This window comes from Thamnophis elegans, chromosome 11, assembly GCF_009769535.1.
Source record: "Thamnophis elegans isolate rThaEle1 chromosome 11, rThaEle1.pri, whole genome shotgun sequence".
Classification (NCBI taxonomy): Eukaryota; Metazoa; Chordata; class Lepidosauria; order Squamata; family Colubridae; genus Thamnophis; species Thamnophis elegans.
The window spans coordinates 18,454,376-18,514,816 of record NC_045551.1 but is presented as its reverse complement, the minus strand read 5'-3'; the positions used below and the strand labels follow the sequence as shown (position 1 = coordinate 18,514,816).

General features: G+C 40.1%; 1 protein-coding gene across 1 annotated transcript; it reads left to right on the top strand.

The window, feature by feature from the left end:
- The first annotated feature begins 8,461 nt into the window (after positions 1-8,461).
- Positions 8,462-43,432, top strand: MBTPS2 (membrane bound transcription factor peptidase, site 2). The gene is made up of 11 exons (XM_032226631.1): positions 8,462-8,667; positions 10,690-10,835; positions 11,117-11,255; positions 13,047-13,150; positions 24,706-24,833; positions 28,998-29,116; positions 29,882-30,062; positions 33,407-33,501; positions 37,371-37,572; positions 40,125-40,200; positions 41,884-43,432. Exons 1-11 carry the CDS (start codon positions 8,593-8,595, stop codon positions 42,104-42,106), a joined length of 1,488 nt encoding a protein of 495 aa, XP_032082522.1. The 5' UTR covers positions 8,462-8,592; the 3' UTR covers positions 42,107-43,432.
- Positions 43,433-60,441: the final 17,009 nt, after the last annotated feature.

The window sequence follows — 60,441 nt, the reverse complement described above, 5'->3', positions numbered from 1 at the left end:
CTATATTCTGTCTCTGCTGTTGTTTAATATCTACTCTGAATAAAGCATTAGAAAACATTGGTGCTGGCCTCAAAGTAAATGGTATTCAGATCAACAATTTAAGTTATGCTGGTGACAGAGTTCTGCTTGCCAAAGCATGAAGACCTTCACTCATCAACAGAGTTACAAAAATATTTGAAAAATACGGCTTGAACCTTAACACCTCAAAAACTAAGATCATGGTCGTAAGCAAAAAAACCATTAATTTACCACCGATAACTTTGAAAAGAATACCACTAGAAAAAGTTGAAAGGATCACATATCTCAGTTCTAATTTACAAGAAAGCTGGAACATGACAACTGAAGTAAAAACAAGGATAGAAAAAGCTCGAACAGCATTCTTGAAAATGAAAAAGATTTCCTGCGGTCACGACATAAGCCTAAGATTGAAAATCAGGCTTGTCAGATGCTACAGTTTTTTTATTCTACTCTATGGAGTGGAGGGTTGGTCTCTGACAGAAAGCCACTTGAAGAGACTAGAAGCATTTAAAATGTGCATTTACAGGTGAGTAGATAATATGTATACCTTTTTTAAATGAAAATTATCAGTACTTTTGAACAGTGATGTCATCAAAGTAAACAAACCCACGTGCTGATTACATCACCAGATCATGGCCCTAAGCAGAAGTCACGTGCACAGTCCCCACCCTCCATATATGACATGCATAGCCCTCCTCCCCAGATGAGATGTGCATAATTGACCCCATGTGGTGCAGGACTCACAAGGTCATAACCCTAACCGGATATGTTGTATTGGCATAAGCCCATCATGATAAGTATGAGTAGCCCTAACAGATAAGGGGTGGTGCAAGACCCTAGCCCTATTTTTTCAGATAAGACGTGTTGAACCTAAGCCCATCAAGAAAGATTATTTATTTCTAGGCAGTTTTAAAAACATTTCCTCAAAGGCAGGAGAAAAAACACAGCCCATTAAAACCCAGCAACTGGTTTTTACCTTTGAAAAATCTAAAAACACATATTTTGCCAATTGCACCCTCAAATCCTCATGTAACCATTTGAAGCCCACATACAGGAAAAGACAAGGGTTAGGGTTAGGGTTAGGGTTAGGGTTAGGGTTAGGAATATTAACAGGAATTAAAATGTTCACAAGAAGCAAGCAGCCAGGCAGCATGTAGAGGTTAAGCCTTGTTCAGGCATGCCTGGGACATGCCCGGGCATGTCATAGCCACCCCCCCCCCCACCCCCTGTGATTCTGGGCATGCGCAAGAGGCATGCCAGGGATATTCCTGGGCATGTCACCCCCCACCCCCATGATTCTGGGCATGTGCAAGGTTCAAGGACTTGTCATTACAAGGGCTGGGTAGTTTCTACAGGTAGTCCTTAATTCCAGCAGTCTCTTGAAGATGGCAACCTCAGATGGAGATTTATTTGATGTAAATTTGACCCTCAAACCTCCCAAGCATGAATGTAGAATAAGAAAAAGATCTGAGCGGACTTTCTGGGTGGAGCCTGCTGTTGGTGGCAGCAAAAAACCAGCTGCCTCCGAATTCCTGGCTACGTACCTGTTTAGAGGTTCTTCCATCTGACGTCTTAACAGGTTTTCTTACCCTTCAGGCAAGAAGGAAAGAAGAAATAGTTTTGCTGGCAAATGCTCTTCTATTTTTGCAGCTTTTGTGCTTGCAGAGAGAGGGGGGCTAGCCCAAAGCAGAACGACCTCCGTGCTGGGAACTTCAAACTGCCTTGTGCGGAACAAAGTAGGTCTCCCCCACTCAGTTCAAAGTTTTGATTGATTTAATCTTATCACGAGCTGGATCCGTTTGCGTGGACAATAATTGTTTATCAAGATTTTAGCTTATTTTCTTTTTCTCCTCTGAAAATCTATTTACTTAGAGGCTTTTAAAATGGCGCCGAGCAGGCTGGTTTCTCCGGTAATAATGAATACTTTTTGTTGTCACAAGAACTCAAAATTTCAAAGGAGCATGCTTATCACTTGTTTTACAATCGGCCAGCAGAAACTTTTTAATTAGTTTCATTTTTACAAGACTTTCACTCCCTCATTAATCTTGCTTATCTGGAAGTTAAATGGTGATGAATCTGCTGAACTGTCTTGTTACAATGTTTACTCACTGAAAGTTTTGCCAAGCCTCAAATTTCAAAGTAAAGGGAGAAATTCAGCTTCTTTACTTAAAGCTGCTTAAAGCTGCATAGTCAGAAAGCAGAGTTTTATTAATTGCAGGAAGATAAACTTTGAAATGGCTTCAAAACTAAATATTAATTTGAAGTCATCACCCTCTATTCCCAGGGGCACATCCCCAGTGCCTGGCACAAGGCTGCAGCCTCCGCTTCCTATGCCCCCTGCTGGGGATGTGTTAACGAAAGAATTTTTCCTGAGCAAACTAAGCGTGGCTCTTAATGCACAGACAATTAAAATGGAAGATAAGCTTAGAGATCATAGAGAGGTGATAAAGCAGGAGAGAAAAGAGGAAATAAAAGAAATGAAAGAAGAAATCAAAAGTGAAATAAAAGGACTTAAACAGGAGTTGTATGAGAAAATCGATGCCAGGGTTGTTAAAATTAAAGAAGAAATGCTGAGACTTGTAACTGTACTGACAGAACATGTTTCTGGAATTGAAGATAGTCTAGAGGATCTTAATGACGCCAATACCAACTTGACATTGAAAACAGAGGTGGTGGGAAAAAAAGTGGAAAATGCTGAAAAAGAAATTATGATACAGTATCGACAAATGGAGTTCGCATTAAGAGTAAGGGGGCTGCGTGAGGAGAAACAGGAGAACCTGAAACAGATCCTATCAGAAGCTTTTGACCACCTGATGGGAAGACCAGGGACCAACCTTGACTGGCAAATCGACAAAGCTTATCGCGTTAACTCTTTGCTGGCAAAGCAGAAGCAGCTTCCTTGAGACATCATTATATACTTCACTACAAGAGAGCTTAGAAATATGGTACTACAAGCGTCTTATAACACTAAGCTTCAAATTGGCGGTCAAGACCTGATTGTTTTGAAAGAGATACCACCTCAAATGTTAAGAGCCAGGAGAGACTACGCTTTTTTGGTCGAAGAACTCAGAAATCGTCAGATACAGTATAGATGGGATGCACCATTTGGCATTATATTTACATTTGATAGGCAAAGATATCGCCTCAACTCTGTATGGAAAGCCCGAGATTTTTATTATAATATATTGAAGGCTGGATACCCTGCACCATCAGGACCTGGAGAAAGACCACAAGAAGGACAGGATAGACAGCAAACTACACAACCACCAGATAAGATGGAGCATCTCTCTCTTCTAGAAGCGCAAGGTGTTATGGAACAAAGACCTAGCCGCATGATTACTAGACGAATGGAGAAACAAGCTAAAAAGCAACAATATCAACAATCACCGGCCATCGATCAAGGAACTACAATAACAAGTCTGGAAGCAGTGGGAGGAGCTAGGCCTAAGATTAAACAGGCCATGCAGGAAGCTCTAAAAATGCTTCAGCCAACCAAAGATGACAACTAAGATTTTAACATGGAATGTCAATGGACTGAATTCTCCACAGAAGAGAAAGAAAATATTTCACTATCCAGTTTAAGAATGATGTAATTTGTTTGCAAGAAACTCATATCAAGTCAACTGATCAAAAATATTTGATTAACTCAAAACTTGGTCAACATTTTGTAGCTTCCGCTATGGAAAAGAAGAATGGTATAGTTGTATACTTAAGAAAAGATATGAAAGCTGAATTAATAGAAGCAGATCCCTTCGGAAGATATATTGCTTTAGACCTAATCCTAGAAGGGAAAAAGACATTACTTTTGGGAATTTATGCCCCCAATCAACAGCAAGATAGATTCTATAGAAATCTTCATGCTAAATTAGTACAGTGGGACTATAGTTCCTGTATACTATTGGGTGATTGGAATGGAGTGATAGACACTAAGAGAGATAAGAAGACTTCCTGCCTAAATACTAAGATGCGAGCAAAGTTACCCAAACCTTTCTTTGACATCATGGATGACTTTGAATTGAGAGATATTTGGTGAGAAAGAAATGCAGAGGAATATGACTTCACTTTCTTCTCTGACAGGCATCAATCCCTTTCAAGGATTGATTTTATACTAACCACTAATGATTTGCTTTCTAGGGTCAAGAAGACAAAGATTGCGGCTAGGGTCCTTTCGGACCATAACCCAGTTTGGATGGAGTTGGGAAGGGTAGTGCAGGCAAGAAGGTCTTGGAGATTGAATGAAAACTTATTTAGATATGAAAAGTATATTAATGATTGTAAAAAATTGCTATCTGAATATTTTGTTTTGAATATGAATAAGGGTACATCTATGGAATTCGTATGGGATGCAAGCAAAGCGTATATGAGAGGAGTGCTGATAAATATAAATAAAACACATAGAAATAAACAAGGGTTAAAACAAACAGAACTGGAAGAGGAAATTAAGAGAAAAGAGTTGGAGTTAACAATGAACCCAGGCGATACAAAGGTTAAGGAAGCTATTAACATATTAAAATCTCAATTTGACATGTTGATCTCTGACCAGGTAGCCACTAATTTATTATATGCAAAATACAATACCTTTTGTAATGCAAACAAACCTGGCAGATGGTTAGCTTATCAGATTAGGAAAAAAAGGAAAACTCGAAATATATCTAAACTGATTTACAGAGGGAAGGAGGTCTTTCAACAGGAAGAGATTCAAAAGGCATTTCGGGAATTTTTTACAGAACTGTATAAAGGGGATAAAATTAATGGTTTAGATATAGACAAATATTTAGATAAAGAGAAAATACCTTCAGTTAGAGAAGAGCACAGGGAAAAATTGAATCAACCAATAACCTCGGGGGAAATCTTGCAGGTAATTAAGCAATTAAAGTTAGGGAAAGCACCAGGTACAGATGGTTTGACAGCGGTTTACTATAAAAACTTACAGTTAGAAATGGTAGAACCTCTTAGAGAATTATTTAATATGATTCAAATGGAAGGTAAAGTGCCTCCATCTTGGAAGACAGTGTTTATATCTTTGATACCCAAAGAAGATCAAGATACTACCCAACCCAAAAATTATAGACCTATTTCATTACTGAATGTAGATTATAAAATTTTTACTAAAATATTAGCAAATAGGTTAATGTTGGTTATTCAACAATTGATACACACGGACCAAACAGGTTTTATACAGGGGAGACAGATGAAAAGTAATGTCAGATTAATTATTAATGCATTAGGATATTTGGGAAAGAACAACCAGATCCCTGCTGCGTTTATATTTTTGGATGCTGAGAAGGCCTTTGATCGAGTTAACTGGCAATTTCTGTTGAAGATATTGCAAAAAATGCAGATAGGAGATAATTTTTTACAGTCAATTAAAGCAATATACCAAGAGCAAACAGCACAAATCATAGTCAATGGAAGTTTAACCGACTTTTTTCAAATTGGAAAAGGTACAAGACAGGGCTGTCCTTTGTCCCCATTATTGTTTATTATAACTTTGGAAGTATTGTTGAATAAAATACGGGGCTTGGATGGTTTAAAAGGGATCAAGATTAGGCAGCAAGAATATAGAGTCCGCGCTTTTGCGGATGATTTGGTCATAATATTGGAACAACTGCAGGAATCCAGTATGGTCTTAATGAATACGATTAATCAATATGGTCAAGTGTCTGGTTTTAAAATAAATTTAGGAAAAACAAGAATATTAGCTATAAATATGAATACTAAACAAAAGGAAGAATTAGGAGTGATGCTAGGATGTGAGGTAGTTAAAAAATTCAAATATCTTGGAGTTAACATCTTAACTTCAAATGGGAAATTATATAAGCATAATTATGAACCACTTTGGCATAGTATACAGACAGAGATGAAAAAATGGGAGAAATTGCACTTATCTTTGTTGGATAGGATAGTGGCAGTGAAAATGAACATCTTACCAAAATTTTTATTTCTTTTCCAAATGTTACCTATACTTAAAAAAGATGCGAATCTTTTTGCCAGTAGAGCAAAAAGGCAACAAAAGAAGGAGCAGGGGCACAAAAGATCAGCTCCTAATTGATAAAATATTAGAAAATTGTAAGAACATAAAAACGAACTTGAATATGGTCTGGATTGATTACAAAAAGGCATTTGACTCACTGCCACATAGTTGGATCATAAAATGCTGTAGTAGACAATCCTGCAAGGGGTTCCATCCAACTTAGCCTAAGACCTGGGAGGGAAATATAATATTCCACCTCTTTTAAAATTAAGAATAAAGAATATTTCATTCTGGGAAGGGTAGGGGCTCTCCTACAGTAACAACCACCATCTTGAATAGAATACTGAAGCACACTGGTAATCAGTGCAGCTCACGAAGTAAGGGTTTCACATGAACATGCCAGGCCACTGCCTGTGCTGCTGAATTCTTCACTGAAGTTTTTGTGTGGTACTCAAGGACAGCTTCATACAGAGCAATTACAAGACAGATTGATATGCATACCTACATGTTTCCAGTTTCCACCCAGTACACATCCCCAAATTGATCATCTATACACAGGGTCCACCCTAAAACTAAATATGTTTGAACCTATTTGAAAGAGATGCTGAACTGACAGATTTGTGCCAGGCATTCAGGAGACCTAACTACCTATGCACCCAATAATCAATAGCACTGGTCATAGCTCAAGCCACTCAAACACACAATTAGCAAATTATAGCCCAAACTGAATAATGACACTGCACTTTCTTAGGTACCAGATGGTAAGCCCATACTTGCAGATAAACACTCAAACTGAAGCAGATTCTCACAAGCAACAACAAACAATAGGATAATTCTAACATGAAAATCAGACACTACAGCAAACTCAGATATTTTCTTTGTTGTACATTGCCCAGAGACACTTCTGGTAAGATGAGTGGCTGTATAAATTTGATTAATAAATTCAGCAAAAGGTTGTAAAACTTAAAATACATCAAAAGATTTTAGGCAATCTCAGGTCTCAACAAAGGGAATGGGGTTTAAAACGATATAGTGTCTTTTCTCTCCCATGTAACTTGCATAATTCAACCTATCTTCCATACACTGTCCTAGTCTTCCCCCAAATAACCCCAATTTAAATCCTATATTAGTCTATCCATTCTGTGCAACTGATAAAGTGAACTGCAGTACACCTTTTAATAACATTTGTTAGGCCAAAGAGATACTAGTAGAATCAGATTTTTTTTTATTGACTGAATCAGTCAGTGATGTATGGAGATAAGAAAACTTTAACTGACATGACAATATAATGTGAATGGGTTCCAAAAGAATCAAAAACTCTGATCTTTCCACCAAGATTGTTTCTCAACGACTGGGGCTACTCAAGTTCATGATTGCAACATTGTTGGGATCAGAGTCAAAAGGATTGGGATGGGGTGCATTCTTACCACAGAACGAATGCTGTGTTATATAGGTGCCTTTTTGCAGTTCACGGATCCAGGAAATCAAACAAGATTGAATTTGAAACCCCAAACGTCCCCCGCCTTAAATTGACGCTAGGCATACACTTCACAAGTAAACATGATAAATGTTTAGTCTATAAGGACGAGACCAGAACTGTACATATATTTTTAAGTAAGCTATGGCAGTTGTGGAGTGCGTAGAATAAGGAAAGAACACTGTTGACTCCTAAGTATAACATAAAAGGCTAATAGCGCCAACTTGTCTTCAGTTGATCGTCCCAAGAACCTCGGAAATTGAGTTGAATCATGGGAATTCTGGGAGTTGAAGTCCACAAGTCTTTAAAGGTCCATAGCTCCATTCTTTGATAATCTACGCTAATAAATTTGCTTTCCATGTGCCACGAGTGTCTTTGTTTCCAGTGCAATAAATTTACACAGTTTTCCCTCCTATACCCTACCTATACGCTGTCGCGAGGAGGGGGCTTCAAGCCTTCTAGCCGCCTGTCCCGCTTCTACATTTTCCTGATATTAAATACATAGTGAGAAATTACGCAGGTGAGATTTTTCTTCCGAACCCGGCCATTAGTGAAACGCAAGGGTGCTTTTCAAAAAGCAACTGGACTTCCACTGAAGAAGCTTCTTGGATGAGAAGCGAAACGTCTTCAAGGAAAAAACCCAAGAAAGTCCAGATGCCTTTTGAAAAACCACCTTGGGCACAACCGTGACCTGGTTGACTGAGAATCTCCACAGACACTTAGTGAAACCTTAGTGAGCATTAAAAAGCTTTCTCGAGAAAAATGAAAACCCAGGAGTGCAAGTAGGGGGAAAAGATGTGTGTTTGGATTTTGAATAGAGAATTATGATCTGAACAAAACGTAAAAACAAAGACTTCCGCTGTTCTTCAAGCAATCTGTTAATCCCCCAGTATTTACATTAAAAGGAAGTCGTCTATCAACTGCAAAGTAGAACCTGAAGTTAATACCAAGAACCAAACGCTAAACGCACTAGGTTTCTCCCGGTGCTTTTTCCGGAAGTCTCCTTCTCAGGAAATGCGGTTGCTTCACCCTAGTTCCGAGGAACATTTTGTTCCGGGCCGTAAACTCTGAATCGCCGGCTTGGTCGCCGTGGTCACTTTTGTTTTGCTTTGGTGCCGTCGCTATGATTCCACTGCCCCTGGTGGTCTGCGTGCTCGGGGGTTGGTGCGCCATATACATAGCCGACACGGTACTGAAGGTAAGACGAGAGCGTTTCCCTTTCTTAGGCCCTTGTATGGGAAATCTGTGGGCGATACGTTCCTCTAGTCTTCAGAGTAGGAAGAGGAGCGGCCACGAACCTTTCCCCATTCTACACAACTCTCGCTCGCTTTGCCCACCTTGCCTCGCCTGCAAGGCCTGACGTGTTAGCGGTTTTCGAGGGAAAATTACACGTTTCATTTATTCAATAGTTGCTCCCACCCTGCACCTCTAACATCTTAAGTTTTATTTTAAGAGGTGTAGAGTAAGACCGAGACGCGATTGGTTCCCTTATTGAGAACTTGTCTGTCTTAGGTCATTTATAGGCGCGGGGATGGGCCAGAAATAATGCTGGTTAGGCTGCCTCGACTGCCCAAGGAAAAAGGATCCAACCTATACAGGGCTGCTTTTTTATGTGCGGCTTTGTGAGCGTGGGAGCCACTTTTTGTACAGGTAGTCCTGGACTTATGGCCACAATTGAGCCCACAATTTCTGTTGCTAAGTGAGACATTTGTTAAGTGAATTTTGCCCTGTTTTACGACTGTTCTTGCCACCATTGTTAAGTGAATCAGTGCAGTAATTAGGTTCATAACATGGTTGTTAAATGAATATAGATTCCCCATTGACTTTGCTTGTCAGAAGTTCCAAAGGTGGACATATAACCCTGTGGTACTGCCCTTGATATAAATGAGTCAGTTGTCAAGCATTTGAAGTTTGATCATGTGACCTTGGGGATGAGGCAAAGGTTGTAAGTGTGAAAAATGGTCACAAGTTACTTTTTGCAGTGCCATTGTAATTTCAAACGGCCACTAAACAAACTGTTGTAAGTCTAGGACTACCTATACTTTGTTACATGATCATTGTAACCTTTCCATAGATCTGGCATCGGACAAGCAAAGTCAATGGGGGAAGCCTAATCCATTTAATGGCTACATGATTCATCTAACAACTGCTGTGATTTACTTAACTGTGGCAGAAAAAGTAGTAAAAGCCACTTAACTGCCTTATTTAAGAATGGAAACCCTGGGCTCAATTGTGGTCATAAGTCTGCATTCAGAATGAATTAGGCATATGCTTTCAGTTTGGAAGTGCATCTCTTCAACTTCTGTTGTCAGAATCCTGGTTCTTCTCATTTAATCATCTTTGATTTTGTTTAAAATGAAGTTAAGAACTTGCAGTTTTACTTCAGATATTCATCTCAGTAAGCATGTTGGGTGCATTGTTTTCATTGCTATTACAGGAATCTACTGCTGCAATTTCTTTCAAAATAGCAAGTCTTTTATATGCATTCCAGAAATTCTTTTTGATAAATAACGCACTGTTGATGCTTTACATTAAGGTATCCAACCTTGACAACTTTAAAATTTGTGGACTTCAAGTCCCAGAATTCCCTGGCTGCCCCTGCTTTATATCCAATCCAAAGAACAGCTGAAAATAGTCAAAAATATAACAGGTTGAATAAGACATAGTCCAAATTCTGCCTCTCCAGTGTGGAATCTTGATTATTACCATTATGCTTACAGCAGTTCTGTTGATACTTGGCAAGTTCTTGCCTCTCCCAACATTTTATATTGAAACATAAGAGAGAAAACCAGCTTTCAGCATCATCTTCATTTCATGTCTGTAAACTCCATATGGATCCATATATTTTTTAAGGAAATAAAAATGGTGGATGGCTTGGCTCAGTACTTACTTGAGAAGAATATGTATCTTTCAGGAACAGGATAAACAAGCAGGAGTGGAGGAACAAGAGAAAGAGGCAAATAATGTTCTGCTATATTGGTATCTTGTATATATAGATAGGGAAGCTATTTTGTGAATGAATCACTTGCTCTTAATAGCCATTTTGCTGGAATGTCCATCATATTCTCAATATACTAGATGTTGGCTTGCTAGCCCTCATTAGTTACGGACTCATTTTCCAAAAGTAAAAGAAAACATGAGATATTTATGCAATCATACTTCTAATATGCAAAATTATTGAGTTCTTTTTTAATTTTACTATATTTACCTTATCTTACAGTCATCTTCTCTGAAAGAGCCTTATGAGGAATGGCTTGTATCCTATGGACTGTCAGTCTCTCCATTCCATGTGCGATGGCAGACAACTTTTTTAAACCGCCTTTTCTACACATGGGGAAGATGGAAGCCAAGATTTCTTTATCTCTGGTATGGTTTGAGAAATATCATTTAGGCATCTATGAGACAATTATTGGAAATTCTTCCTTCCAATCCTTCCTATCAAAATGGTTACTGTTCTGAAATTGATTGTTTACATGACAGCTAAATAGGATGCCCTTTTGTTTTGGTGTTAAGTATTATTTTTTGTACAATGAATGCATGCTTCTGGTGTAGGAAATTGGGAGCCGTTAAGTATTTGAATTTGCCATGTGTGCTTACCAAGTTGGATATGATACTAATTTATAACAATATTTACATGCTTGTTTCAGGTTTAACATAGGGATGGTTTTTGGCATAGCAGCTATGTTTGGTTCCATGGTTCTGCTTGGGAAAACATTGACACAGACTCTGTCACAAATGTTAACTGAAAACCCTGCAAGTCAAAGTGATCAAATGCTGCAGGTTGTGGTGAGTTTTATTTCTATATTTATAATATAGAACTAGTTATGAAAGAAAACTTAAAATCAGTATATCTTACAAGAAATCATTCAGACTTTTGCTATGCTGATGTGTCTTAATATTTATTTTTATATTGGAAGATTTCTGGGGCTACTTTCCCAGAAGTAACCCAAAGGTAACCTAAAGTAGCTATGATACATGTAGGCAGAAACCAATGTTCAGGAAAAGGGGAAAAACACAACACCTGGATGCTGTACATTTATTGCAGGGATACAACTTTTAGTTACAGCTCAAAATGCTGGATTTGACCTGTAAAAACCTATAAGGTTTGTCACCTAGATACTTACAGGACTGCCTTTTCTAAATAGAATTGACTCATTACTCTGCTTTTTTCCTGGGGAAAGTTATCACTTATTCCCCATGTTAGCCAAAAACAAGAAGTGTTTTTCTGTTGTGGCATTCACCACAACAAATTTACTTCCTCTCATCAAATTGGTGTTCCAGATAGTGTTAAAAATGGAGCTTTTCCAAAGGGCTTTTAATATGCAAATTGTCATCTTTTTATATTATTTTATTTTGGTTTACTGTGTTTTTTACTACTTTGATGTTAAATATAATTACATTTCATTAAAACATTTTTTATTTTTTCCTGTTTTAATGTATTACCATTGTCATCTTATAAAAATGAGTAAACTGAATGAAAGCCTGCTTAAAGTTTCAGTTTTTCAGCTGAGATCAAATTGGCTCTCACTATATAACTGTAGTCCAGACTTGGCAATGAATATAATATTAAATGCAGTTAGGTTTGTATTTATAAATGAGAGCTGAACTCCATGTTGAATTAAGTATGGCATGTAAAAACATAATATAATATGGAGAGGTGAAAGCCCTTCCCCTCCCTATGTTGTATTTTTATTAATATGTTCTTAATATTTTATTTGCAATAAGCAATCAAATAATATCAAGATAAAATTATATTAGCACATTAAAATAAAAATATATGCCTTTTAACATGTTTTGCATTCACTTGATCTGTGTACAAATTCATTCTACCTGTAGATAACTATCCAAAATAGTTATATTGAATGTAATGGATTTTGAATAGCACTTTTAAAAATTGATTTATACCATCAAGTCAGCGTTGACTGCTTACACCCATATAGCTTCTTTCCAGAATGAAGCATTTTAACATATCTTAAATAGACTGTACCAATCTGGTGCCCTCTGTGTGTTCTGGCTGGCCATATGTGAAGATAGGCTGAACTAAAGTTGAAAATTTGTGGAGGGCGCAACAGTTGGAAAAGTCTGATTTAAGTTGATTTATTTTCTGTTTTAAAAACATAAAAAGAGGTAAATGTATATGGAGACACTCAGGTCCTGGTTGTCTTTTTCAAAAGGCAACTAGATTTGTTTTTTTCCTTGAAAATGTTTCACTTCCTATCCAAGAAACTTCATCAGTTCTTCAGATTGAGAAGGGAAACATTTTCAAGGAAAAAAATAAAGAAAAGTTCAGTTGTCTTTTGAAAAAACACCTTTGGAACAAATGAAGTATGTTATTGCCTTTCTTCACTGATCCTTGTGATTTGGAATTAGGGGTTCTTCAACCAGGATAGTATGTAAATATGACCGGATTATATTTGGTTATAATTTTCATCTTTTGTGTCTTACTTTTTTCATGAAAATGAGTTCTTTATAAGAGCACTGTAAAATCTGTAGTAGTTTTTAGGGCAGCTGTGAATGCAGGAAGACCAATCACTGCATCTCTTGCTGCCTTGTATCTTGTTATGTTTTTGAAAACAGGTACCGGGTGTAAACCTTCCCATCAGCCAGCTGTCCTATTTCTTCACAGCAATCCTCATCAGTGGTGTTATACATGAAGTTGGTCATGGAGTGGCAGCTATTAGGTAATGTAATCCACATTTTGACTTTGTAATCAGAAATATACCATTTGCTAGAAGCCTTAATTTCTATGATTTTTTTAATTTCTCATGTTTACATATACAGGTAGTCCTCAAGTTACGAATATAATGGAGCCTGCCAATTACATTTGTAACCTGAGGATTTATAGCAGGGGTGGGTTGCTGCCGGTCCCCGCCGGTTCTTGGGAGCCAGTTGGTCACCGGACCCGGAAGTAAGCCGTCCCCGGCCCTGTATACCCGTCCCGGCCGGATGGTATTTTGTCCCTTCTGTCTCCCCGTTGCTCAGAAAAGCAACTTCAGGAAGGTCCTTTGCTAACAGGCAGTTTCTAGGATGCCTTTCGCTACCAAAGGACCTTCCCTCCCCTGGCCTGCCCCTCCCTCCCACTCGCCCGCCAGCAGAAGCCTTCTGGGAGGTTTTGGCTGGCAGGCACGCAGACGGAGGGAGGGGAATCCATGCAGAGGTAGGAAATCACATGGATTCCCCACCCCCTTCATTGGAAGCGAGGCGGCTCTCAGAGGAGAGAGCAGCGCATGCCCATTAGCTGTCCAATGAATCCTCCCCTCCTGTTAATTCTTCTTCTATTTGAACAAGCCATGTGGGGCACACTCCCTTGCTTTGACAGCCGCCTCGTTTCCAATGGGGGGAGAAAGAAATCCATCTTTTCCATCCATCTCCATGGATCCCCCCCCCATTGGAAATGAGGGCAGCTGTGAAAGACAAGGCAGTGCAACCCTTGTGTCGTGTTCAAACAGCAAATGGAACAGGAGAGAAGTTTCATACGGGGCTTTTTAAACAGCCTCTCCTGTTAATTCTTCTGTTTGAACAAGCCACAGGGGGTGTGCTCCCTTGCTTTGACAGCCGCCACGTTTCCAATTGGGGCGGGGGAGAAAAAAAAATCTTTTCTGTCCTTCTCCATGGATCCATGGATTCCACACACACACACACACCCCATTGGAAACCAGGCAGCTGTGAAAGACAAGGAAGTGCTCCCCTTGTGTCGTGTTCAAACAGCAAATGGAACAGGAGAGGAGTTCCATACAGGGCTTTTTAAACAGCTTTGACAGCTGCCATGTTTTTTCTCTCCATGGATCCCCCCAATTGGAAACGAGGGGGCTGTGAAAGACAAGGGTTTTCACCCTGCATGGCTGTTCAGGCAGCAAAACAAGGAATAGGAGAGAAGTTCCACACGAGGCTTTTTAAACAGCCAAACTCCCCTCCTGTTCCTCAGGCAGGCCGGATCGGGAGCGCACACCAGGCTGTTGCTTCTCCTGCCGCTGCTGCTGTCGGTGTGACTCTTGTGAGGGGAAAAAAAAATAATAATAAAAGGCTCCCGCCATGGAGCAACCCACCCCGCTCCCCCACCCGGCAGATCTTTTTTCCCTTTAGCTTGGCTCTTCTTCACCCACCAAAGTGCTACCCCCACTTGGCTGTCCTTGCTGTCGCCACTCCCCCTCTGCGTGCCCAGCCGACGGCCTGAGGGGGAGCGAGTGATGGCGGCGCAGGGTAGCTGGCGGCAGCTACTGCTCCTGGGCTCACTGTGCATAGCGGGCAGCGCCCCGACTCCCCCACCACTGCCTCAGCAGCAGCAACTCCTGCCCGCAGAACCGAGGCGGTTCTTTCCCCCTTTTCCCCGCCCCACAGCTCGCCTCCTTGGGTGGGACCAGGGCATGCGCAGGGTGAGTGGAGTTTGCAACCAACTTTAAAGTGAATGGGGCTGTTTGTGACTAAATGGGACAGAGAACATAAAGGAATGCAAGGGAACAGGGAGGTAATCTAGTCCAACCCCTTCCCAAGGCAGGAGTCCTTCCTTTTCTTTGAGAGCTGTCAATTACAGACATGAGTGAAATGGTGTGTGAATGAGAGAGAGAAAGAAAGAATGAGAAAGAGAAAGTAAGAGAGAGAGACAAGAAGGAAGGGAGGGAGGGAGGGAAAGAAAGAAAATAAGTGGGGGAGAGAAACACAAGAAGGAAGCGAGGGACAGAGAGGGAAAGAGGGAGAGAACTAATTATCACAATTGAGCCCAAAATTTTGGTTTAAAAATTTTGTGAGTCTACTCCCTTTCAAATAGCCAACAAATTATTTCTGGTTTTAATTCCATATCTTGCTTTACCATTGTTTATAACCACTAACTTCTGAATAGCTACTTGGACCTACCTAAGTACTGAACCTAATTCATATATTCCTGTTTTTTGGAACTGAGAACTAAATTTCAGAAAAAGGAAAGCTGTATTGCTCTGGGAATCTACCTATGACATTCATTCTTGAACTATGTTCTTGGTGAAAGACTATATCTTTCCTGTTTGTTTATATCTTTCCTGTTTCTCATCCTTCCTGAAAAGACTGTACATTGTTGGTTAAAAGCAGAGGTCCTTTCCGTTACCTGTAGTCCTCAGCTTACAACCACAATTGAGTCCAATATTTTTTTCTTTCTTTTGCAGTTAGTATTATTTATTTTTGTACTTATTTTAATCTTATTGTAGTTCATCCATTGGGGCAAAGAATTCAGTGACATTGTCTTGGCCACTCCCACCCAGTCATATGACTGCCAAGCCACTCCCACCCGGTCACATGGCCGGCAAACCACTCCCACAGAGCAGGCCACACCCACAGAGTAGGTTCCCCAAAATTTTGAAACCCATCACTGATTTGTAGGAGTGAATGGCATAGCTTGACAGTGAGACAGTGACAGCAAGAAAATATATGGGCTTTCCAAGCAAGAAAATAAATTATTAAAAACAAAACAGAAAGGAGATAAAATGGTCTAGAATCTTGGGATGATTTTCCACTCAAAAGGAACTAGACCACACTTTATGAGTACATAGTATACCTAACCTTAAGATCATCATCTGCTATTATATTTTCCCCAAAATAAGATCCAAGCAGAAAATAAGCCCTAGAATGATGTGTTAAAATGCTAAGTATAAGCCCTACTCCCAAAATAAGCCCCAATTAAGAGCATCAGCCCTGGGGAGAAGGGGAGGTAGGCATGGTCAGCACAGGAGGTGGTGAGCATGTGCGGGTCATGGCATGGCACTACCCCTTCCCCACTATCTGCCTTGCCTGATCCATTTGATAGTAGTGACACACAGCCTCATCAACAACAAGATTGCCAACAGAGATGCCAAGAATGAGGGGCAGGAGAAGGAGAGTAAGAAGGAGAGGAAAGATGAGAAGGAAAAAGAGAAGGAAAAAAGTGTGGCCAAAAAAGAAGTGAAGAAGGAGAAGAAGTACCACCGTATTAGTAACCAGGTTTTCTTTTTGTAAATTAAAAACATTAAATTGCACCAGGCTGCTCTGGTTGAAGGTTCTTCCCTGTCAGTGGCTTGGGAGGGACTGAGGGCCAGTTGAGTTCATGGCTGCCTGAAATGTGCTTGGGGTGGCTGCTGGACATGGAATGGCCGGCCCCATGCCTCTGCCTCCGCCTGCTTGTAAATGTAAATCTCATTTGCTGTAAGTGAGTAGCAAGCACATTGAAAGTGAAAAGTGGGATTTGCCCGCCGTCCCTTGCATTAGTGAAGGTGGTGAAACAGAGAAGAGCTATCCTCCCTTTGGGAAAGAGCCGGGAGGAATTTCAATAGAAGGTCAAGCTGGGTGTTTTTCAGATCAAAAAATTTCCCAGTAAGTTTATCATTAAGTTTTGCTGATAACTTCCCTTCAAACTGGAATTTGGTGGTAGAGTAAAAGCTTGTATTATATGGGCTTTTGGCATCATTTTTAATGTAGTCAGGCTAAGCAAATGCTTATCCAAAAAATAAATGATATAGAATATTGGGTTGAGATAAATGGGTTGTCCCGGGAAAATAGAATTTGGGTTGCTGAGGCTGTATGTGAACCAGCAAAATGTTTACTTATCTTTATTAAACTGAGAAAAGCATTCTTTAAACATGATCTAAAATCCTGTGTTTTGCATTGCTGCAAGGCAGATATGCTAAAATGCAACTATTTGAACAACTATTGTCCTTGTGGTACTAATGAGATAAGAATAACAGAACTGGAAGGGACCTTATAGGTCACCTAGTCCAACTCCCTGCCCAAGCAGGAGACCCTACACCATTTCCCCTCCAAGTTTTTTATTTATTTTTTTTACAAATATATAAAATCAATGCGTGAAAAGTGTGGTACCTGGGTATCATACATTTTAATATAAGTAAAACTGATAAAGTTAATCATAATTATTACATTCAATAAACATGTTTTTATAATAATAATAATACACATTTATATTAGGTTGAAATCTATTGTTATTCTATTATTCCATTTTTCTCTTGCTAATACTTTGATTTTATTATATAAGAATGTATACACTAATATTTCCCCTTCTCTTATTTCTATTACTTATTCTAGCTTTAGTCCTGTCACCCTTTATTAAAAGGCTTTTTCTTTCTATCCTAATTTCTAATCACGTCAGCCACCTAAAAAAAAAGAAAAGAAAGAGAGAGAAAAGAAAAAACAAATCAGAACAAAAGAGAGAAGTCATCTATTCATTGTCTCTTGACCGCTTCAGTACTTTAATTGCTATGCCTTAAAAGAAAGAGAGAAAAAAGGAAAAGGAAATCAGAACAACAAAAAAGAATCATCTATCCATCATCTCTTGCCCGCTTCAGTACTTTAATTGCTATGGTTTTTTTAACCTGCCTCTCAAATTCCTCTCTTGGCTCTTTATTTCTGTCAGAATCTGTTTTTTGGATATTCAATCTAAATATTTCTCTACCCTCTTCCACTGCCTAGTTCCCAAATTTTCTGCACAGGTCCCTGTCTCCATTTCAGACATCTCTGCCAACTTTCTTAATATATTTCCCCCCCTGGTTTAATTCATCAATCACTGTGTCAGACCTGGAAGTCATCTTTTGCTTTTTGGATTTCAGGCCTGCCACGCTTTCTACTGTGGGAAAGTAGGAGGGGGGATTTTACAGTGTATGGGTGATGTGTATCCATAGTCACATTCTTTCTCAGAAAGTCAAGGTCACTTTGCCCCTGCAGCGGGACAGAAGTGGATGGGAGGAATCTTTCTCCATGACAATGAAGGATTGGAACATGTGATAGACTTGTGAGTATTGGGACAGGGTCTTGAACTTTCAACCGGGTGGGAAAACCTGGAAGCTTTCAGATTGAGGTTTCCCCAGATGTGGCAATATGATATCTCTAATAAAATGGAAATTTGAGGAAACTCAGGCCTTGGAGTTTTCTTTTGTTGGAGGTGTTACTTGGAACCTTGACAAACTGCTATTTCCATTGTTGTCTCCTCTTTGTCTTCTTCCTTCATTTCTTCTTCTCACTCCTCCCTTTCCTGGCCGTCTTGTTTTTTACTCATCATCCCTCATATGGTATTTTCCATTTTTTCCATAATCTCTTTAAATTCTTTCTTCGTGGTATCTTTTATGCTTTGAAAAAGTTAACACCATCTCCTTTGAAATTCCATCCATTTCTGCCTTACAAGGCATTTGTTTTTTTTTAATTCAAATTTTGTCCAGCAGTCCAAGAACTATTTATTCAGTCCTTAAGTTTCCCTTCAAGGAATGCACTAGTCCCAGTTCTTTATATCCCATGAATAAACAGTTTCATTTTAAAAAACCCAAAAATTATCCAAAGCCTCTTTGCATCCACTTTACAAGTTCAATCTTCTAGTATAACATTTAAGGGTCCCTTTAGTTGAAAAAAAACCTTCCTTATTATCATATTTGGGTCTCCAAAAGTCTTAGGGTATTTAAAAAATAACCCAATAGATATTTTCACAATTTTTCATGTAGGTCTTCCAGGCTTGTAATTTTTCCTTTCGTCAGCACTCTCAGCTTAAGTTTCAGTACTGCCACTAGTCAAACATTATTTTATTTATGGAACAATTATGCAACAATAAGTTTAGTAAGTAAATGATTCCAGCATTTGAAAATGCTTCCCAGTACCACTTCTTTCCAATTTAAGAGTCCAATTTTTTGTATCTTTCAAATTTTATTATTTTTTTCTCCCACGTCCCTCACTTCTGGTCTGGTAGTTTCTCAGAATGCTTGGATGCCGCATATACAGATAATTCTAGGCAAATAGTTCTAAATTGTTCCTTGGGGTTAAATTTAAAGAAAATCCTCTCCCCCAGATCTGTTCATCTGCTTTGCTCCAGCAGTCTTAGATGGTCATCGGTTGTCCCAGCTGTGTGGCAGCCATCTTTAGCTGCCTCTTCTTCCTGTGACAGAGGGAAAGTGAACCTTGCATCAGGCAGGAGAGCTGCAACTCTCCTCGACCTCACAGGGTGCCCCTCTTTGCTTCATCACCCCTACAGGTTGGCTTTGGCTCCTCTCGGAGTCCACAAAAAGGAAGTATTCAGCACAGGGGACAGAGTCCAGTTCTGTGTCTGAAAGGTGCCGCGACGTTAACTGGAAGTCCAACCCTACACCATTTTTGACATATGGCAGTCCGGTTTCTTCTTGAAAGCTTCCAGTGGTGACACTCCCACAACTTCTGAGGCAAGCTGTTCCATCGGTTGATTGTTGTCATTGTCAGAAAATTTCTCTTTATTTCTAGGTTGAATCTCTTCTTGAGCAGTTTCCATTCCTTATTCCTTGCCTGGTCTTCAGGTGCTTTGGAAAATAGGTTGACCCCCCCCCCCCTCCTCTCTGTGACAGCCCTTCAAATACTGGAACATTGCTATCATGTCTCCTCTGGTTCATCTCTTCACTAAACTAGCCATGCCCAGTTCTTGTAATTGTTGTTCATATGTTTTAGCCTCTAGTCCCCTAATCATCTTCATTGGTCTTCACTTTTGTCTGTTGCAACACACTATTTGCTCTTATTTAATTGGTTGTCCACTAAGACTCCAAGATCTCTCTCACAGTTATTGCTATTAAGGCTGGTTTCTCCCAGTCTATATGTGTACTTTTGGTTTTTCTTGCATTTTCTTTACTTTTTTCTTGCATTTTCTTTACTTTTCTCTACGTTGAATTTCATTTTGATAGATAGGACCCAGTGTTCAAGTCTGTCAAGATCCATCTAGATCTTGAGCCTATCTAGGGAATTGGCTATTCCTGCTACCTTAGTATCATCTGTAAATTTGGTAATGCCCCAACAGGCCCTTGTCCCACCTTCCGACAGAGAATTAATCTCGACAATGGCAGAAGGGATGAATGAGGGAGAAGCTGCAGGGTGGATAGCGGAGCTCCACGATGTGGTGGCTCCTAAGTTAAGAGTTGCAACTGGGTTCCTTCCCTCGGGGGGGGTGTGTGTGCAATAAAATGCTACCGTTGCTGTCAACCTAAGAAAGCTGATCCCCAACCTACGGAGATGAAATGTCCAACTGATGGGGAAACCCCTTCCACTTCAGAGGAAAATAGTGTAGATGACCCGATGGTGAGTGCACCTGTCCGTCGCTTCGCCATTAAAGCCGAGCTCCAAGTACTCAAAATGGGGGTGGAAGGGGAGTTGAAGTAGTTGTGGATACTGGCTGCACCCAATGCTTAATCAGCATGTCGATTGTAGAGCAACTAGACATATGCACAAGACTTCTAGCCCATCCAATTCGGTTTCAGCAGGTGGATGGAATGCTAAATGGGGGGACCCCAGCCATGCTAATGACTGAACTGGTAAAGTTACAGATAGGCCATCACTTTGAGTTTCTCAGATTCATTGTGGCCCCAAAGATGCAGGAATTAAGTATCTTGGGGCTTGCATGGCTGGACAAGTGTAAACCTACAATAAAGTCGGAGAACGGCGTTCTGAAATTGTCTATTGGCATTGGGCCGTTACCACCTGTGCAGCCAGAGGGCCACCCTGGGATGAGCAAACCCAATAAAGCACACCACCCAGAGCCTGCAGCCCCTGCTGCAGAGGCAAAAAAAAACCCAGGATCTAGCAAATGCCAAAAGAATACTGGGACTTGGCAGGAGTTTTCAGTGAGGAAGATTGCAACTATCTTCCCACTCATCGGCCCACCGATTGTGCAATATAATTCGTACCTGGGGCTAGCCTACCAAAATCAAAAATGTACTCCATGTCTCCCAAAGAGATGGTAGAATTGAGGAAGTACATTGACGTCAATTTGAAGCAGGGCTTTATTGAATCAGCGAAGTTGAAAGTAGCGACTGCAGTGCTCTTCAAAGAGAAGAAAGATGACGGTGTTTGTCTCTGTATTGGTATGTGGGAGTTCAACGCCATATGCGTGAAGAACACCTACCCCCTACCCCTCATAAAAATACATTGAATCACTTGGCTAAAGGCAAGGTGTTCACCAAACTGGACTAGAGAGAGGCATATTACTGCATACGAATCAGAGAGGGAGATGAATGGAAGACCACTTTTAACTGCCCCCTTGGCTGTTTTCAATTCAAAGTTATGCCATTTTGGCTACAAGGGACTCCTGCAATCTTCTTTCAGTACATAAATGAGGTGCTACATGAGCACCTGTACGGCGGAGTGCTCGTCTATCTTGATGACATTTTGATCTTTTCTGAAACCCTAGAAGAGCATGTGAAACTAGTACGACAAGTCCTGGAAAAACTTCTAGCCACCAAGCTATATGTAAAGTTGCCAGTGTGAGTTCCACAAAACCTCACTAGATTACTTTGGCTATCGCATCTCCAATGAGGCGGTGGAGATGGATCCAGGAAAAGTGAAAGCTGTGTTAAACTGGAAACCTCCAAGTACTCGCAGACAGCTACAAACCTTTCTTGGATTTGCCAATTTCTACAGGCAATTCATTCTGGCTTTTTCAGAGATTGCCCTCTCATTGACTGAGCTATTAAAAACGGGCCCTTCCCCGGAAAAGCCAAAAGCAAACCAATTCCTAAAGTGGACACTGGACTGTCAAAAAGCATTACTACAGAACAGCAATTCATAATCCAGACGGATGCCAGTGATGTAGCGGTAGTGGCAGTGCTACTGCAAAAGAATAAGGAAGGGCACTTCTTGCCATGTGCTTACAACTCCAAAAAACTCACCACTACTGAAAGGAGGTGGGCCATTTGGGAGAAAGAAGTGTATGCAGTCAGGTGGGCCCTACTCACTTGGAGACATTTCCTGGAAGGAGGAAATGTGCCATTCGAAGTCTGGACTGACCATAAAAGCCTCAAAGCTCTCAAAAGCCCTTGAAGACTGTCCCCAAAGCAAGTTCCCTGGGCACAATACTTCTGAAGGTTCAAATTCGAACTGAAGCACATCCCTGCAGGGAAGAACTTGTTGGCGGATGCCTTGTCAAGAAAACCAGTATGACAGTAAGAAGGAAGAAGTGGTTCACCCCTCTTCTTCCCACCAAAAGGTGGCCCAAGTCCACCAGAGGCCAGATTAACTGGCCACCTACCCAATGAAATCGGCATTGCCAGCAGACAATCAGCAATGACAGCAAGGACATCCTGACAATGCGGGATGGCTTAACCTGGAAATGATCCATACTGTACGTTCCCGCAAACTTGAGGCTGGAAGTACTACAGTGAAGCCACAACATGAAATTAGGAGGCCACTTTGGATTCTTAAAAACGCTCCACCTTGCCAGGCGTCAATTTTCAACAATCAGCCATATATTAATACACTGTAAATTTCTCAAAAACATTGGACCAATTTTATTTTATCCCTATTACACAAACATGTTGGAAACTTGTATAAGCACCTTGTGAAGTTCCTCTTAGAAGATTTGAAACTATCATACAATCAGTAGCTAGGCTTTGTGTTAACTCAATGGAAATACGACAAAAGTTGGAGAAGGCATACTTTTATTTACTTTCTTTTCTTCAGTTTCATCATCTTGTGGTATAATCAGTGGTGGGATACGACTGGTACGCCCCGGTACGAGCATACCGATGCCTGCTGGGAGCACCAGGTACCGTTCTGCTACGGTGCTCCGGAGGGCCCACCCGCCCGCCTGCCCTCCTTACCTGTATTTGAGCTGATTGGGGCTTACGCGCACAGAGCATACTGCGCTTGCGCAACACTCCACTAAGCAGCTGGAGTGTCACAGGCGGTAGGTACGCATGCGCACGCTGCACGCATACTGTGCGTGTGCATATGGTAGACACCCGGCACCGTTGCACCATACTGGTTGCAATGGAATCCGGAACCCAACACTGGGTTTAATACACATTAAAGTTATATTGTTAAAGTACTAGCCCTGTAGGTTTTGTTACTTATATTGTGTTTTGATCTTATGGATTATAGACAATGTTAAAATATTATGCTCTTGAGAGTCAGTCTGATCTTAGTTATACCTCTAGCATTATAATATACTCTACACTATTTCATTTTACTGCTTGAGAAGTTTCGGGGCCAGGATGATAACTTTGTATTTTTTTCTTTTTTCTTTTTGTTTATTTTTCTTGGCCACAATTCAAATGAAAATTTCTTGGGGGAAAAACTAAATAGTAATAACAATAGCACTTGACTTATATACTGCTTCACAGTGCTTTACAGCCCTCTCTAAGAGGTTTACTGATTCAGCATATTGCCCCCAACAATCTGAGTCCTCATTTTACCCACCTTGGAAGGATGGAAGGCTGAGTCAACCTTGAGCTGGTGAGAATCAAACTGCCGAACTGCAGTCAGCAGTCAGCAGAGGTAGCCTGCAGCATTCTAACCACTGTGCCACCACAAGGCTCATCTGATTCTGATTTCTATAGTCTGTTCATTTATTTTATTTGTCAAATTTAGGTACTGACCATCTCAGAGAGATGCTCACAGTGACTTGTTGCTCATATTACCTATTATTGTATCACTTTGTCAATTAGTACTTTTGTGTTTCCGGTATACCTAGTAGATCACTTTCAAAATTCAACATACTGAACTCCTGCTGTTTGTATTCTTGTGTTTAAAATGATGGCTGTTCTTATGTTCTTAGTGCTAATGCTAGTTTTGATCAAAAATCAGAGGCTGCCCCATTATCTTTCAAAATATTCGTATAGTATCTGTGAAATACTGTAGCAGCAGTTCAGTTAGTAGTGTTCTGGTACGTTGTAAAATTTTATCTGTTCGGAGATAAATTGGAAGGAAAACCAGTTCTTTTGTGGGAAAGCAAACGCTATTGCTTTAGAGACCATATATGATGAATAATTACCTTCTGGGCCAACAGTACAAACCAGTTTCACTGATTGCCATGACAGGGTGACTGATAAGGAAAGATTTAACCTGAAACTATAAACTAAACCCTCATTGTCCTTCAATTATCTATATGTCTGCTACTCTAGCTTTAGACTGCTTATTTTTATTTCATTGAACAGATCTGTAATATTGTGCTGGTTAGACACTGAATAACAGATTTTTTAAAAACCTTTCCTAGCATCTTTGATCCATAGTTGGTTATATACTGTACCCCTATTATAGTCAGATAATTGAAGTAAAGCACACTGAATACTTAGAATTAAATTACATTAACTGCTATTCAGAATATGCTTATTACTATTATTTATTCTGAAATACCAGTACATTCTTCTTAGGTTAATGGCAATTCATCTCTATAACTATAGTAGTAGACATAGAAAATAAAATTCCATGCAAATACAGTGAAGCATGTTGATCTGTTTGGTTAAAATATTTTATTCAATCTTTTTAAAAAAAATCTATTTCTTTTTAGAGAGCAAGTCCGGTTTAATGGCTTTGGAATTTTTATATTTATTGTCTATCCTGGAGCATTTGTTGACCTATTCACTACTCACTTACAACTAATATCTCCCATTCAGCAGCTAAGAATATTTTGTGCAGGTAAGTCAATTGGGATTACTAGTGCAGTATATTTTATATTATAGCTAAAAGCATGGGTATTGCTAGTCATATTGAGCATGTCCTGCAAATTCTACAGGGCTAATCAGGCTTTTGCATCATATTAAACATACTTAACATTTCTTAGAACTTGAGAGATGATTTTGCAATATGGAATATTCCAATTCTTCATTTTCCATTTTTTGTATATTCAAATATATTTTTGTAACTTTTAAAATTTGTTGAAAACATTGAATTGTCTAGCCTCTGTAAAAACATTCTCCAACATGTTCAAAGTTATTGAGGTTTTCAGGCTGCTGAAGCCAAACAGAAACATACCAAATGCTTGAGCTCTGTATATTACTGCTATTCAGATATTTTGGATAAATTAGTCTCTCTTGGTAATTTCTTTTAATGAGATATTACTTACTTGTTCCAATGTGTCAATTTATTTCTGATTAAACCCCAAATATATATCATGCATTTGATTACCATGACAGCTGTTTTGTGCTCTTCATATTCAACCTTTGATTGATTCCTCTTACAGATTGCAGGATTTATATATAGCATATTTTGCTGCTGTAATATGAATATATATATTGTTCAAAATGAGAAAATGGAAGGAGCCCAGGTGTCCCAAATTTCCAATTTTCTGTTGATATATTAAGAAAGAGATCCTCGGGTTTCTTGGATACACACATCTTGGATTGGGCTATGTCTTCTTTCCTGTGCTTCTAATGATTTTTAATAATACTTTTGATACAATATTAAATAGTAACAGTCAATTATGGAATTGTACAATTTTCATATATTACTGGCAACTATATATATACCCTTTCACCCTGGCTTCGCTGATAACGGATAAGAGCCTGTGGCCTAATGGCTAAGAAGTCTGCCTAGTATGTAATATAGCCCAGGTTCAAATCCCAGTAAGGGTATGGCTAGCTGATGAGAGCTAAATAGCTCGAAATAGATCTATAATTACAGTAAAAATATTGGGTTTCTGCCTGGATGGTCTCTTGTGACGAGCCGAAGGACAGAGAATGGAAGTAGTGATCTTCCTCCCATATTTGGGCATACCAGGGGTTGTAAAAATCTAATAGATACCTTTCACCCTGGCTTCGCTGATAACGGATAAGAGCCTGTGGCCTAATGGCTAAGATGTCTGTCTAGTATGTAATATAGCCCAGGTTCAAATCCCAGCAAGGGTATGGCTAGCTGATGAGAGCTAAATAGCTTGAAATAGATCTATACTAGTCTCCCTTTATTTATTTATCAGCACAAATACAACAACATATACACACACACACACACACACACACACACACACACACACATACACACACTATATTGCCAAAAGTATTTGCTCACCCATCCAAGTAATCAGAATCAGGTGTTCCAATCACTTCCATGGCCACAGGTGTATAAAATCAAGTACCTAGGCATGCAAACTGTACAAACATTTATGAAAGAATGAGTCATTCTCAGGAGCTCAGTGAATTCCAGCGTGGAACTGTGATAGGATGCCACATGTGCAACAAATCCAGTCGTGAAAGTTCCTTGCTCCTAAATATTCCACAGTCAACTGTCAGCTGTATTATAAGAACGTGGAAGTGTTTGGGAATGACAGCAACTCAGCCATGAAGTGGTAGGCCATGTAAACTCGTCCATCAGTGTGTGACCTCACAAATGCGCTTCTGGAAGAATGGTCAAAAATGGTCAAATGGACCCACGTCATATTAAACTCTATGGATTAGGAATGGGATGTCACTTACAGTAAGTTCATATGTGAGTAAAGGCAGGTGAGCGAATACTATATATATATATATATATATATATATATATATATATATATATATGTATATATGTATATATGTATATATGTATATATGTATATATGTATATATGTATATATGTATATATGTATATATGTATATATGTATATATGTATATATGTATATATGTATATATGTATATATATATATATGTATATATATATGTATATATATATGTATATATATACGTATATATATACATACATACATACATACATACATACATACATATATATATATATATATATAGTTTGTTATATTTATGACATCGCAGAACACAAGAACGCAGTAAGAAAAAAAGAAAAAACTTCCTCCCTTTTCCAGCACCTTAAAGCTACAGAACATTAAATTAATTTTGAAGGAACCAGGTTAATCTCCAAAACTGAACACTTCAACAAGAGAATATTTATGGAAGCTATTGAAATAGAGAAACACCTCCACAACATGAATAAACGTGACGATACCTCCTGCCTACCAGACATCTGGAAACCAGCCCTAGTCAACAAACGAGCCCCACCCACCACTCAGGCCGTTACAACACGAAACAACAACGGACACACAGCCAGCAGCAATCAGCACCAATCTACCAATTATGATACAACCACACGACCAATCATTCCACTTACTTAAACAAAGCCAGCACTCCACACACACACACCAAAATTTATAGAAAGACGGCAGCTCTGACCACCCTTTAAGCACAAAACCCAGCCTGAAGATGGTGAGTGAGACCTCGCCGAAACGTTGCCAAGACAATCTCAATCTTACATGGGAAAAGACCCGAATACAACAAGACTAGCATACCTACACCCGTGAAAATCTATGAAAACATACATACATACATACATACATGCATGCATGCATGCATACATACATACACACACATGAATAGTGTTTATGTAATTGTTTCTCGACATTTGAGATTGTGATTGTAGATAACAATCTCAATCTGCTAATTGAGGTTGACTTTTAATTATGTTGGGATGACTTCAAATGGAAAATAAAACACTTCAGACAGTCATTTAAGTTAGCCATTGTAAATACTTCTGAATGAAGAGGATTAGTATTCTGATTGAAATTATTCACCAGTTTAGTTTAAGATAGATGCAATTAAAGTGCTCTGTAAGATTTTCATTAAAAATAAGCGAGTAACAAAAAGTAAATATATTCTTAGTTGTGTAATTATAAACAAGGTAGTTTGTTCTATATTCTTCATAACAACTGAGAGATTTGGGGAAATTCCAAGAAGTGGGAATCATGATGTCAAGCCTGGAAGCCATCTTTTGCATTGGGCCTTCCAGCCTGCCACATTCAATGCTGTGGGAAAATGGGAGGTGGGATTATATGGAGTATGGGAGATACAGTATATCACAGAAGTGAGTACACCCCCTCACATTTTGTAAATATTTAAGTATATCTTTTCATGTGATAATACTGAAAAAATGACACTTGGCTACAATGTAAAATAGTGAGTAAACAGCTTGTATAACAGTGTAAATGTACTGTCTAAATCTAACCCTAACCCTGAGCATTTTGTATATAACAATACTTATTTCACTTAAGAGCAATCTTTGACTAGCTGTATTTTATTTTCAAATTCCATTTGTGTTCTAATATAAAATGAGTAGTCCCAGCTGTGAACGGAATTTTCCAGTTCACATTCTTGGCTATAATAGTACCCAACTGCTATGGGCTACTCTGATTGTTCTATTTCGTATTCATTCAGAAAACTACTCAGGATATTCATTTTATTGCCATAGCTGTGCCTGTCCTTTGTGCTGAAGGTGAGAGTGATCCCCAGTCATATTTTTATCACTATCCTATGCATTTTTTAAATCAAGACTTCTGTTAACTATTGTCTTGGAGCATTCATCGCAGTGGTGGGTTCCTACCGGTTCGGACCATTTCGGCCGAACCAGTAGTGGTTTGCATCCTGAATCGCTGGAACCAGCAGTGACTCAGACCTGCCATGCCCCTGAACTGGTTCTCCCGACGGCATCATAGGCGCCACCATCTTGTTTTTGGCTTTTGCACATGCTCAGAGGCAGTTTTATAGTACTATGTATGTGTGTGCAATGCGCACGCAGCGCAACCATGAGCAAACCAGCAGTAGCGGCTGCCAGAACCCACCATTGATTCACCGGTACAGTTCCAGTAACATTTAAATACTTTATTTTCAAAATCTTAATATTAATTTTACACCTGAAGCAGAATTTATGAGATTTAGATTAAGTTGCTATTGTAGTAAAATAAAAAATAGTTCTACATATTTAAAATTCTGTTTATTCTTCCATGAGTAGACATTAAATGCTTTGTTTTTCTGGTTTTGCAGGTGTCTGGCATAACTTTGTGCTTGGTGTTGCGGGTATTGTCTTCCTTTTCTTTCTACCTGCTATTCTTTACCCATTTTATTACACTGGTGCAGGAGCACTTGTTACTGAAGTCTCTCAGGTAAAAGCATTATAAATTCACCTCTTTGGAAGAAAACTTTGTCATCTTTACAATCAAATACAGTGGTGCTTTTTCTCTTTTCTAAAAGTGCTGGTGACATATACTAGGAGATTCGTTATTCGCAAATTATGGCCATAGAATTCCTGATGCTCAGTGAAATTCTATTTTTATGTCATGTTATTAATTTAGTTGGTTTTCCACATTATTTAATTGAAGTAATGTTTGCCTAAAATTGTGCAAATATATATGAGATAACACACATACACACTGTGTACATACATATATACATATATATATATATATATATATATTCTTTAATTAAAACTTTGTTTTTTTCTACATTGAATACTCCTTAAAGTGGAAAGATAGGATATAAAATAAAGAAACTAAAGCTCTGTTTCACAGTAATTTACTTTATTACTACTACTATTCTTTGCTAAGATATGTGTGGTATTAATAGTGAAGTATTCACAAAAAATGGAGCAGATGGTTTGGGATGCCTGCAGAGGAGTACTGGGAGCTGGGGAGGACAAAAACTTTTAAAAAAAATTTACCTCTTCAAAATCTTGATGTCTTATACTCGGATGCGTCTTATACTCTGGGTAATCAGAAGAGAAAACACTTTTTCCCCCCATACTTCACTGGTTGATTAAAAGGGAAGTTTGTGTCGCTCATTCTTCTTCAGATCATGGTTAAACTATCGTGCCAACAAAACAAAACTAGGTGGTCCAATCCAAGATTTATGTACTTTTTTTTCTTTTTTAGGATTCTCCTGCTAATGGTCCTAGAGGTCTTTTTGTTGGTGACCTTGTCACTAGTCTGCAAGATTGCTCAGTTTATAGTGTGGAAGACTGGACTGCCTGCCTGGGAAAGATTTATCAGAAGCCACAAAATGGCTATTGCATAAAATCATCAATACTACACCAGCTAAGCTTCTCAACTAGAGGTACAATTGTTTCTAGATTGCATCTAATTGTACATTGTCTTTATATAACTGAAGAATCACCTGCTTTATATGATTGCCAGATTTTAAAAAAAATATTGTTAATTCACTGTTTTAAAGAGTATTCTAATTTGGAAAGAGAATGCTCTTCAAAAACAAGTCCTATTATAATCATATAACAATTGTTTTAAAAACTACATATTTTGATTTATAATGTTAAATCAATTACTAGATTATCTACCTGCTGATCAGATGACTTTCAGTTCAAAATTATTATTGATTGCTTATATAGTTGATTATAATTTCAATATATTTGCTTTGTCTGGGATGAAATGTCTACTCATACTTACTAGCTGAATTGTCAAGTTTTATGGATTTAGTTTACTTGCTGCAGCACAGTGTCTCCTTGGCAAGTGGGATAGATGAATCTTCCTCTGTCATCTTAACACCTAGAGCAAGGGTGTCAAACTCAAGGCCTGCGGGCTGGATGTGACCTGCAGGGTGATTAGATCTGGCTCGTGGAGTCGGCCTGGAAATAGCAAAGAACTGACCCACAGTGTCTCTGCTAGTGAAAACAGGGCACAGGGGCGAGGGGCTGCACACAGCCCCCCTGTGCCCCATTTTTCAGCCTGGATGGCCTCCTGCAGCACTCTGCTAGTGGCCTCCAGAGGCTTCCCCTCGCCCGTTGCTGGATGAAATGGAGCCTGTATGGGTTGGATGCAGCCCTCTGAGACGCTGTTCAGCCTCCAGAGGCCTCCCCCTGCCTGTTACAGGCCAAAATGGAGCCTTTGTGGGCCAGATTCAACCCTTCAAGACTCTGTTTGGCTCTCTCCACAGACTGTGCCTGGTTTGCTAGCATCCCAGATTCCACTTACTGCTCCCCATCCCATTTCCCATAGCTTTACTGTAGTTACTTTTCAAAGAGCTCCAGAAGATGCTGACCCATGTGGCAGAGAAGCCAAAGTCTTTTATTCAGAAGCCTGTGAAGCTCTAAGAAAATGAGATGTAAGGAAAACAGCTTTCCCTATCTAAATAAAAGACTGGCTTCTCTGGCATGAGGGCCTTAGGCTTAGTTTGGGTCCAGTGTCAGCCCTGGAGCCATCTTTAAATGATAGTCTTCAGGGCTGCCGCAGTGGTGGCTGCGCAAGCTGTCGGAACAGAAGGGAGAAGGTGGAAATAGTTTGGGGGTTGCAATTTTAATAACGTTCTTTCCCCTGGGAATCAAGAACATCTCGCCAGCACCTGGGGAGGCATGAACGGAAGTCAACTGGAGTTGGGACAGTAACTGGATTGGACCACATGATGCACATGTGGACTGAGGGGAAGGAACTTTGATTTTACTTTGGGTGGGAAAAACTCAGGGCTTTCAGATGTGGGTTCTCCCCATATATTCCAATAGGGTATCTTTAATAAATCTATACCTTGAAGAAAATGCCTGCCTCACAGTTTTGATTCTGTTTGGGGTGTTACTTGCAACCTTGACACCCAGTCTGGCTGGCAACGAACAGCCTCCTACTTGCTGCTGATTGGCTAGTTTGAATGAGCAGCTTCAGAGATTGGGGCGTCACTTCAGCCCAATGAGACAAAGAAAGCAAACTCCTAGTTGATTGGCTGCTGCTAAAGTCTCAATCCCGGAATCCCTGAAGTGGGAGGATGCTGTGGTCCTCCCCAGGCCTTTTCTACTACCAAAGGCCTGGTGGCCACATGGCCCCAAGCTGAAGTGTTTTATCAGAAGTTGGTGAAAATGTTTTCCTTAGATTTCACGTTATTACAGCTTCATTTGCATAAAACACTTTGGCTTCTATGCCAGTAGGTCAGCCTCTTCCGGAGTTCTTCAGATCTTCAAAAAGTAAGTAATCCACGGGAAATGGGTTGGGGAGGAGTAAGTGGAATACTGGACACTAGCAAAGCAGGCCCATCTGTGGAAACCCGGCAGGGCAGAATGGGGGAGGCAAGCAATTGTGGGGACACCAGGGGACCATGAGATATCTCAGTGGATTGGGGGAGGCCTGCTCCAGGACTTGGCCCCTCATGCTGTTCCCCACTCATGTGCATTCCTCATGTGCCTCATGTGCATTCAATGACCTGCGCATTTGATTAACAAATATATTGGGGAAAGCAGGGCGTGGTCACATTCATTTAACGTGATTCAATCAAATGAATCCTTGGCTTACGAATGTAATTGCCAGGCTCTATTACATTCATAACTGGAGGATGAGGGAGAGTCTTTGGGAAGTCCTGCCTTAGCACTTGGCAACCACAGGTGCTCCCCCAACATGAGTCCTGTGATCATGTCCACCATGGCCACATCCACCCTGGCATCTTCTCCCACCAGCCACATCCCCCACTGGCCTTCCAAAGTCAAACACAACATGGCCCTCAATGAAATCAAGTTTGACACTCCTGATGTAGAGCCTGCTAATGCAAAATAATATTGTGAATTTTTTGGGCTGTTTGTTCTGGTCTCCCAGGTAGCCTCTTTCCTAGCAAATTAATCTATGTTTTTGGTTTCATCACTTAAACACATGGCACCTGCCAAGTGAGTGTTGAGTATTTGCTTGAGTTGGCCAGCATTCCTTCGAGCTAGCCAATGGGAGATTGCAAAAGTATAAATCAGCCAACACTCCCTTTCTCTGCTTTTTACCTCCCAAAACTCATATTTGTGGAAAGAGAGAGATAAATAAAAGCAAATTAGCCAATGCTTTAGTAAGGAAACATTGTGTGGGGAAAGAATAAGCCAGGGCACCAATTGGTCATCGGTCCATAGAGGAAGAAGTATCCCAAAGGACCAGTGGGTTGAAGTAATTTTCACCAAGGGACAGCAACTCTGCCTGTAACTCCAGAGAAAGCTCTATAACAGTTTTGCAGTGTTTGCTCTGGAGCAGAATCTAAGCTGATGAATTTGGAGAGTTTGGCTTGGCTTGGCTTTCCTCACAGCACTGTCAGGACATATGAGGACAACATAAATGTCAGAACACATCTATTACTTGTCATAGAGACTTGAAAGCAGCTCTAGAGTGTCAGTGCACTCTTGTAAATGAGTTTCCTGCAACTTCCTCAGTAGTCCACCACCACATTAGATGTTAATATTGCTCTACACATTATTGTTTTATATCAAAGTATTTTTTATAAAGATGAATGAGAAATAGTCACTGAAAATGGATACTGATGGATAATTTTAGCTATTTCTGACTGTCATTGGGACTGTGGCTGTATATGCACACTCCGTCCCCACCCTCTACATACATAGAAACAAAACCCTGCAGGAAGTGGTGATGGTTGAGTTCTTAGTACATTATGGACCAGTTGTATCTATGATAATAATTTGTCTTTGCCTTTAACCTTAGGCTTTAAAAGACTTGATGGCACTGTTGAATGTTGTAACAACAATAGCCTTACAGATATCTGCTTTTCATACAGTAATAATATGAACAGCCAGATGGTAAGTTTTTATTTAAGTAGATGAGAAAAGTACATTTTTTCTGAATTCAATAGCATACAAACTTGTCTTATGTCAGAATTATTGCATCAGAAATTAAAAATAATAAAATGAATGTATGAAATAGGGATGTGCATATTTTTTTGTTTAAAAATACTGTGTCACACTTGATTGCTCTAGCTAACTTTTCTCAAATGTTAGCTTTGGCAGAAATAACATGATGTTGTAGTAAATAAGGTTTGGTAGTGGATATAGAGCAATACTAAACTGTTTAGTCTTAATGCAAATAACCACGTTATTGTGCTGAAATGGTGTGTTATTTTTTTTTAAAAAAATGCCCTTTTTGCTTCTAATATTACCATAGAGAACATATATTCTTCATGATTGAAGGTCCTAGTTGTGTGCTGAGCTTGGTTGTTTTCTTGTAGATATATCTTTGCCAAGCTAAGTAAAAAGGTGTCCCTGTGGATTTTACTCCACTAGTCGTCATCCCCATTTCAAGGCCATTGAGCCATTCTGTGGTCATGTGGCCAGCATGAAGTCATGGAGTGCTGTTACCTTCCCACCAATTTGGTATCTCTTTATTTACAGGTAGCCCTCAATTTACAACCACAGTTGAACCGAAAATTGCTGTTGCTAAGTGAAACATTTGTTAAGTGAATTTTGCCTCATTTTACGACCTTTCTTGCCACAGTTGTTAAGTGAATCACTGCAGTTGGATAGTTAGGATGCAGAAAATACAATTGCAACCAGTCTGCCTTCCATTGAGGATCTGGGTACTCTATGGGTCAGAAAGAGAGCTTAAAAAATATCTAAAGACCCCTCACATCCCGGACACAAACTTTTTCAATCATTCCCTTAGGATGCTGCTACATGGCTTTCATGCCAAAACAACTAGACATAGAGACAATTTTTCCATTCTTGCAATCATTCTGCTGAACACCTAATTCCCAAAATACTGTGATGTATCTAAGTATATTTACCCATGTAGCATGACTGCATTATTATTATCCTTCTCATCTTTTCCTCTACCTTATTGGTATCATTATTATATTTATTATTATTAATCTGTTCTTTTGCATGTACACTGAAAGCTTCCGCACCAGAGACAAATTTCTTGTGTGTATAATTACACTTGGCCACTAAAGTATTCCATTCTATTCTATTCCATCCACTCCATTTAAATTTATGGTAACCGCAAATTACCAACACATAATAACCACCTTGTAACTAATATATATTGTTAGCCTAGTTAATTGGGAAAATATGGATACAGTATATTATATCGTTGCTTTAGCAAAGCTTTTGCCAAAACCTCTCATGGCATTCTTATTAAGAAAATGGTCAAATATAGGTTTGACAATTCCACATTTGCCTCAAGGATCATACTCCAAATGTAGTTATAAACACTGTCAATTGTACCTTAAGTGGGCTGTTGCATCTACGTGTTTATCAATGATATAGAGGCGGGAGTCAAAGGAATGCTTACCAAAGTTGCAGAAAATAAAAGTTAAGAGAGGTTTCTAATAGCATCTGATTCATGTAGTCATTCATCTTATCAAAAGCATGATGGCTAACTTCATGGCTATCTTCAAATATCTGAAAGCACACCAAGCCAAATTTGCACAGCATAGTATCTTTCAAAATATATATTTACAACCAGGTGGCCAAAGATAGAATTATGCCGTTGAAAGTGACTTAAGAGTTCATCAAGTCCACCCTCCTGCACAGTGCAGGATTCATTATAACTACCAAGGAACCAAATACACAATTTATTGAAGAACTCACAAAAATGTTGGACACATAATAATGGCAATGAATATCAGTTCTCCATTTCAGTGCCTCCAGACCTAACTATTAAAAAGAGGAAAATATGGTTTCATTTGATGTTCAGCACTCTTTACAACAATAGATCCAGAATAGGAAAGGAATCTATTGCAACAGCACTACATAACATACCAAACTCTACAGAGAACAAGAGTAATTGAAATACTAGGTTCATGGAACTTAATCACCTTTGCTTCATCTCTTCCAGTTCAACTATATACGGAAAAATCAGAAGTAACACCCATGGAATCTCCCCTCTCAGGATTCATGAGTCTGTGATGCCTAGAAGCAATAGCACGCCTACATGGAGAACCCAAATATAGATCCATTCTGTAGATGACATTTTTATTATGATTAAAAAGGAGCAGTTATAGAAGACAAATGAGACAACAACATCTGTAAAGGAATAAAATGTAAAGTAGAAACACAATTTACTATTCTCCTCAATAGATAAAGCAATTAAAGACCACAAATCCAGATAATTGAAAAGCAATCCATAGTGACAACAAGCAACATTGTCTTCAAGAGGAAAATGAGCAAATGCATTGCAGTATCTGGAACCTCAAAAAAAGGAAACATATTATATGTACAATATCTTTTAACACAATAGACACCCTCACAACTTCATTAAAAAGTGCTTGGATATATAATCTACATAACAACAAAACCATAACAACCTGTTTTTAAAAATCCTTAAATACTCCTATACCTGTGGCAACCAAAAGGCAATTATAACTTCTCAGTATCACTATAATCCAAACAAAATCAGTCCAAAACATCTTAAGCAAACCTTAAGAGCCAGGCATTAAAGAACACCATCTAAAACGTACTGTATGATGTATGATGTGCTGCACAGACATGTAGAAGATTGGCAGAATGCATCCACATGTTGTAATCAAAAGACATGATGAAAATCATGAATGCCTCAGCACACAGACAAATTCAACCCCAGTTTCAGCTGGGAAACTTGATACTGCACATCAGGGTGTCAAATTCAATTTCATTGAGGGCTGGATCAGGGTTGTTCTTGACCTCGGAGGTCCGGGATAGGCGTGGCCAACTTGACATCACTTGTGTTGGGGGCACCTCTGGTAGGCCGAGCACTCTGCCAGAGAAAATGGCTCCCGAGCTCTGTTTTCAGTGCCACAGCCTCCGGCAATCCTCTGCCAGTGAAAACCAGCAAGGGAGGGCTGCACGTGTGCAGCCCTTCCGAGCCCTGTTTTCACTAGGAGAAGCACCTCAGGCTGGTCCTTTATTTTCCAGGGTGGTCCCATGGGCCAGATCTAAGTACCCTGCGGGCTGGATCTGGCTCCCGAACCTTGAGTTTGACACCCCAAACTAAATCAAATTTAGTTTGATTTACACCCATCAGCCGTCAACTGACCCATAAAGTCAATCTATACCATGTAAAGGTATACTCATACCTACTCAAAGAAGAAGCAAATGGCTCAGAAGACATTCTTGTTAGTAATCAACATCCTAGTAGAAAGTGTACAGTACCACACAAATAGTCCAAGAAGAAACAATACCATGATAAACCATGAAGGAAGGAAGACTAATAGCCAGCTAATTCCATTCTCCCATTCGTTTGGTTATGTTGCCTGGTAAGGAAATGCCTGCAAGAAAACAGCGAAGCTCAGCAAACCAAAGAGCCCAACACTTTTTACCTATCTGGTACCAAAAAGAGTTGCCAGTCTACTGGCCCAATGATTCTATATTTTCCAACTCTCTTGTAATTGGATTTTTCTCTCATCTCTCCTCAATGTTTCCTTAAGTAATTTATTTAGTCAGATATGCCATTTGGAATATAATCTTACGTTTATAGCATATTGTTGCATTTGACATCCTTAATACTTTTGAGATACTGCCTGGAAATTGTGGACATTTCAATTTTGTAGAGCTTGTAGAAGTCTCATTCTCAGCAAGTGATAATGAATATGTAAAATAATTAAAATGTAATTTTCCTTTTTTCCATCTAGCTTGTCAGAGATACATACAGTGAATGTTTCTCAATATCATACATTTAATACTTATTTAAATTTCAGACCCTGTATGCTTGTTTGCCAGCCCGGAAAACTATTGAGGACAGTCAGCTCTGCCAAACAAACAAAGATTGCCGAAAGGATTTTATCCCAAATACGTGTGTGACGCCTTCCTTGGAAAATCATACCAGGCTCATAAGAGTGAAGCATCCTCCTCAAATTGATATGCTGTTTGTTGGTCATCCACTGCATCTCCAATATACAGGTGTGTATGACTTGGCAAGGATGCTAACAGAATTTGAGCAGGTAAATACATAATATACAGATTACAATTGAGTAGTTTTTTTCTTCTTTCTTTCTTTCTTTCTTTCTTTCTTTCTTTCTTTCTTTCTTTCTTTCTTTCTTGTTAAGACTTATCAGACATTACACAGTTTTTACTGAATGTTAATGATAATGATACTGTTTCCACAGTAATCAAAATTATATATTTTTATTTAGATTGTATGTATATTAGGGGTGAAATTCGACCGGATCATACCGGTTCGGGAAAACCAGTAGGGACGATTGGAGTCAGTTCACCAAACCGGTAAAAATCACCCCTGGTTTACCCGGTTGCCCGCATGGTCACTGCTCACCTCTTCCGGCCGCTCGCTTGGTCCTTCTGGCCCCTTGACCCGCTCACCCAATCCAAATGTTACTCTCTCCATTCACAGAGGAGCTGCTGCAGCCTGTCCCTTTAAGATACTTTGACTCCTGGAAGGGAGGGGGTAGAGGGATATGTGACCCGAAAAAGGGCGAATGACAAAACCGCGCCCAACTAAACCGCGTCGCTAAAACCACGTCATCAACGTGGCGACAACAGCGCAGAGAACAGAAGGGCACTTCACAACAGCGTGGCAACAGAAAGCTGATTTAACTTAAGGTAAGGGTTAGGTTTAGCATTACGTTTAGGGTTAGGTTTAGTTTTACAGCGCGCTTCTGTCGCCGCGCTGTTGTCAGCGCGATTCAGCGCTCATTCGTCGGAGCGCTTTAGAACACACGGTTTTGTCACTGCGGTTTAGTCGGGCACGGTTTTGTCGTTCACCCTTTTGTCGGTGAACCGAGGGATATAAAGGGAACAGCAGCTTTGCTGTAAATGGAGCGAGAAAAATTCAGCTTCTCTCTGCCACAGCATTCACTATGAGCACTTCTCGTTGTCATGCACAATTTTTTTCCTGCCAGGTTCTGTGGGCGTGGCTTGGTGGGGGAAGTGTCGTGACTGAGGGCATGAGCGTGAGTGACATTGAGTTGGCCATGCCCACTCAGTCACAGGAACGTCCCAAAACCATGCCCACAGAACTGGTAAGGAAAAAATTTGAATGTCATCCCTGATGTATATGTATATGGTCATATATGCAAATTAAATATATGTACTTCAGTTACAGAAAAGCCTACCTGCTTAATATGAAGCATATTCTGTAGGCAAACATTTCATAAACTCTGAAAAATAATTATTTTATACATGTAAGGAGATTTCTTAATCTGTATGTATGTAGATTTTCTTGAACTTCATAAAGTTTATACTTTCAGTTTTAAACCACTGCCATTAAAAACAAATCTCAACATAGACTTTTCAATATTTAGCCATAAATAGAATGGATTCCTTTTATAGATAATCATTGACTTACATCTGGTTGCTTAGAAACTGTTTGAAATTGTGATGCACTTCTGTGGGGTACTTACGATCTGATCCCAATGGCCAGCACCCATGCCCACGTTCACGTGACCACATTTCCAGCACTCAGTAGCTAGCCTGCATTTATGACCGTTTCCTGCAGTGACGTGACTGTTTTACAACATTTTTGCCAAACCTGGCATTTACTTCTGTTTTTTGGCAAAAATGCCCTTTAAGTGAACTCTTGTTTTGCTTAATGACCATGAAGTTCACTTAATGACTGCCACAAAAAAGATCACACAATGGGTCCAGTCAAGCAATGATCCATTTTATGACAATCATCACTTACAACCATGATGGGAAGGCTCCAATACAGTCATAATTCAAGGATACCTGTATTTATTCACTAAAGGTAGTCCTCTACTTATGACCACAGTTGAGGCCAAATTTTATGTTACTAAATTAGAAATTTATTAAGTGGATTTTATGACTTTTCTTGCCACATTTAGTTAAGTGAATCACTGCAGTTGTTAAATTAGTAACACCATTATTAAATAAATCTGGCTTTCCCATTGATTTTGTTTGTCAGAAGGACACAAAAGGTGATCATATGATCCCAGGACACTGCAATCGTCATAATTATAAACCAGTTGTCAAGCATCCGAATGTAAATCATATGACCCTAGGGATTCTGCAGTGGTCCTAAGTGTGAAAAATGGTCATAAGTCACTTTTTAAAGTGCTGTTGTAACTTGGAATGGTCACTAAATGAACTGTTGTAAGTCAAGGACTACCTGTACTTTATGTAAGTACCACATACCTAGGGACATGAATGCTATAGGTAGTTGATATGGATTGTATTTTATGTTTTCGTCTTTGCCTTTCTTCTACTAAAATACATATGTTCAGATGCAAAGATCAGCTGCATGTCTATTATCCTTCTATAGACACTTGATCGTAAAACAACAGCAAGTGTATTATGTGTTAGATCTGCTGTTTTCACAAAATATAGACCAACTATTAATATGACATAGTTATAGAAGTGATATTACCATACATCATGGGGAATGAAACAAAAAGTTGTGAACAGAGATTTAGATATGATTTGTGTTGAAATGCTCCTTGATTTTGTAACAGACTTGGAATTTTTTTTCTTTGTTTAAGTGAGCCTCAGCAGCTTTGTACCTCGATACAGCTTTCTAACTTTGGACCTTCCTTTAATAATGGAAACATTTTGCAAGTATCCTTTCATATTTGTGTGGATTTTTTGAGAGAAGACTCTAGGAGTATCATGGATATAAAATTCCAAAGACCATAGCCATTTGATTTTTACCTTTTGAACAGCCTCTTCTAACTTATTTTGCCTATTTAAGGGGGTGGAAGCTATTGGCTATTATGTAAAATTTTGAAATTATACCTGTCCATTTTCTTAATGGCTTACAAAGATACAGTAAAAACATCAGTAAAAGCATGAACAAATAGTTACAAATTAAAATGTTAGCATTTTATTTTTTTGAAGAGCCTAAATAAATGAATTTATTAAATTTATAAGGCTCCTAACTCCATAGCAACTCTTGATGGCCTTGTCTATGGGAAGTGGGCAAAGCAGCTTAATTATTTTTTGTTGGAAAAAAACAATTTGCTGACTTCCTTTTATGACAAGAAACAGATTAAGTATGTGGCTCGTCTCATGACTAGATTTCAAAACATTCTGCCTAAAGATATGGAAATAAGCTGTATTTGTCAAGTTGAGTGTTGAGATCTCAACATACCAAGCACTTTGGGGTTTCTTATAGTGTGACCAAGACCGCTTGAGTCCATTGAATCAGGGATTCCATTTTTAGTGGGATAGTAGCTATGGAGGCATGATCTTCACTTCAGTCATTTAAAACAAGATACATTTCTTTCAGTGAAAATTTGGAAAGGAGATAGATGTTGGTCTCAGAAATCCATCACAGCAGGTTGTGTCCAAAATGTCTGTCTGCCTTACACAGAGTTTATTTGGCTTTTATACAGTTTCAACAAGCAAAGCAAGAGCATAGGTAGCAACAGCATCTTATTGGTACATTTTCCTTGTCAATCTCTAAAACCATCCCAGCCAGGGTAGAATTTCACATAACACAATAGTTCCTGGTACTGCCTGGCTACTAATTAGGTGAGGTCATAGATGTTGAGGTAACTGTTTACTGAGATCATTGCAGTTTGCTGCGCATGTCTGTACATAACCTTTGTATAACCTCTACAAACCATGTAGATTATAACCCGGGTAATTAGATCTGCACCATCCATGCTTCGAGTACCAGGACAAGTTGAGACTCACAAAGGACTCACAAAGGACTCCTTGCCCCATTCTGTTTGGCTTCTATAATATTAGAATTTTCACATCTTTAAACCTATCGTTTAAATGACTGCCTCATTTGGTGACTGATTAGCAATACGTTTCATCATTTGTATGATAATGTGAATAATATACTGTATATTCTAATATTTTGCAATAGCATGTAGCTATTACTGAGAATTATAAAAATGACTGTAGTGTTTTAGATTATCCATTTCCAAGTTGGAATATCTTTGTTTCTTTTTAAAAATTAGAATATGCAGGCATTTTTAGAAATTATTTATTTATTAAATATGTAGACTGCTAATAGATCTGATATAAAGGCAAACTAGGTTTTTATGACCACTTTATATCCTTTCTCAACATATTTTTTCCTCATGTAAAGCCTCTTCCCTTATCTTGTATAAAAAATACGTTTTACAATTAGGATCTTACTTATTTTGGTTTTTGCTAACAATATAGCAGAATGAATAAAAATAATATTAGTTCAGTTATATTGCTATGTTCCCAAAATGCTGAAACTATAAAATGTATATGTGTTTTTAAAAAATGACTATGATCATGCACCTTAACAAGCTTAAACAGATACCTGATTTCACTCTCTGGAGCACTGGCTGTTGTTAATGCAATTCCTTGTTTTGCTTTGGATGGTCAATGGATATTGAATTCTTTCTTAGAAGCTACTGCTAGCAAATTTATTGTTGAAAAGCAAAACAGGGAGCTTCTTGGCTTCTTAATTTTACTTGCTGGCAGTGCACTCTTGGCTGCTAATGTGGCTCTAGGATTCTGGGTTGTGACAGCACGATAACATAATAGCACATTTTGATATCATTTATTATGCTGGTACAGAAAACATTGAAATATATCACTTTCCAAAATGACAGTTGGGTGGGTCAATGGAAAGAAAAATGGCTTTACTCTTTTAAGAATGTGCCCTTGGATTCCTTCAAACACATCTTTGAAGTCCTCTGACCCTGCCACTTGACCATACTCAGCATTTTTTATAGAGGCTCCTATGGCTTCAGAGTCATTATCAGGAAATGGTGTTCAGAACTCAGTGATTTATTCTGCAGTTCATTTGATTTCATGTTAAAGCCAAAAGGAAGAAAATTGGACACTGTTGTTACTTAGTAAACTTTGACATGTTAGGAACAATGTGGAAGGGTGAGAGAATAATAGAAAAGTGTGACATATCCCTAGTTTTGGTTTGGCATTAGTCTCCCTAAATCATCTAAACATTGTTCCCACACTGAGAAATAGATGAAATCCTGCCCCCCCCTCCATAAGACTCTCATCAAATGACATTTGCGAAGATAGAAATGGTGAAAGCCAATCTGCACCTTTATAATTCCAAGAGTCATTAGAAAAGTGGCTTCAGTTTTAAACATTCTGATTGGTTCACTAGGTTCAGTGAATCATACATAGAATGTTATTCTTGATTGGGTAAAGCAATGGTATGCTTTTCTCCTACCTTTAGCAACTTTTCTTCAATTTTATCAAAGTTAATGATAAATGGAAGACTGCCAGTTTGAAATAAATCTCTTCTATAGCTATTGGTTTCATTATCTACCTGACCACAAGGTTATACTGCTATCTTTTGTGTATTTGAATTGATAGTACTGGACTTTGGAGAGGAAGACCCCAAGCACTTATTTCTGTTTTCCTGGAGCTGGGGTAAAGAAAGAAAGCTATCCTAGAAGGGTAGAGAACTGAAGGGGACAACAGTCATGTGTCAAAAAGTTCAGCCTAGCTGGTGGCTTCCTATTATAATTAACTTTTGCTACTAAATTTCCCTGCGGTTCCGTTGCCACTTTAAAGAAGAAATTATACTGTAAGGTGACCACAACCATAGGGATGGAGTGTTGAGATTGCTGAAATTTTTAAGTGAAACAACAGAAGGGCCCTGGGGGTGTGGAGGAGAAGTGAGAGTGTTAAATAAATATGATTGCCAAACTATGTTTTAGACAGTTGACTTGGGGGTGACTTTCCTTTTAATGCAAAATCAAAGTACGGTTTGGGGATTCAGGGTAACTTTGACGTATTTAGGACAGTGAACGGGCTGCTTTCTATGAATGTAAACAGTTTATTTATGAATTGATTTCTGTTTTATTATCATACCTGTATACTTCCAAATGAGCTTAAACTGAAAAACCTGGTATTGTAATTATAAGCAATTCAGGACTTATTTTGTTTAAATGAAATATTTTTTCTTTAGTGTTTTTTTAATGAGTATACACTTACTTTAAATTCTCAGGTAAACTTATTCATGTGGATGGATTTTAATTACATTCTAGCTTCTTCCAACCTAGCAGTTCGAAAGCATTTAAAAAATGCAAGTAGAAAAATAGGAACCACCTTTGGTGGGAAGGTAACAATGTTCCATTTGCCTTTGGCATTTAATCATGCCGGTCACATGATCACAGACATCTTCAGACAGCGCTGGCTCTTCGGCTTTGAAACTGAGATGAGCACCGCCCCCTAAAGTCAGGAACGACTACTACATATGTGTGAGGGGAACTATTTGTATTTGTATTTATTAATGCTTATAGGCCGCCCTTTTCCCTGAGGGGACTCAGGGCGGCTTACATAAAATAAGGGGGGGGGGGGTATACAGACAATAGACACAACAATACATAGAAATAAAATAGTAAGCAACATTCATTCATCATTCGGGTGGGGACAGTTATCTTTGTCCCCAGGCCTGACGGGCTAGCCAGGTCTTAAGGGCTGTGTGGAAGGTCTGGACGGTGGTGAGGGTACGAATCTCCACGGGGAGATCGTTCCAAAGGGTCGGAGCTACTACTGAAAAGGCTCTCCTCCATGTAGTTGCCAGTCGGCACTGACTGGCAGATGGAACTCGGAGGAGGCCTAATCTATGTGATCTAATTGGTCGCAGGGAGGTAATTGGCAGGAGGCGGTCTCTCAAGTACGCAGACCCACTACCATGAAGGGCTTTATGAGTGATAAGTAGCACCTTGAAGCGCACCCGGAGATCAACAGGTAGCCAGCGCAGCTCGCGGAGGATAGGTGTTATGTGGGTGAACCGAGGTGCACCCACAATCACTCGCGCGGCTGCGTTCTGGACTAGCTGAAGTCGCCGGATGCTCTTCAAGGGCAGCCCCATGTAGAGCACATTGCAGTATTCCAGCCTAGAGGTCACAAGGGCCCGAGTGACTGTTGTGAGGGCCTCCCGGTTCAGGTAGGGTCGCAACTGGCGCACCAGGCGAACCTGGGCAAATGCCCCCCTGGTCACAGCCGTCAAATGGTGGTCAAAAGTCAGCTGTGGGTCCAGGAGGACTCCCAAGTTGCGAACCCTCTCTGAGGGGTATAAAGTTTGACCCCCCAGCCTGAGCGATGGAACACTGATCGAATTATTGGGAGGAAAGCACAACAGCCACTCAGTCTTCTCCGGGTTGAGTACAAGCTTGTTAGCCCTCATCCAGTCCATAACGGCCTCAAGACCTCGGTTCATCACGTCCACCGCTTCATTGAGTTGGCACGGGGCGGACAGATACAATTGAGTATCGTCCGCGTATTACCTTTTCATAGCTCTTCACTATGTAACCTGTAGTATCCAGAAGTAAAGCCTTAATATGGATTTTGAATTATTTGACATTATTCAGAAAGAAATGTCTGTACATTTTGTTGATAGTTTAAAAATGTGTATAATATTTTGCTGAAGGCACAGAGCTGATAATCATATTTCAAGTATATTGTAGGATTCTTTTTGCAAATGCTACTACTTATTTTGTTTTTCTTTGTAAAGTGTCCTATTTTTAATTCCAGCCCAACTATTCAGTTTTATGTACCCTATCTTTAAAGTCATAAAGATGGAGAATGACAATGTCATGATGATGGTGTTTGAATGTTTTTGAGTCTACCTAGAGAGCTGTTCACAACAAAATTTTCCTAAGGTTAGAAGACCTAGAAAAGGCCTCATTGGCATCGTTACAAATTGCTGTTCTGAGCCTAAATCATGAGAAAAATGGTGGATTTCCATTTTGTAAAATATGTATTACAAACATATATATTACAAAAGAGAAATAGTGTGCATATGGAAAGGTATTTTCCTTGGCTTGAATGGGAGGCTTCCTGATAGAATAGGCATATATACGTCTAGATATATGCTTAAAATAGGTGTCATTGATAATTTATAGCACATTCATTTTAAAAATCTATTTATAAACTAGTGTTTTAAATTCAGACCAATTGTAGATACTTTAATTTATGAATATCCTAAACACATTTCAGGAATAAGTTTCATTGAGTTCAATAAATATTTATTTTGTGTAAAAAGACTTAGGGTATCAACTTTGAACTGAACCTGGCCACAGCCATCTTTCTGTTGCTCAGTTGCCACACAGGGGGAAGGGGGGGGTGAGGAAGTTAAAATGCATTACTAGACAAAGCTTTCTCATGAAAATCAAGGTCATATTACTGGCAACAGATAAGGTTGGAGAAGGAGTGCACGAAGAGCCTGCCAATTAACCCAATTGGCCAATGGGACCTGTGACACTGCGGGATGGGTTTATTTCCTAATTTAATTATACTGAAATCACAGGAAAGATTTAGATTTGGTTTTCCATAGAAACTGTGCTGATATGATGTACTCACTAAAGAAGCATTGAGAAATAGCCATGTCTCAGAGTTCGGATTTGCTTGGGTTAGTTAGTTGGAGCCTTGATATAGGGTTGTGCTGCACAATGATAGTAATGACTTTTTGTGAAGCCTCTGGGTTTGTGTAGATATGACATATTTATTTCTACTGAAGAATCTAATTATTATTGTAACTGTATGTATTGTCTCCTGTACTAGATTATAAAATACAGTTTTTATTTATTTCAAGCCATGTTTCTCCAAAACATTTTTGCTTGTTTGCAGACCTGTTACTTTAACTATTGATCATTTTATGGTTAGACAAATACCATTCTACAAGTACTAAAACTAGGGACCAGAGCGCGAAGACTGCCCTGAGCCATGAGGTTTGAGCAAGTTGATGGATCATTTATAGGACGATCCCCTGCAACTGTCACTGAGCTGGTGTGGCTAGAGATCATTCAACATTGGGAGATCATCCGGTTTGTAATAGTCCTGAAGATGACAGAGGCAGTGATTCTGGGACTGTCCTGGCTAGACAAGTGGATCCCGATGATCTGGTAGGAAGTGGGAGAGACAAAAATGAGACTAGGAAGAGGCCATTTCCCCCCTCAAGGCAGCCCGAAGGGTAGAGCTGTCTAGCACCAGGCAAAAACTGAAGGAAATGAGCTTCTTAAAACCACTTCAGAGCAACCACAAGGAACACAGCTAATCCCTGAAGAATACCGAGACCTAGAGGGGGGGTGTTCAGCGAGAAAGAATGTGACATGTTACTCCACCACCACACTTACTCTGCCATTGAGATCCTACCAGACGTGAAGGTCTCTAAACCAAAAATGTATTTCATGACCCCAAAGGAAATGAAGGAACTTCAAAAACCTAGCCAGTGACTTCATGCAACTGGCAAAATTCCAGGTGACTGCTCCTGTGCTATTTAAAGAGAAAAAAGACAGGAAAATGAGACTATGTGTGGACTTTAGGGCATGTACGTAGAAAAGAACCCCTTCCCCCTAATGAAAGACATGCTGGCCCATCTAGCAAAAGGAAAGATTTTCCCCAAGCTAGACCTGAGGGAAGCATATTACAAGGTGAGGATCAAAGAGTGGTGTGAGAAAAAAAACCTCATATAAAAACAAGGAGACCATGATCAATAAAAAGCATATTTATTTAAAATATATATTATATTTTCTTTTGCAAAAGGATTCTCAATCATGAAAGAAAGAGAATGTTGGATAAGTCCGAATACATGGCTTAAATACATTTATTATCTCAGAACACTGCCCTCACATATCATTGTTTTCTAAAGTTACATAAGTTTTTTGGCTGTTACGCAACAAATTCCCGAACCAGAAATCCCCTTGGAACTCTCCTTGCCCCATTTCCTCATAACAAGACAATCCCATCATGGCAGTTGCCTTCCTGCCACTGTCCAAAGTAATGTCAAGCTGACCTGACTTGGTATGTTCTAATAAAATTTTATAGCCTTGTTTTTCCCAGAACAGGCTCTTTACATAATTATTATGTAATGCTTTATGCAGGTGAGCTGCTAAGGTTATGAAAATAAATATGGAGTCACTCAAGTTCTTTTCTTTTACAAGAATAATCCTATTTCTCTCAAGGGGGATGAGTGGAAGACTGTTTTAAACTGCCCCTTGTCACTTCCAATTCAAAGTATTGCCATTCGGGCTCCAAGGGGCCCCTGCAGTCTAAATGCAACTCATAAACATGCTGCATGAGCATACAAGGGGATTTTAGTATACTTAGATGACATTCCCATCTTCACCAAAACTATGGAGGAGTGCATCAAACTGGTCCACTAGGTACTAAGGAAACTGGCTGCAAACTTATATGCCAAGTTATACAAATGTGACTTCCATAAGACCTGCCTCAACCACTTAAGTCAGGGATGTCAAACTTATGGCCCACGAGCTGGATGCATCACATGCTGGCCATGCTCACCCGCAGCTTAGTAGATAGGAAAAATGTGAAATGTCACATGATAATGTGATGCCACCACTTTGATACCCCTGACCTAGGCTATCGAGTGTCAAGCAAGGGGGTAGAAATGGACCTAGGAAAAGTCAAAGCCATCAAGGAGTGGCAACCTCCTTGAACTGACAACTGCAGAGCTTTTTGGGGCTTGCAAACTTATACTAGAAGTTCATCTCCTCTTTTGCCAAAACAGCCCAGCCCATCACTGAACTGCTAAAAACAGGGAAAAAGGAGGGAGCAAACCAATTAAACTGCTAATAGTTGACATAGCACCTCAAGTATTGCTCCATCATGGTGTTTGGGGGTTCCGCGGCCTCATTGGTACTTGGATGAAACACTAAGCTAAGGACCTACAAGGACCTAAAGGACCTAAGGAACTTCCTCCATAACTTAACGGAGAATTGGACCCCCCTGTCAGAGATGATTCTGCAGGGAGTACTGTGCAACCTATAAATCTGCCTTATGAACAGTCTGGCTAGCTTTTTTGCTAATGGGATCCCTGGGCAAGCTATGAAATTGGCTTGCTTTGAGAACAAATCTATTACATTCCATATGACTGTATTTCGCCTCTCTCGGGGAGTTCAACAATGAAATCCATGGCAATTTCTTCCCAGGGTCTGGATGGATCTCCACCTGCTAAAGCAGCTCTGGGGGCTTTCCTGGCCTTTTCCTCATGGCTGTACAAGTGACACAGCTTTTGACATAGTCCTCAATGTCTTTTTTCATCTTTGGCCACCAAAATTCCCTTCTGGCCAAGTGCAAGGTTTTCTTTTATATATATATAAAGTTTTTTATTTTTTCATTTTCATAACATATAACCACATGTATACTATTACATAGCCAACATCGTATTGTATTATTACATGTTTACATCAATTCATCTTACCATCAACTCCCAAAAACAATTATTGGCTCTTCTGCTCTTCATACACCATATTTATCACTTTCTTCTCCCTCTCTCCTCCCCCTCCTTACCTCTTTGCTTCCCTCTGTCACCCCTCTCTTCTTTACTTCTTCTCTCCACCTCTCTCCCCTTTCCACTCCTCCTTTCTCTCCTCTTCCCCCCTGTCCTCTCTCCTATCCCTCTCTTCTTTCCTCACCTCTCTCTCCTACTTCACACACTTCGTCTCTTTTACTTGGTGTATTTCAGTTTTTGAGTGAGCTCCATTTTATGTTGATGGCATTTATAATTCCTTTTCAGTATACATATTTAATTTTAATATATATCTTCTTCCTTTTTTTAAAGAGAACAAAAAGGTATACATATATAGTCAATATACTTTTAAAAAAAACCTGTCGACTTTGGGCTGAGATGTAGACCTGGTTACAATTCCCAGCTATTCTCATCATTATGTTTATATAATTATACATCCTTATACACCCCCACTTTGTAATTCTGTCTCAATAGTTTCCCATTGTAAGTATATTTCATGTTCCCTCTCCACTTTTCCATATCTTAGATTAGATTACCCTTAATTGTCTATAAATGGCAATCCTTACTGTTCAATGTTAATTACAATTCCCTTAATCTACTATATAGAACAACAAGTGGTACACATCTCACTTTGTTCATCTTAAAAGTTCTACATATGTCCATGTCTCACATCTTTTAACCCATGCTTAATTGTCCTTCTATTGTCATATTCAATCAATTAGCAACTCAGTTTAATTATCATGTATAAAAGTGAATCTCAACTCTCCCCTTGCTTTACAACCATATTCCATGTTTTAATTATCTTTCCATTATCATATTCAGTCAGTTAGCAACTCCATTTTATTGTTATATTTAAAAATAACCCCCTTAACTTTATATTTTCCCATATAACAATTTCTAGTTGTTTGATTTTTTCCTAGTAAGTCTTTTGTTCCACTTCTCTATTCCTGCCTTCTCCCTTTTCTTTGTTTTGACAAGTCCACCCTCTTCAATATTCCTCAAGCCGCCATCAAAAAGATCTTTTATATTTCCTTTTGTTGTGGTGTAACCTCCTATTTCAATTTTCCTAATGCCACTGCCAATCTCCAAAACATCTTTTGTCTGCTTTTTATTCCCTTTTGTTGGGACAGATCCCCCTTTACAATTTTTCCTTTACCACTGCCAAGCCCTACGGAGTTTTTTGTCTGCTTTTTATTTCCCACTGTTTCTACCCCTTCATTGTCTCCCCCCCCCCCACTTCCTTCCCTTCTTCTTTAAATACTTGGTTCTCTGAATTCAGAATTCTATTTAGGCTTGATTTTAATGATTTATGCATATTTTTTATAATTTCACGTAGTTCTTCAAATTCCCACCTTCCATAATGTCCAGTCCCAAAGTTACAGTTAGTTATACAATTCTTATTTCTGAGTTCTGGTCCACCTTAAATTGATCTACTTCAGCTGCTGTGGGAAAGAGTGACAGGAGCCATCTTGGTCTTTTGTTCTTCCTTAAAGTCCAGTTCCAAAATTGCAGGCAGTTATACCAATCTTATTTCGAAATTCTGGTCCACCTTAAATTTAGTTAATTCAACTACTATGAAAACAGAAGAGAAGCTGGAGCCATCTTGATCTTTTGCAGACCAAAAAGAAAATAAAAAACTTTGTATTTCCCCAGTTCTTGATTTTGTTATTTTTTCCTTGGTATTTTCCGCTTCTCATTGGCTGTCAAAATATATTAATTGGTACAAACTTGCATACAGCCAAATTCAGATATGTTTCTCTTTCCTCCTGCTTTTCCAAGTTCTGATTTAGAATCGTGACTCTTCTGGAGTACTTGGAGTCACAGGCTCTTAGGCACATACAATTTAGAGCCTTTCCAGGCTAGTCCATTTTTCAGGGTCAGTGCCTTTTTTATTGTCATACCAAAAGTCAGCTGGCAGCTCATCCCTTAGTTTTTGGGTCACCACCCCCCTCTATGTCTGTGACACTTTGTAATCTAGCCTGTTCTTGGGTCATGGTTTACAGGGCAGGTTGGGAGAGGGGAATCATAGCATGAACAACCTCTTCTTGTATACTATTGTATTATGGCTTGCGCGATAGGGCATCTGCCAGGAGGTTTCCCCCCACCCAGGGATGTATTTTAGCTTGAAATTGAACCGTTTAGTGTACTGTGCCCAATGAACTTGCTCCTCTCTCTTTGGCCACCTGTAGGAATGTCCTTGGTTCCCAGGAGAAAGTGTTTTGGCTACAAAACCCCATCTATCACTATCCCCCACTCCCTATCCCTCAGCTCCAGTATGGCAACATTGAAGCTTCAAAATGGCTTTGGTCAGGTCAGCTTCAGGGTTGACAGGCGCCCTCGAGCTAAACCAGGCATGAGGGTGGCCAGTGTACAATGTATCTAGCCCATGGACTGCGAGTTTGACTGCCCTAGTCTAAAGGATCAAAACAAAAACTCTTAGTTTTTAAGGATTTAGAAGACTAAATTGGAAAATAAATTCAGAAGTCACCATGCTCAAGTAGCCAGGATCTGCATTTTTGGTACAAAAAATAAATGCATCCAGAGATAAAGACAAGTGATGTTTAATATGGCTTCTTTAGTGTCACATAGGGTCCCTGCTTCCAGCAATAATTTTCTAAGTACAGATACTCCTCCAACAAATGGGTGAGACAAAATGGTGACCACATTTAGATTGCTGCCACATAGCCCAGACACACATACCCTGCCCTCCTTTCACAACATGAAGTCTGGGGAGGTGTGGTGTGATAGCTGTGTGGGGAGACGGTCCAAGTGCTGCAGGGTTTTGGCAGGATGGAATGGGGGAAGGAAAAAAGGCACTGCAGAAATCCTGTGATGGGTCATAAGGGCGAACGATTGCAGGCCCATTGAAGCTGTGGTAACTTTGAAATGGGATCATATGTAGCTTTTGGGAGTCTGTCATAATTTCAAACATTAATTAAATGGCCTGTCATACCTTGAGAATTATTTGTGAAAGTTAAAGACTATAACTGTTTAGCACTTTTTCCCCAAAAGTCTCGTTGTGTTTGTAGACCATAGAAAATAAAGCAATTTGTAATTGAGGCCGATGCCAGTGATCTGGCAGTCAGTGCTGTTTTACTCCAAGAGAATGATGAAGGCAAATTACAATCTTTAGGAAGTTAACTGAAACTAACCATAGATGGGCAATATGGGAAGCAAAATACCTTTCCCAGTATGGACTGACCACAAGAACTTGGAAGCTCTCAAAACCCCAAGGAAAATGTCCCCAAAAACAGGTCCAATGGGCACAGTTCTCCCAACACTTTAATTTCACTTTGAGGTATTTATCGGGAGAAAAAAACCTTTTGGCAGATGCCTTGTCTAGACTACCACAATACAACAGTGTTCAAGCGGAAGTGATTAAGCCCATGCTCCCAACCTCCCAATTAGCGGCTAAAGTGGTCACATGCTTTCAGACAAAGAACGACCCCTCCACCTTAGACAATGCCACCACCATAGAATTCAAAAAGGCCTTGGAAACAGATGAGTGGTTTAGTGCCCATAGACAGACCTGCATAATAAAATTAGCTTGGGTGGGAAATAAGCTGTATGTCTCAGCTAGGGAAAGACTCCAAATAAGCAGGTCACTTTGATTATGTAAAAATGTTATATTTACTGAAACAGCAATTCTGGCCATTTAAAAAAGACCTAGAAAACTATGTAGCAAGCTGCTGCATTTGTGCTGCTGCTAAATGCAGGCAGGGGAAAACCCATGGTCTATTGTAGCTGGTGGCCAACCCTTCAGTACCATGGAGAGAGATCTTCATGGATTTAATTGTAGAATTGCCTGAGAGTTCTGGAAACATAGTGATCTGGGTTGTCACAGACCTTTTCTCAAAGCAGGTTCACTTCGTCCCATGCCAAAAGATCCCTCGCCTGTTTTTGGTCCACATATACCACTTTCATGGGGCCCCATGATATTTTATTTCGGACAGAAAGGTCCAAGTTTTGGAAAGCCTTTTTGGGCCTACATGGAACCGAATAGGGACTTAGTTATAGTCATCAATTGCAAACAAATGGGGCCACGGAATGAACAAACTCTGTTCTGTGTTGTTTTATTAACTATCAGCAGGACAACTGGACTGAGCTATTGCCTTTTACAGAAGTGGCCAATAATAATGCAATTCACACTAGCACATGTTTTACCCCATTCAGAGTGACCACAAAGCAAGAATTTAATGATATACTTGAGTTACCCTCACATGAACCAGAAATCCCCATATTGAAACTGTGAATCAGTCATTTGCAAACCATTTGGCTGGTGATCTGCAAAGCCTTGGATGACAAAGTGGTGGACAAAGTTCACCTTTCCATCACGTTTCTAAAATCTTTACAGCAGTCTAAAGAGCTGGACCTTAAATACATTGGGCCTTTCCCCATTGTTTGTATTATTAACCCCGTCACAGTGGAATTGCAACTCCCTAAGTCATTACAGCAAGTCCACCCCATTTTCCATTGTAGCTTGCTGAATGAAGCCTGAAGTCACCTCTGACCTTCATCTGGCTACTACCCCTGTTCCATCGCTTATTATGGTAGAGGGCAAACAACATTTTGAAGTTCAAGAAATTCTAGACTAGGAAATTCTGCAGAGCCACTCAGTACCTGGTGGCTTGGAAATACCTCCCCTTCTCACACAATGAATGAGTTCACAAAAAACATGTGCATGTCCCTAAATTAATTCGTAAGTTTCATCAATTGTACCCTGACAAATCTCACTGATTTTATGTTTTCTTTGTCTGCCCTTCCTTCTTTTTCTTTTCTTTCAGGTGGGCTTCCCATTTTTCTAGGGGGGCAGCATGCCAGATCCCATATATTTCTATTGGGCATTCTAGTGGGAGGGGGGAGGATTGGAGGGATCTCTATATGAAGTTTCTGTTTCTATTTCCTGCATTGCTGTGCTGTGAGTTTCTGTTTCCTGCATTGCTGTACTATGGGAGGAGGTTTGTTTGCACAGCTTTAAATTGCTGTTTTTTTAAGTGGGAAGATTTCGTTCCTGCCTAGACCCCTTGCATTCATAAGCCTTTCAATAAAACTCCTTTTGAAACAACTTCAATTTCAAGAGTCCAGCTTTCTTGCGAAGATTTGGAGAGACAAGACCTTACAAAAGTACCAAGCCCTGTGAAACCCAGCAAAGCAGTGGGCAAGGGCTGGATCTCTCCCCTCCTATCAACACTGACTGAGAGTGGCTGCAGAGGAAGGAAGTGAACCAGGACAGCACAAGGCCTCCCAATCCCATCCCCCAAAGCCGTTCCAGGAGAATATCATGGTTGATGGTATCAAAAGCCTCCAAGAGGTCAAGTAGAGCAAGGATGGATCCACTCCCCCATCCCGCTTCCACCAGGGATCATCCAAAACCACAACCAATGCCATTTCTGTCCCAAATCCAGACCTGAATCCTGACTGGTAGGGGTTGAGATAATCCATTTCATCCAGAAACCACTGGAGCTGCTGTGTGACCACCTTCTCAACAACCTTCCCCAAAAAGGGAACATTGGAGACAGGTCAGAAATTATCCAACAGAGTGGAATCCAGCAATGGCTTCTTAAGAAGAGTATGGACACAGCCTCCTTAAAGTACTGGGCACTACCCCTCCTGTAGGGAAGTGTTAATCACTGCCAGAGTCCTCCTGCCTGTCACATCCCTGGAAGCTGTCACAAGCTAGGAGGGACATGGGTCTAAAACACAGGTGCTTAAGAGCATACTCCCTAGGATTCTGTCCACTTCCTCAGGAGCAGCATGGTCAAACTATTCCCAGATAATGGCAAGAACCTGCCTCAGGGGCTTCCACCAGACCAGCAACCACGCCAGCATCTAACGGAAAGAAGTCGAGTGATTTTGTCTTCCAGAAAATGCAAAATTCCTCAGTGCACCTCTTCAGATGGACCTCAATCTCCTCCTTCCCCTGGATGAGGTGGCTCACTTTAAAGAGGGTCATTGAGCAATTATCTGCAGACACAATTAGTGTGAAGAAGTATTTACACTTCACTCCAGAATCACCATGAGGTAGGCCTTAATAGCAGCTCTTACCCATGTTCAATCAAATGCACTCCTTGACTTCTGCCAGTGGCACTCCAGATATCTCCTCATGCATTTCATCCCTCTTGGTTCCTCTGTATACCACAGAGGGCAGGGAGGTCTACGGGTGAGGAGAGGTTGCATGGGTGCAATCCTATCCAGAGCCTCAGTCACCTTCCTATTCCAAACAGTGACTAAGAGCTCGGCTGGACTGTCCAGCAGATCTGCAGTTATAACCCCCAGCTCCTTCTTTAACCCATCCGGATCCATTAGTCAATGGGGCGGACCAATCTAATAGGTCCTGTCTCCCTGCAGGTTGGGGTACAGCTCTTGAGAAACTCATTGCCACCAGACTATGATCTGACCATGAGAAGGGGACCAAGGACAGGTCCACCAATTCCAGGTCACATAGGTGCTGCTTCAACAAGAACACCAAATAGGGTGTATGACCACTATTCCTAATTGGGCCCTGGATGACCTGGGACAGACCAATGGAAGTCATGGTTTCCATGAAATCTTGGGCTACCTCTGCCCCTGCCCCCAGGAATCGCAGATTGAAATCCCCCAGAACTATAAACCTGGGGAATTTCACCAGTAGCCCCACGGTGAGATCCAGGAGTCCAGGTAGGGAAGCTGCCATGCAGCAGGGAGGATGGTATAGCAGCCGCAATCCCACCTGGTCCCTTGAGCCCAACCTAAGAAAAAGGGTCTCACGGCAGGGCACTTGTGGAGCAGTGCCTCTGGAGGCTACTAGAGATTTTCTGATATCAACAGCCACACCCCCTCCCCAACCTTGAGTCTAGACTGGTGCCATGCTCAATAACCCACTGGGCACATTTCTATGAGGGGAACACTTCCCTCTGGGCCCAGCCAGGTCATGGTTATACAAGCCAGATCAGCCTTCTCTTCAAGGATCAAATCAGCAATAAAGCAGCCTTATTGTAGGCTGATCTGACAAGAAAAATCAGCAGCCTAAGACTAGGGCCTCCACAGATCTGCTGACCAGGTAAATGAGGTGAATGCAAGGGGGAAAAACATGAGACCGGTACTAAACACCGAGGTCATGTTCCCTGTGCCATCCCTCCTGCCTCCCATATCTCCTGCTACCCACACCATTGAAACAGGTCATTCTCCTCTGCATTCCCTGAGAACCATTCCATCTCCCTTCCCCAATACTCTTCCTTAAAAAACCTCCTCCCACTGACAAACTGTCGGGGCAAGGTGAGCCTTACAGGCACTATAGCACTTGTTCTCAGCGCCTTCAAACTCACTCCACACCTTCCTCATTGCCGCAGAGTGGTCACATCCAGCACCCCCTTATCTCCCAACACACTCAGAATACATCTACTCAATGCACAAATGGCACCCTGTTCTTACACACCAAGCAGGAAGCCACTCCTCCCCCCAGCTCTCACCCAGGGGAAAGGAACCACACACTCGCTTCTCACCCAACTTTCCCTTCCAGCCCCAGGATTCCCCAAGCAGCCTTCCCAGGCCCGATTACAGAACAGTCAGAAGATTGCAGAAGTAAGATTTCAGAAAGTAGCTAGAAAAATATCCAGAAGGCCTGCTATACTGCACTGGAAATTGTAGCAGCTGTGTAAGTCATACAATGTCTCCTGAAGTTCACAGTTCCAAGCTCCCACACACCAGTTAAACCAGAGGTGGTATTCAGCCGGTTCTCTCTGGTTAGGGCAAACCAGTAGTGGCTGCTGTGAGAGGCTCCGCCCATGTGCCCCAACGTAATGCATGAACACTGCTTGCGCAGAAGGCGGTGCACATGCACAAATGTGTGTGAGAGCAAAGCATGTGAGGGTATGTGTGTGCTCACATTTAGCTTCCCTTGCTGGGAATCGAACCTGTGCTCTATTGCCTCTTAGGCAGATGTGTTAACCATTGAGCTACAGAGCTCGACTCCTTATCAGCCAGGCCAGGGTGAAAGGTATACATTTAAAGTCACAACCCCTGGTATGCCCAAATATGGGAGTGTGGAAGTGTGACCTTCCTCCCATATTTGGGCATACCAGGGGTTGTGACTTTATATATATATAAACACACACACACACACACACACACACACACACATATATATATATATATATATATATATATATATATACACACACACACACACACACACACACACACATATACACACACACATATATTTGTAAAGGTATTTTATTTTTTCCTTTTAAAACAAACATTTCATCATTCATTAATCAGTGTGTCATCTCAATACAATTTTTTGTGTCATAATAGTTATAGCTTAGCACCAAATTCTTTATATAGATCTGTTCTTATTTTAACATTACAACTTAACATATCTCTTGTTATAACATTTTCCTTCCTAAATTATTTAATTTTATACTTTTTATCCATGTTCATTTTCTAACCAATGATAAAATAACCCCCATATATTATAATAATCAGATTCTTCCTTTCCTTTAATTGCTAGTGTTAATCTCATTTCTGCACAATCTAATATTTTTTTAATCACACTTTCATTTTTAGGGATTTCTTCAGCTTTCCAATTTTGTGCAAATACAATTCTAGCTGCAGTGAATAATCCAATATACATTTCTTTACTATATTTCCCTGGTAAGATACCCAATAAGAACAATTCAGGTTTTAAATCAATATGTTGCTGCATCATCTTCTCCAACCACAATCAAATTCTTGCCCAGTATTTTTTCGCTTTTATACATGTCCACCACATGTGATAATACAACCCCAGCGTTTGGTGGCATTTCCAACATTTGGTTGATTTGTCTTTAAACATTTTTTGCCATTTTTTTCAGGTAACATGTGCCATCTATAAAACATTTTGTACAAATTCTCTTTATATGCAGTTGTCATTGTTAATTTATAATTTTGTTCCCATAGTTGCTGCCATTTATCTATCGAGTATTCAACATTTTTTTGCCCATTTTTTTGCCCATACTATCATTGTTTCTTTTACCTGTTCTTCTTCTAGTTTAACATGCAGTAAATAGCTATACATTTTTTAATCATTCGCTCTTCTGTTCCTGTAAGTATCGCATCTAATTCTGTCATCTCCATGTGGGAACCATATAATTTAGCATATTTTTCATATCTACATTGTATCTGCAATTGTGTGTACCAAACCATGTCAATCCCTTGTTCTTCTAATTCTTGTTTCTTTTTAAGTTCCCTCTTTTCTGTCGAAGTATCTTTATATCTAACAATGTTTTCTACTTTAATAATATTTGGATGAATTAACATTTCCATTGTCAAAAGACAAGCTGGTATCTTCAAATAGTATCTTGTTTTTCCCATACCACAGGAAGGCATGCCAACCCAACTGTAAGTCATATCCCTCCAATGTTAATAACCTTGTATTTCTCAGTACAATCCATTCTTTCATCCATGATAACACCGCTGCTTGATAATATCATTCCCAATTCGGTAACCCAAACCCTCCTCTAATTCTTGCATCTTGTAACATTTTTAGATTAATTCTTGATTTTTCCCCTTGCTATATATATTTCACTATTATTTTGTTGAGATTTTCAAAATATCTTTTCTCTAACTTTATCGGGATTGTTTGGAATAAAAACAGTAATCTTGGTAAAATGTTCATCTTAATTGTTTGGCCTGTCAAAATGACAACTCACGCCCCACCAGCTCCATACGATCCAGTCACAGAGCACTCGGACTCCTATACAACTTGCTTCGAGTGCTTTATGGAAGCAAACGACCTTCTCGGGTTGTTGGACAACAGAAAGCAAGCTCTCTTCCTGAGTACTGTGGCCCAGAGGTGTTCAACATGGTGAAGTCACTCTCCATGCCAGCCACCATGCAAATGGTTCCCTGATCGGTCTTGCAAAATACCCCAAAGGTTCATTTTGATGCCGTCAAAAATTATGAGGTGGCACGAATTTAACCAATGAATTCAAAAAGAAAGGGAGACCATCAACCAGTATGTAGCAGTGCTACGAAAGGCCACAACATACTGTGAGTTCAGGAAGTTGGATGAAATTCTGCTGAGTGAGGGGCATCAACCTACAGTGGTGGTTGTTAGCCAAGCCCAATTTCACTCTGCAAACCACGTTAGACAAGGCCAGAGCAATGGAATTGTCCAACAAATCAACTGAAACCCTCCAAAACCATGGCAGCCCGGTGAGTTTGTGCTGAGCTTTTGCAGTGCATCAGAAGAACTCCAAACATGAGGACTCAGATGACAGCGAAGAGGCTTGCCGCCTTCACTTGGAGAGGAAGAAAGCAACCAATGAGGCTGATTGATGGCTACCCCCATGCGCTGGCTGTGGAGGAAACCACCTGAGGGCAACCTGATATTTTAAGGACACCATCTGCCAAAGGTGCAAGTGAAAGGGCAACTGGCTCGGGTTTGCCGTGCCAGCCAACCAGCCGTGCAACATCCAAGACTGACAACAAGCCAGCTGGGATACCAGACGCCACCTAAATGTGAGCCCTGGAAGCCCTGGCAAAAGCACGAGCAGACAGAATCAACAGAGACCTACTAAACAAAGATTGGGCAAGCCAGCACACTGCAAAACAAGAAACTGTACATCACTATCAGAATCGAAGGAGCAACATGGAGATAGACATGGGGTCATCTGTGACCATCACCTCCTAGACACACTGAAAAGGGCGATCCTGAGCCTCCAAAAGAAGCAGCTGAAATGCCAATGGCTACAGCTCAGCAACTACCAGGGAAACTGTATCCTTGTCCTGTGGTGTGGAACATTCAGAGTGCAGTTTAAAAAGTTTGACGTATCACTGACGCTAACAGTGGTCAGCGGCACCTTGCCAAGCCTGCTTGGTTTGGATTGGTTCAAGTCCTTGGGCATGGGGTGACCGGCCTCAACACCATTGTAGAGGACAGCACAGACGAGCTGATCCAAGAATTCTGGGATGTCTTCCGCAGAGACCTGGGCAAGTATATGGGGACACCTATATCATTTAGTCTAGACCCCAAAATTGCACCAATTCGGATGAAGCCCTGGAGGATTCCTTTTGCCCTCCAACCTATAATTGATAAGGAATTGGATAAGATAATTGGTCAGGTGGTCATAGTGAGGCAGATGCATATAGAGGCTGCTTAAATTCAACGGCTCTATATGCATCTGCGCAGATTACAAATGCACGTTAAATAAGGTCCTGCAGCAAAGTGCATACCCAGTACCAATCGTCCAACATTTGCGCCACTCCCTGGGCCCAGGAAAAATATTTGCAAAACTCGACCTTGCATAGGCCTACCAGCAATTGCTAGTAGATAGCACTACCGCAGAGGCCTAAACCATTGTAAGGGGTGCATTCAAATGTCACCGACTACAATATGGAGTTAGCGTGGCACCAGGACTGTTCCAAAGTGTGATGGAAAGGTTATTGCATGGCATACCAGGGGTAGTATCCTATTTCAATGATGTTCTGGTGTCCGCCACTAATAAAGAGCAACTCCTAAACCAACTGAAGTTCGTCCTCAGCAGATACAGGGAAACTGGCCTCTATGTAAAAAGGGAGAAATGCCAGATTGCTGTGCCTAAGGTCGAGTTCTTGGGGTACCTGGTCAATGGCTCTGGGATACACCCCACTAAAAGTAA

Coding starts and splice junctions, on each gene's coding strand:
- MBTPS2 (XM_032226631.1), top strand. CDS start 8,593: ATGATTCCACTGCCCCTGGTGGTCTGCGTGCTCGGGGGTTGGTGCGCC. Junction 11,256..13,046: donor ATCAAATGCTGCAGGTTGTG/GTGAGTTTTATT, acceptor TTTTGAAAACAG/GTACCGGGTGTAAACCTTCC. Junction 13,151..24,705: donor CATGGAGTGGCAGCTATTAG/GTAATGTAATCC, acceptor ATTTCTTTTTAG/AGAGCAAGTCCGGTTTAATG.